We start from the raw sequence: 60,948 nt of genomic DNA on the forward strand, positions 1-60,948 counted from the left end.
TCCCATCCATGTATCTGTCCAATTTATTCTTAAATGTTAAAAGTGAGCCCACATTCACCACCTCGTCTGGCACCTTATTCCACACTCCCACCACTCTCTGTGTGAAGAAGCCCCCCCTAATGTTCCCTTTAAACTTTTCCCCCCTCACCCTTAACCCATGTCCTCTGGTTTTTTTCTCCCCTTGCCTCAGTAGAAAAAGTCTGCTTGCATTCACTCTATCTGTACCCATCATAGCTTTATATACCTCTATCAAATCTCCCCTCATTCTTCTACGCTCCAGGGAATAAAGTCCTAACCTATTCAACCTTTCTCTGTAACTGAGTTTCTCAAGTCCTGGCAACATCCTTGTAAACCTCTGCACTCTTTCAACCTTATTAATATCCTTCCTGTAATTTGGTGACCAAAACTGAACACAATACTCCAGATTCGGCCTCACCAATGCCTTATACAACCTCATCATAACATTCCAGCTCTTATACTCAATACTTCGATTAATAAAAGCCAATGTACCAAAAGCTCTCTTGACAACCCTATCTACCTGTGATGCCACTTTTAGGGAATTTTGTATCTGTATTCCCAGATCCCTCTGTTCTACTGCACTCCTCAGTGCCTTACCATTTACCCTGAATGTTCTACCTTGGTTTGTCCTTCCAAAGTGCAATACCTCACACTTGTCTGTATTAAACTCCATCTGCCATTTTTCAGCCCATTTTTCCAGCTGGTTCAAATCCCTCTGCAAGCTTTGAAAACCTTCCTCACTGTCCACTACACCTGCAATCTTTGTATCATCAGCAAATTTGCTGATCCCGTTTACCACATTATCATCCAAATCATTGATATAAATGACAAATAACAATGGACCCAGCACTGATCCCTGTGGCACACCACTAGTCACAGGCCTCCACTCTGAGAAGCAATCCTCTACTACCACTCTTTGGCTTCTTCCATTGAGCCAATGTCTAATGCAATTTACCACCTCTCCATGTATACCTAGCAGCTGAATTTTCCTAACTAACCTCCCATGGGGGACTTTGTCAAAGGCCTTACTGAACTCCATGTAGACAACATCCACTGCCTTCCCTTCATCCACTTTCCTGGTAACCTCCTCGAAAAACTCCAATAGATTGGTCAAACATGACCTACCACGCACAAAGCCATGTTGGCTCTCCCTAATAAGTCCCTTTCTATCCAAATGCTTGTAGGTTCTGTCTCTTAGTACTCCCTCCAATAATTTACCTACTACCGACGTTAATCTTACCAGCCTATAATTTCCCGGATTACTTTTCGATCCTTTTTTAAACAACGGAACAACATGAGCCATTCTCCAATCCTCCGGCACCTCACCCATAGACACCGACATTTTAAATATATCTGTTAGGGCCCCTGCAATTTCAACACTAGCCTCCTTCAAGGTCCGAGGGAATACCATGTCAGGTCCTAGGGATTTATCCACTTTAATTTGCCTCAAGATAGCAAGCACCTCCTCCTTTTCGATCTGTACAGTTTCCATGATCTCACTACTTGTTTCCCTTAATTCCTTAGATTTCATGCCAGTTTCCTTAGTAAATACAGATGCAAAAAACCTATTTAAGATCTCCTCCATTTCTTTTGGTTCCGCACATAGCCGACTACTCTGATCTTCAAGAGGACCAATTTTATCCCTTACAATCCTTTTACTCTTACTATACCTATAAAAGCTCTTTGGATTATCTTTCACCTTGACTGTCAAGGCAGCCTCATATCTTCTTTTAGCCCTCCTGATTTCCTTCTTAAGTATTTTCTTGCACTTTTTATACTCAAGCACCTTATTTACTCCCTGTTTCCTATACATGTCATACAACTCTCTCTTCTTCTTTATCAGAGTTGCAATATCCCTTGAGAACCAAGGTTCCTTATTCCTATTCACTTTGCCTTTAATCCTGACAGGAACATACAAGCTCTGCACTCTCAAAACTTCTCCTTTGAAGGCTTCCCACCTACCAATCACATCCTTGCCAGAGAACAATCTGTCCCGATGCACGCTTTTTAGATCCTTTCTCATTTCTTCATATTTGGCCTTCTTCCAGTTTAGGACCTCAACCCTAGGACCAGATCTATCTTTATCCATGATCAAGTTGAAACTAATGGTGTTATGATCACTGGAACCAAAGTTCTCCCCTACACACACCTCTGTCACTTGTCCTAACTCGTTCCCTAATAGGAGATCTAATATTGCATCCCCTCTAGTTGGTATCTCTATATATTGATTTAGAAAACTTTCCTGAACACATTTTACAAATTCTAACCCATCTAGACCCCTAACAGTATGGGAGTCCCAATCAATATGTGGAAAATTAAAATCCCCTACCACCACAACTTTATGTTTCCTGCAGTTGCCTGCTATCTCTCTGCAGATTTGCTCCTCCAATTCTCGCTGACTATTGGGTGGTCTATAATACAACCCCACTAATGTGGCCATACCTTTTCCTGTTTCTCAGCTCCACCCATAAGGACTCAGTAGACAAGCCCTCTAATCTGTCCTGCCTGAGCACTGCTGTAACATTTTCCCTGACAAGCAATGCTACCCACCCCCCCCCCACCTTTCATTCCTCTGCCTCTATCACATCTGAAACATCGGAACCCTGGAATATTAAGCTGCCAGTCCTGCCCCTCCCGTAGCCAAGTTTCACTAACTGCTATAACGTCATAATTCCACGTGTTAATCCACACTCTCAACTCATCCGCCTTCCCCGCAATACTCCTAGCATTGAAATATATACACCTCAGAAGATTTTTACCACCACTCACAACTTTCCTATTTGCAGCTTTGCTTGAACTTTTAACATCATTTATTTTCACCCCAGTCTCACTGTCAGCTCTGGCACTCTGGTTCCCATCCCCCTGCAAATCTAGTTTAAAGCCTCCCCCAGTAGCACTAACAAACCTCCCTGAAAGGATATTGGTCCCCTTGTAGTTCAAGTGTAACCTGTCTCTCTTGTACAGGTCCCACCTGCCCCAGAAGAGGTCCCAATGATCCTGAAATCTGAAACCCTGCCCCCTACACCAGTTCCTCAGCCACTTGTTCATCCTGCAGAGCATCCTATTCCTACCCTCACTGGCACGTAGCACAGGTAGCAATCCTGAGATTACCACCCTCGAGGTCCTGCTTTTCAACTTCCTACCAAGCTCTCTATACTCACTCTCCAGGACCTCCTCACTCTTCCTTGCTATGTCATTGGTACCAATGTGCACCACGACATCTGGCTCATCACCCTCCCACTTCAGAATGTCATGCAATCGAACAGAGACATCCTTGACCCTGGCACCTGGGAGGCAACAAACCATTCAAGTTTTTGGATCATTGGGACCTCTTTTGGCGCAGGCGTGACCTGTACAAAAAGGACGGGTTACACTTGAATCCTAGGGGGACCAATATCCTGGCAGGGAGATTAGCAAGGGCTACTGAAGTGACTTTAAACTAGAATGGTTGGGGGGTGGGACTCAAATTAAAGAGGCTAGGCGAGAGGAGGTTAGTTCACAACAGGGGGATGGGAATGAGTGCAGAGAGACAGAGGGGTGTAAAGTGAGGGTAGAAGCAAAAAGTAGTAAGGAGAAAAGTAAAAGTGGCAGGCCGACAAATCCAGAGCAAGCATTAAAAAGGGCCACTTTTCAACATAATTGTATAAGGGCTAAGAGAGTTGTAGAAGTGCGCCTGAAGGCTTTGTGTGTCAATGCAAGGAGTATTCGTAACAAGGTGGATGAATTGAAAGTGCAGATTGTTATTAATGATTATGATATAGTTGGGATCACAGAGACATGGCTCCAGGGTGACCAAGGATGGGAGCTCAACATTCAGGGATATTCAATATTCAGGAGGGATAGACATGAAAGAAAAGGAGGTGGGGTGGCGTTGCTGGTTAGAGAGGAGATTAACGCAATAGAAAGGAAGGACATAAGCCGGGAAGATGTGGAATCGATATGGGTAGAGCTGCGTAACACTAAGGGGCAGAAGACGCTGGTGGGAGTTGTGTACAGGCCACCTAACAGTAGTAGTGAGGTCGGAGATGGTATTAAACAGGAAATTAGAAATGTGTGCAATAAAGGAACAGCAGTTATAATGGGTGACTTCAATCTACATGTAGATTGGGTGAACCAAATTGGTAAAGGTGCTGAGGAAGAGGATTTCTTGGAATGTATGCGGGATGGTTTTTTGAACCAACATGTCGAGGAACCAACTAGAGAGCAGGCTATTCTGGACTGGGTTTTGAGCAATGAGGAAGGGTTGATTAGCAATCTTGTCGTGAGAGGCCCCTTGGGTAAGAGTGACCATAATATGGTGGAATTCTTCATTAAGATGGAGAGTGACATAGTTAATTCAGAAACAAAAGTTCTGAACTTAGAGGGGTAACTTTGAAGGTATGAGACGTGAATTAGCTAAGATAGACTGGCAAATGACACTTAAAGGATTGACGGTGGATATGCATTGGCAAGCATTTAAAGGTTGCATGGATGAACTACAACAATTGTTCATCCCAGTTTGGCAAAAGAATAAATCAAGGAAGATAGTGCACCCGTGGCTGACAAGAGAAATTAGGGATAGTATCAATTCCAAAGAAGAAGCATACAAATTAGCCAGAAAAAGTGGCTCACCTGAGGACTGGGAGAAATTCAGAGTTCAGCAGAGGAGGACAAAGGGCTTAATTAGGAAGGGGAAAAAAGATTATGAGAGAAAACTGGCAGGGAACATAAAAACTGACTGTAAAAGCTTTTATAGATATGTAAAAAGGAAAAGACTGGTTAAGACAAATGTTGGTCCCCTACAGACAGAAACAGGTGAATTGATTATGGGGAGCAAGGACATGGCAGACCAATTGAATAATTACTTTGGTTCTGTCTTCACTAAGGAGGACATAAATAATCTTCCAGAAATAGTAGGGGACAGAGGGTCCAGTGAGGTGGAGGAACTGAGCGAAATATATGTTAGTAGGGAAGTGGTGTTAGGTAAATTGAAGGGATTAAAGGCAGATAAATCCCCAGGGCCAGATGGTCTGCATCCCAGAGTGCTTAAGGAAGTGGCCCAAGAAATAGTGGATGCATTAGTGATAATTTTTCAAAACTCGTTAGATTCTGGACTAGTTCCTGAAGATTGGAGGGTGGCTAATGTAACCCCACTTTTTAAAAAAGGAGGGAGAGAGAAACCGGGGAATTATAGACCAGTTAGCCTAACGTCGGTGGTGGGGAAACTGCTGGAGTCAGTTATCAAAGATGTGATAACAGCACATTTGGATAGCGGTGAAATCATCAGACAAAGTCAGCATGGATTTGTGAAAGGAAAATCATGTCTGACGAATCTCACAGAATTTTTTGAGAATGTAACTAGTAGAGTGGATAGGGGAGAACCAGTGGATGTGGTATATTTGGATTTTTAAAAGGCTTTTGACAAGGTCCCACACAGGAGATTAGTGTGCGAACTTAAAGCACATGGTATTGGGGGTAAGGTATTGATGTGGATGGAGAATTGGTTAGCAGACAGGAAGCAAAGAGTGGGAATAAACGGGACCTTTTCAGAATGGCAGGCAGTGACTGGTGGGATACCGCAAGGCTCAGTGCTGGGACCCCAGTTGTTTACAATATATATTAATGACTTGGATGAGGGAATTAAATGCAGCATCTCCAAGTTTGCGGATGACACGAAGCTGGGTGGCAGTGTTAGCTGTGAGGAGGATGCTAAGAGGATGCAGAGTGACTTGGATAGGTTGGGTGAGTGGGCAAATTCATGGCAGATGCAATTTAATGTGGATAAATGTGAAGTTATCCACTTTGGTGGCAAAAATAGGAAAACAGATTATTATCTGAATGGTGGCCGATTAGGAAAAGGGGAGGTGCAATGAGACCTGGGTGTCATTATACACCAGTCATTGAAAGTGGGCATACAGGTACAGCAGGCGGTGAAAAAGGCAAATGGTATGCTGGCATTTATAGCGAGAGGATTCGAGTACAGGAGCAGGGAGGTACTACTGCAGTTGTACAAGGCCTTGGTGAGACCACACCTGGAGTATTGTGTGCAGTTTTGGTCCCCTAATCTGAGGAAAGACATCCTTGCCATAGAGGGAGTACAAAGAAGGTTCACCAGATTGATTCCTGGGATGGCAGGACTTTCATATGAAGAAAGACTGGATGAACTGGGCTTGTACTCGTTGGAATTTAGAAGATTGAGGGGGGATCTGATTGAAACGTATAAAATCCTAAAGGGATTGGACAGGCTAGATGCAGGAAGATTGTTTCCGATGTTGGGGAAGTCCAGAACGAGGGGTCGCAGTTTGAGGATAAAGAGGAAGCCTTTTAGCATCGAGATTAGGAAAAACTTCTTCACACAGAGAGTGGTGAATCTGTGGAATTCTCTGCCACAGGAAACAGTTGAGGCCAGTTCATTGGCTATATTTAAGAGGGAGTTAGATATGGCCCATGTGGCTACGGGGATCAGGGGGTATGGAGGGAAGGCTGGGGCGGGGTTCTGAGTTGGATGATCAGCCATGATCATAATAAATGGCGGTGCAGGCCCGAAGGGCCGAATGGCCTACTCCTGCACCTATTTTCTATGTTTCTATGTTTCTATCCTGGATTCTCTGTAACGACCACCGAACCTCCTATCTGTACCTCTAACTATCGAGTCCCCTATCACTACAATCACATTAATTGTTGAAATAATTTCATTTCCCAAAAAAAAAACATTCAGGGATTTGAACTTGTGTTTCCAAATTATTTCATAGCTTTCTAGATTTCTCATGTAGCAACGTATTCTTTATGTCCCATTCAGGAGAGCTAAATGTGGAATCTATTATAGCTAACAACAACTGTATATCATGTTAAGGAAAAGAAAAGATCTAACTCTTCTGTGAAGGCAAAGTAGTCTTCCAGGTCAAGGTTAGTGAAGAAATTAACAGCGATCAAGTGCTGGTTGCTCTTGAACTTTAGCTGACCTCATGGGTCTGAGAAAGTATACAAGAGAGTCTGAGTTTGTGCTATTTGCACGACATAATATATAAATGCAAGTCAAGTAAGTCACTTTCCCAAGGCTTATTATTGTAAAGCCATTCACGTATGAATTATAATGGAATCTACCTTTCCTCTTTCTTATAACAGTAGTTGCAAAGAAACCCAGTCACAGAACTGTTGTCAAAGAGTTGACTTGCCACTCCGTCAGAGTGAGAATTCAACCAGTTCAGCTTATTCTCCTGATGAACATCTGGAATATAAGAGCTGGGATGTGATGTTGAGACGTTATAAGGCACTGGTGAGGCCTCATCTTGAGTATTGTGAACTGTGTTGGGCTCCTTATCAAAGAAAAGATGTGCTGGTATTGGAGTGGGTTCAGAGGTGGTTTACAAGGATGGTTCCAGGAATAAAAGGATTATCTTATGAGGAACATTTGATGGCTCTGAGCCTGTACTCGCTAGAAGTTAGAAAGAAGAAAGGGGACCTCATTTAAATCTTTTGAATGTTGAAAGGCCTAGACTGAGTAGATGTGGAAAAGATGTTTCCTGTGGTGAAGGAGTATCGGACAAGAGGTCACAGCCTCAGGATATTTAAGGCAAAGATTGATAAGTTCTTGATTGGCTATGGCATCAAGGGTTACGGGGAGAAGGTTAGGTAGTGCCGCTAAGGAGGGGGAAAATGGATCAGCCATGATTTATTGGCGGAGCAGATTCAATAGGCCAAATTGCCTAATTCTGCTCCTATGCCTTATGCTCTTTATAATTGACTCCAACATCTTCCCAACCACTGAGGTCAGGCTAACTGGCCTATGGTTTCCTTTTTCCTGCTTCTCTCCCTTCTTGAAGAGTGGGGTGACATCTGCAATTTTCTATTTTCCCAGAACCATTCCTGAATCTAGTGATTCTTGAAAGTTCATGGGTTTTCCAGTTTGACAACGATGGCTTCTTTAACCTCTCTTTCAAATCACCTGTTTCCCCCCCCCCCGCCCATCCAAAATGTGCACTTTGTCATCAGTAAAGGAGTGTCCCTTGTTCTTTAGGTGTAGATAAACAACCAAATCTTGACCTGAGGTGTTAGTCCTCCTATGTTCAGGGAAAACCCATCCCTGGATAGAGGGGGTGGCCTCCCATCACCCATCAGCTACTTACAATGCAGTCCTAACATCTCTACCCTGGTATCTGCACAACAGTTCACACCTCCATTCATTCAAAGATGAGACTAATGACTCTTTTATTACCTTTACAGCTCTTAACAACCCTCATGTGATTGCTATAGCTTTAAACAACTCACAGAGTTTATAAACTGGGAAACTACCCACCATAGACCAGAACCAAAGAAGTGGTGTAACATCTTCTTGTCAACACAGCAAGTCCAGTTGCCTTGATTTACAACTGCTTGTTGTACAATGACCTGGATGACTGAGAACCTTCATAGACCAACTGTTAAAATCAGTAACAGTTACAACCATCCGGTTTCTGAACCAGAGTGAATAAATTAATTCACCACAATTCTGAACACCACGATCCTCTAAACTTCAGACCCATTTTCAAAGACTCTTTACAACTCATGTTTCAGTGTTATTTTTATTTGCACATTTTGTCTTTTGCACATGGTTGTTTGTTGTCTTTGGCTGTTTATGTATAGTTTTTTTGTCAAATTCTGGTATATTTCATTTTCCCTGTAAATACGTGCAAGAAAATGAATTTCAAGGTAGCAAATGCTGACCTATGCATTATATGTTTTGATTATAAAATATCTTAGAGCTTAAAACTTGGAATTGAGTTGTCTTACCCAGAAATCAGACACGATCCCCATTTAGGTACACATAAAAAAAAATTACCTCAGGTTAGCTTGTCCTGGGTCATGTAGCACCCCTTGCAAAATTAGGCCAAACACTACTTTTTATGATTCACCTTAATGCAACTGGTGTTTGTGATGTTTGTTCATGTTAGTTATATCAAATGTCATTATGTCCACAACAACTGTTTCTGTGATTATTGGACTAAATTGTTGCATAAAATTGCAACCTTTGAATTCAGTAACTAAAAAGAATGAGGAGCAAACTCTGTAGTTGTGCGAGAATGGATTGTGAGTTAGATATTCCTAAAGTATCGTTCACAGCCTCTGCCAGTCTCTTTTATTCATCCATCACTACATGTGGATCAGGACATATGACATTTCAGTGCTATGATGCAGTAATGTTAGACTGATTGGCATATGCTTTACAATGGTGTCGTGCCTCATATCACAAGTTGAGGGTGGACATACACTCTGGAGATTGCTGCTTATTTTTCCAAAGTTCCTCAGATTCAGAGAATTTTAATTCTGCATCTTCCCCCTTTCTTTCCAGGCCCCAAAATGGGCCTTGAACTGAAATGTAGACTTTGTTAATTCCCATAGATGCTGCCAGAATCGCTGAATTCCACCAGCAATTTGTGTGTGTTGCTCAAAGAATATGCTATTAGATTGCAAAAAAAAATTCAAAAGTTCGAAGTAAATTTATTATCAAAGTATGAACAGTATATGTCACCACATACTACCCTAAGATTTATTTTCTTGTAGGCATTCACAGTAGAACAAAGAAATACAATAGAATCAGTGAAAAACTACACAGAAAGACTGACAACCAATGTGCAAAAGATTACCAACTATACAAATACAATAATAATTATTATTATTAATAAATATGTAAATAAATAATACAGAGAACATGAGTTGTAGAGTCCTTGAAATCGAGTCCATAGGTTGTGGAATCAGTTCTGTGCTGAAGTGAGTGAAGTTATCCATGCTGGTTCTGGAGCTTGATGGTTGAAGAGTAATAACTGTTCCTGAACCTGGTGGGGTGGGACCCAAAGCTTCTGTGCCTCCTTGCCGGCGACAGCAGCAGGAAGACAGCATAGTCTGGATAGTGGGGTTCCCTGATGATGGATGCTGCTTTCTTGCGGCAGTGTGCCTTGTAGGTGTGATCAATGGTGTGGAGGACTTTGCATTTATCTGTAGTGGCTGCATCCACCACTATTTGTAGGTTTTTCCATTCTTGGGCATTTGTGTTTCTATACCAACGTTCAAGAATGGCTGAAATAACCTAATTATTCAAAAGAAGAGGGGATGAAAGCAAGAAACTACAGGTCAGTTAGCTTAACATCTCTCAAAGGAAAATTATTAAAGATGTTATAGCAGGGCACCAAGGTAATCAGGTGAAGTCAGTATGATTTTATGAAAAGGAAATCATGATTGATCAGTTTATTTTGATTGATTTACTTTATTAAGAAGTAGCACATGCGGTAAAAGGAAGCTAGTGGATATACTGTACTTAGAAAGCATTTGATAAGGTTCTACATTAAAGGCTATTATGAAAAGTAGAGTCTCTTAGCATATGATGTAGGATATTGGCATAGATGTGGGAAATTTTCTGGTTGGTAAACTGAATTAATGGATGTATCCAGGGATCAGTGTTGGAACCTCAACGCTTTTCAATTTATGTAAGTATCTTACATAAAGGCACTGAAATTATAGTTGCTGAATTTGTTGATGATAGATAGATAAGTGATAAAGTAAGATAAAGAGCCAATAGCAATACTACAAAGGGAATAAGACCATAAGAGTTAGGAGCAGAATTCAGCCATTCGGCCTATCAAGTATGCTCTGCCATTTGATTATGGCTGATTTATTATCCCTCTCAACTCCATTCCCCGGCCTTCTCCCTTTAAACTTTGACACCCTTACTCATCAGAAACCTACTAATTAGCCTCTGATTATACACAATAACTTGGGCTCCACAGCCATCTGCGGCAATACATTTCACAGATTCACCACCTCTGGCTAAAGAAATTCCTCCTCATCTGTGTTCTAAAGGGACATCTCTGTATTCTGAGGCTGTGTCCTCTCATCCTAGACTCTCCCACTATTGGAAGCATCCTCTTCATGTCCATTCTTTCTAGGCCTATTTGATAGGTTTCAATGAGATCCTTTTCATTCTTCTGAAGTCCAGCAAGTATAGGCTCAGAGCCATCAATTGCTCCTCATACTGAATGCTAACCCTTTTATAAGCAACTGTGAACTTTGTATCCATCTGCCATTGGGCACCTGACAAATAATGTTTTAGCACAATAATCTAAACGCTCCGCCAACATACTTATTTTCACTGCATTTGTGCTCAGTTCTGAGATTCATCTGAGGCCACCTGATTGACTAACAGTGCTTACACACACAAAATGCTGGAGGAACTCAGCAGGTCAGGTAGTTATCTACAGAGAGGGATAAAAAGTCAATGTTTTGGGCCAAGACATTGATTGTTTATTCCTCTCCATAGATGCTTCCTGACCTGCTGAATTCCTCCAGCATTGTGTGTGTGTTTTTCTGGATTTCTAATATTTGCAAAATCTCTTGTGTTTACGATTCTCTATTTTGTGCATCAATAGGGAAAATATCTGATATCCAAAATTCATTTTCCTAATGAAACATTGAGCAATCTCAGGGATGCTGAATCTCAGGGTTATATACTGCATTTATCTTTTGATGATAAAAGTACTTTGAATCTTCGAAGAATACACTGAAACTGACACAAGTCGATAATTTTGACACAGAATGCTTTGTTATAGGGACTATTTTAAAGGGTCTCAGCCTGAAACGTCGACTGTACCTCTTCCTATAGATGCTGTCTGGCCTGCTGTGTTCACCAGCAATTTTTATGTGTGTTATTTTAACAACCTTGTCACCTTTAAAATAAATAATAAACAAAAATGTAGAGGCAGAAACTGGGACGTAGATTCTAGGATTTAGAGGTAGGCACAGGATAACTCTGGTAAAGAGCCTAAAGGTACATGACAGGAAGACCAACCACATTTCCTATTGTGAACATCATAGGTACAGGGTGGAGAGAGTAATTGGATATGAAACATTCCTTCACGTATTTTGAATTAAGACAAAGTTAGATGCTAATAACTACTACATGACCATATTTGTTTTTATTTTAAACCAGAATGGAAATTACACGTTCATGTTCAGTTTCGGTGAAGACAGAAAGTTATAGCTTCTTTGCGTCCATCTGCCATGGATCTGGTTCTGTTATAAATTTTCCTGATTGTGAGGACCAGATGAAGTGGAAGAGTTTTTTTTTCTCTCTCTCTCCCCCCAAAATTGTCTGAACTGGATTGTTGGTAGCTTAGGCTTCTTCTCAAAAACAACGCCAATTGGTTGCAGTCCAATTTCAACGTAAGAGCACCAGTACTGGGCTAGGTGGAAGAAATTAAGCCTGCTACAATTATGGAAAGTAGCTGCTCTTTATTAAAATCTAAGATAATCTTTTCATTCACACTTTACTACATAGCAGAAGCATACAAGTTACTACAGTCATCTGTACAGCAATGTACTGGTGCACATTAATAGCCTGCAAACATTTGAGTGGAAAGGGGGTAATATTTGATTCCCTGCAAAATGATGTGTTCTCAACATGCTTTAAAGGAGTATTAGGTCATTTACTACAGGGCTGTTGGTGAGAGTTCTATGGTGGGAATATTGGTTGCTATTTACCCACACTTTACGATAGTTGTTACAGTTTGAAAGCAGTTCTTTGTTGTCAAACTTCTCCAGAACATCCAGAGATCACAAAGTATGTTGATACAAATCCTACAGGCTGGATCCAATTACCCTTGTTTATGCAATACACATTTTAACCATGCGTTAACAAACTTAGCAACAATTGCCTGTTGAAATTCTACACATTACACATTAGCATCAGATATAATTCTCACAGAGAACAATGCAATGGGCATCTGTGATACAGCAATTGTTGTGAAGATGTGAAATGACAGGAAATATGGAGAATATTAAAATTTCAGTGCAGCACACACAACACTCCCCTTTGACTGTGTGGGAGGCTGGTGCAAAAATTTCAGGAGCCCTGGCAGAGGTAGTTAAAACATCCTTACCCATGGGTGAGGTGCTGGACACCGCAATATAGCTAATCTTTCTCTGTTGTTCAAGAAAGGCTTTAAGAATACACTGGGAAATTATAGGCCTGTAACCCTGCCATCAGTATTAAGTAAATTATTGGAAGGTATTCTAACAGACCAGATATATAGTATTTGTGTAGACAAGGCCTGATTAGGGATAATCAACATAGCTTTGTGTGTGGTAGGCTGTATCTAACCAATCTTACAGAGATTTTCAAGCAGTTACTAGGAAAGTTTATGAAGGAAAGACAGTGGATGTTGTCCACATGGATTTTAGCCAGTGCTTTGTCAAAGTCCTGCATGGGAGGTTAGTTCAGTTGCTCAACATTCAGAATAAGTTAGTAAAATGAATTCAACATTTGCTTTGTAGGAAAAACCAGAAAGAGGTATTAAAAGGTTGCCTCTCTGACTAGAGGCCAACAACTAGTAATGTGCTACAAGGATCGGTGTTAGGAAGCAATGGTCCTCTCCCTCCCATCTGTCAATCATCTCCTTCCTCACTTGGTTTGATTTATCTTTCACAGCCCCTACTCCCACTAATCTCTCTAGATTGGCTCCCTTCTTCCCCACTACACTCTCAGGGTCTTTATACAAAATGTCAACCATCCCTCTCTCACCACAGATGGTGCCTGGCCCACTGAGTTTATCCAGCTGTTGAGTTTGGCCTCAGGTTGTAGTATCTGCAGATTTTTGTGTTTCCACCTTTTCCATTTGTGTTTTCTGAAGATCGGGAATTAGATCCTGGCCCAAAATCTGGAGGTAGCAGTCTAAATATAACTTTTCCAAGGGGAACTAGAAGATAAACAGCTTCTACCCAATTTAAATATTGCCATATTTACATTAGCTGTAAAATTTCTTTCTCCAATTGATGCCTAACACAGTAGAGACTTGGAGTGAAATGCAGACAACCAAATATGTTGTACTTACATAAACAATCATTCAATGGGATTTGACCAGACTTTTAAGATACTTATTTAATACATATTGGCTTTAAGGCTTTTACTTTCAAGTATGGCAGGCTCTGCAGACTAATAATGGAGGTTCATTGGGAAACTGTCTACTTCTATGTTGTAAAGTAATAAAAAGACTAAATGAGTTTGGTTGCTCTCTGAGAATAATTAGAGTAAAATTAAGGATGATCAATTCTAATATGCTGAAGCTGATAAGTTTTCTATCTGGGTGACACTTTCCGACGGCGTCTGGTAGCCACAATACAAACAGTGATGGCAATGATCACAGTCATTATAATTAGAATACAACCAGCTATTACAAGAATTTCTGAAATATTAATCACCAGAGATTCATCAGTTTGGCTAGGTGAGCGCGACGTGGTTGCTGTTAGTGACGGTGTCTGATTTGATGGTGTAGGTGGAGTAGATGGAATTGGTGTAGGTGAAGGCAAAACCAAGGCAGCCTGTGCTATATTTGACAACTCCGAAGTAAGGTTTACTTTATCGTGTGCTTTGATTCCAAAGTAGAGTACTGTCCCATTTTTCAGTTCAATATTCTCAGAGATCATAAACGATTCCTCTGATTTTGCAGTCTTTGGCTTCAACCCGTTGGTATTGACCTTATGAGCAGATTGAAAATCATTTCTCAGCTGTGTAAAGTTTTTACTCATCCGTATTTCATAGTAGGAAGCTAAATAAAGAAAAAAGGGATGAATAAAAGTTAACGAAAAATACAAAGAACAGCAGTTCAAACTTTATTACTATCACAGACCAGTGCATTAAAACATTCACTCAGTTTTTGTCTGCCTGAATTACAGTTTTTGGTTTATTTTCTATATTCTCTTTGGTACATTGGACATCTCCAGTAGAAGTTTGATGTCCTTTTGTATTGCAAAGTGCCATCGATGTCCAATACAGTTCCTGAATCCATTTAAATAACAGCAGGATGTCAGTAAGTGCTGATAATGACACTTATCCTTAGGGAGAGGGCAAAGGAAGGGTAAGAAAGGCAGATTTCCTCACCTGAGGAACATTGGTGAACCAGATTGATTGGCATGCAACTCTAGCAATGATGCTTCTAGTTAAACTTGTTTGAGGTCGAAGGGAGTTCTGTGAGTGTAACCACAAGCACCTCACTCAGGGTGAAGCAACTGGCCCTGTGACACCAGTTCAGCTCCCTTCAGTGGCCATTTGTGCATAAATGTTTGGCGCATTCAAGAGGAAGTAGAGTGCCTGAGTAAGGTCTCCAAGCATTCTGGAGAAGGACAAGATGGGAAAATAACACATAAAATTTAGGATGAACTCAGCGTGTCAGGTAGCATTTATAGAGGGGAATAAACAGTTGATATTTCGGGTCAAGACCCTTTGTCAGGATTGTTTATTCATTAACTGTTTATTCCCCTCAATAAATGCTACCTGCCTTACTGAGTTCCTTCAGCATTTTGTGTGTGTTGCTCAAGATTTCCAGCATCTGCAGAACCTCTTGCGTTTAAAAAGGGAGAGTAAACTGCAATTACGCTTTTACATTGGGCTACTTTAAAGCCAGTGTACTTTGAGTTCTGAATTAAAGTTAGAAAGTTTAATGCATTGTGCCCTGTTTCTAGTAATTCAGACAGAGTACAGATTAAATTACAAATATTAACAGTTTTAAAATAAATTAATCCAGAATTTGGCCCATCTGGTCCGTACTAAACTATGAATCTACATGGTCCCATCAACCTGCACTCAGACCACAGTACTCCATGCCTCTCCCATTCACGTGCTTATCCCCAACTTTCTCTTAAATGTTGAAATCAAACCCACCAGCATACAAATAAGAGAAAATTATCTCCATAGTGAAGCCACTCCATGTATGGAATTGATCATACAAGGTAATTACTGGTGATAACTATTTAATGAGGGTGTTCAGAAATGAAACTTCCCATTATTTATACAAACAGTACATTAGAATATAGTTTGAATTACCATTTCCTTGATCAAAATCATCGCCTGGTGCTGTCCAGTTCAGTTGTATTTTATCTTCAACTATTGTTGCTTTAAGATCCATGATTTTATTAGGAGGAAACTTGTCAGGGGGAGTTCCTGAAGGAATCCGATTTACAGTAAATGTGCCACCTGACTTGACTCTCTTGAAACTTCCAAAGTTTGTCTGAGGATTGTCATCAATGGGCGGTGGCCTGGGTGGATTTTGTTGAATGATGCCTTAAAGGAAAACAAAGAGAGTATTTCAGAAAAAAAAAGATTATTTTAATTAGTGGCTCTGAAAATACAATGCAGATTGATAATCCAAAGGCTACAGCCCAGTCTTCTCCCATTTTACACAGACCTGAGGAGGAAAGCTAAAGGGAGATATACAGGGCAGGTTTCTTTTTTACACCAAGAGTGGAAAGTATCTGGAATGCTCGACCAGCGGAAGTGCTGGAAAAAGACATAATTGCAATGTTTTAGAGGTATTTAGATAGATAAGATAAGCTTTGTCACATGTACTGTACATCAAAACATACAGAAAAATGCGTCTTATGCATCAAATCAAATCAGTGAGGATTATGCTAAGCAGCCCACAAGTGTCACCACTCTTCAGCACCAAGATCGCATGGCCACCCTAAACATATGTCTTTGGAATCTGTGAGGAAACCAGAGCATCTGGAGGAGACCCACATGGTTACAGGAAGAACATACAAACTCTTTACAGAGAACAGCAGGAATTGAACCCAGAATTTACAACTGGCACTGTAATAGCGTTACACTAACCGCTACACTACCATGCCGCCCCAAATGAACTTACAGGAATGGAGAAATATGGATCATGTGCTGGCAGAAAAGTTCAGTTTAATTTGGCATAATAATCAGCATAGACATTGTTGGGGAAAAGGACATTTACTGTGGACAGCATTCTATCTGGTGCGTCACTGTCTGAAATGGAGGGGCCACTGCTTAGGATCAGAAAAAGCTGCTGAAAGTTATAAACACAGCCAGCACCATCATGGGCACTAGCCTATTCAGCATTCAGGACACCTTCAAAAGGCGTTGCCTCAAAAGGGTACAACCATCATTAAGAACCCCATCACCCAGGACGTCCTCATTGCTACCATCAAGGAGGAGGTACAGGAGCCTGAAGACACACAGCCAACATTTCAGGAACATCTTCTTCCCTTCTGCAATCAGATTTCTGAATGCACAATAAATCCATGGGCTGGCTGGTGTATAATGGTGTCAGCACCGGACTTTGAGGCAGATGGTCCTGAGTTCAAATCTGGCTGGGTCCCAACCTGGGCAGAAGCAAAATCTGTGCAGAAGAAAGGCCTGGCACTTTACTTCTGTATCTTGCCATGAAAACTCTATGGACATAGGACATCCATGGAGAACTACACTATCCATAGGGTCGCCATAAGTCAGCAATGAATCGATGCCACTGAACAATGTATTAAATATATATATATGTTCAACATATTTAATATACAGTGGCATGCAAAAGTTTGGGCACCCCTGGTCAAAATTCTTGTTACTGTGAATAGCAAAGCAAGTAAAAGATGAACTGATTTCCAAAAGGAATAAAGTTAAAGATTACACATTTCTTTAATATTTTAAGCAAGAAAACTTTTTTATTTCCATCTTTTACAGTTTCAAAATAACAAAAAAGGAAAAGGGCCCGAAGCAAAAGTTTGGGCACCCTGCATGGCAGTACTTAGTAACACACCCATTGGCAAGTATCACAGCTTGTAAACGCTTTTTGTAGCCAGCTAAGAGTCTTTCAATTCTTGTTTGGGGGATTTTCACCCATTCTTCCTTGCAAAAGGCTTCCAGTTCTGTGAGATCCTTGGGCCGTCTTGCATGCACTGCTCTTTTGAGGTCTATCCACAGATACCCGATGATGTTTAGGTCAGGGGACTGTGAGGGCCATGGCAAAACCTTCAGCTTGTGCCTCTGGAGGTAGTCCATTGTGGATCTTGAGGTATGTTTAGGTTCATTATACAGTTGTACAAGCCATCCTCTTTTCATTTTTGACTTTTCTTACAGATGGTGTGATGTATGCTTCCAGAATTTGCTGGTATTTAATTGAATTCATTCTTCCCTCTACCAGTAAATGTTCCCTGTGCCACTGGCTGCAACACAAGCCCAAAGCATGATTGATCCACCCCGTGCTTAACAGTTGGAGAGGGCTTCTTTTCATGAAATTCTGCACCCTTTTTTCTCCAAACATACCTTTGCTCATTGCGGCCAAAAGGTTCTATTTTAACTTCATCAGTCCACACGACTTGTTCCCAAAATGCATCAGGCTTCTTTAGATAAAAGCAACACACACAAAATGCTGGTGGAACACAGCAGGCCAGGCAGCATCTATAGGAAGAGGAACAGTCGACGTTTCGGGCCGACGCCCTTCGTCAGAACTAACTGAAAGAAGAGGTAACAAGACATTTGAAAATGGGAAGGGGAGGAGGAGATCCAAAATGATAGGAGAAGACAGGAGGGGGAAGGACGGAGCCAAGAGCTGGGAAGTTGATTGGCAAAAGTAATACACAGCTGGAGAAGGGAGGGGATCATGGGACAGGAGGCTTAGGGAGAAAGAAAGAGGGAGGGGAGCACCAGAGGAAGATGGAGAGCAGGCGAGGAGTTATAGTGAAAGGAACAGAGGGAGAAAAAAGAGAGAGAGAAAGAAAGGGGAAAAAAAATCAAAAAATGATAAATAAATAAGGGATGGGGTATGAGGGGGAGGTGGGGCATTATCGGAAGTTAAAGAAGTCAATGTTCATGCCATCAGGTTGGAGGCTACCCAGACGGAATATAAGGTTTTGTTCCTCCAACCAGAGTGTGGCTTCATCTTGACAGTAGAGGAGGCCATGGATAGACATATCAGAATGGGAATGGGACGTTGAATTGCAACGTGTGGCCACTGGGAGATACTGCATTCCCATTCTGATATGTCCACGTCCCATTCCCATTGTAATATGTCTATCCACGGCCTCCTCTACTGTCAAGATGAAACCTCACTCAGGTTGGAGGAACAACACCTTATAATCTGTCTGGATAGCCTCCAACCTGATGGCATGAACATTGACTTCTCTAACTTCCGTTAATGCCACTCCTCCCTTTCTTACCCCATCCCTTATTTATTTATTATTTTTCCCCCTTTCTTTCTCTCTCTGTCCCTCTCTCTATAACTCCTTGCCTGCTCTCCACCTTCCTCTGGTGCTCCCCTCCCCCTTTCTTTCTCCCAAGGCCTCCCATCCCATGATCCTCTCCCTTCTCCAGCCCTGTATCCCTTTTGCCAATCAACTTCCCAGCTCTTGGCTCCATCCCTCCCCCTCCTGTCTTCTTCTATCATTTTGGATCTCCTCCTCCCCTTCCCAATTTCAAATGTCTTGCTATCTCTTCTTTCAGTTAGTCTTGACGAAGGGTCTCGGCCCAAAAAGTCGACTGTACCTCTTCCTATAGATGTTGCCTGGCCTGCTGCATTCCACCAGCATTTTGTGTGTGTTGCTTTTATCTAAAGAAGCCTGATGCATTTTGGAAACAAGTCGTGTGGACTGATGAAGTTAAAATAGAACTTTTTGGCCGCAATGAGCAAAGGTATGTTTGGAGAAAAAGGGGTGCAGAATTTCATGAAAAGAAGCCCTCTCCAACTGTTAAGCACGGGGGTGGATCGATCATGCTTTGGGCCTGTGTTGCAGCCAGTGGCACAGGGAACATTTAGTGGTAAAGGGAAGAATGAATTCAATTAAATACCAGCAAATTCTGGAAGCATACATCACACCATCTGTAAGAAAAGTCAAAAATGAAAAGAGGATAGCTTCTACAACAGGATAAAGAACCTAAACACACCTCAAAATCCACAATGGACTATCTCAAGAGGTGCAAGCTGAAGGTTTTGCCATGGCCCTCACAGCCCCCTGACCTAAACATCATCGAGAATCTGTGGATAGACCTCAAAAGAGCAGTGCATGCAAGACGGCCCAAGAGTCTCACAGAACTGGAAGCCTTTTGCAAGGAAGAATGGGCGAAAATCCCCCAAACAAGAATTGAAAGATTCTTAGCTGGCTACAAAAAGCGTTTACAAGCTGTGATACTTGCCAATGGGGGTGTTACTAAGTACTGCAATGCAGAGTGCACAAACTTTTGCTTCAGGCCCTTTTCCTTTTTTGTTACTTTGAAACTGTAAAAGATGGAAATAAAAAAGTTTTCTTGCTTAAAATATTAAAGAAATGTGTCATCTTTAACTTTATTCCTTTTGGAAATCAGTTCAACTTTTACTCGCTTAGCTATACACAGTAACAGAAATTTTGACCAGGGGTGCCCAAACTTTTGTATGCCACTGTATATAGTAACTATATATATTCAAATGTAATTTGTAGGTTTTATTTTTATGTATTGCAATATACTCCTGCCGCAAAACAATAAATTTCGCGACATTTGACAGTGATAATAAACCTGACTTGGATTTATTGATTTTTATTGTTTTATGTTCACAATTTCAATGTCAAACCTTCAAACTTTTCACATTGGGGATTGAAGACCTAATTTAGGTTAACACTGAAATGCAGAGCAGAGGAACTAGTGCACTCGATATATGATATGATTTGATGCCCACTTTTTTTTTCTGCTTTGGAGAGTTAGGAACACTATCTTGTAAACATATCACTCTTTCCTCGTCTTCATCCTGAACTCACTATCAACAGCACTATGATAATAACTTCACCAGAAAGATTACAGTGCTTAATAATAGCAGCCCAGCAAAAAATTTTCAAAGAACATTAGCAATGGCTAGTGACTGGCCTTTTCAGCAATATGCACATTCTGTTAATGATATGAGAAAACAATTCTAATTTGTTAAATACTTCTGAAGATTCAGATGAAAAGAGGCCAAGGACTTTCAGAAGTTAAACTTATCTTGTGAAAGTCTTTGCATTTTACAGAGGAAAAGCTTTAAATGCCCATGGAATGTGGACAATCTCAAACTTACTGCGCATTTCCCACTCCAACAGTAATTGTTCGGCCTCTAGCAAACTGGGACAACCTTAGGAATGGAGCATTGCAAACGTTCCATCAAAAGTGTAATGCGAGATCAATGGAAGAAAAATTGGATAGTGGAGTGGTGGGTGGGGATGTCATTCATCATAACAGAGGAGAGGCAAATGGAGGAGAACCTCAGAAATGGATTCTAACATTTTTGCTGACACTCATTCTTTGGGGCACTCTTCTGTTTTGTGTATGTCTGCAAAGAACAAGAATTTCATGTTGTATATTGTATACAGTCTCTGATATTAAATGAAATTACTGAACTATTGAAATATGGGGATCAGGTATTTTAAGTCACAGCTGTCAAAAGCAGGGAAAAACAAGATGGGACTAGAACCAGGGGAGTTGAAACTTTGGGAGAGATGTTTGCAAAGCTTACAGAGGTATGGAGGGGGTGGGCTCATTTGAATTTAATCACAAACTTTTGGCTTTAAGAGCTGGATTTCAAGCAGTGAGAACAGTGGACAACAGAGTACCAGATGAGCTGAGTTTCAAAGAAGATGAATGATGGGAGGTTGTTCTGAGATCATTGGAGTTGTCAAGTGTAGGACTAGGAACGGCAAGGATAAGAGCTTCAATGGCACTTGGGCTGAGGAAATGGTGAAAGCAGGCAGTGTTGCACTTTTAAACAAACTACTTAGCATTTATCCATTAAGACATTACCATTTTGCACGTATCCTGGGATGTACATAGCATGTCCTTGCCGCCTGGCTGCAAATCTTGTGATCCCATCTTTTCCTTGAACAGACAATTTAAGGCCGTATCGTCCATTTCCACCATAATCAGTAAAGTATCGAGAATAAACACCATCATTTCTAACCGCGTCAGGGTCTAAAGGTAAAAAGACAAATAAAGATTTAAATAGGCATGCATGGGAACTTATGAAATATTAATTTCCCTGATAACATTCTCCTTTAATTGTAAAGAGTAATAAATTGCTATGTGTCAGACTAGTAATAATATCTACTGTCCTGGGCCCAGAATGCCTTTTTACCAAGCTCAGTTCTCTAACACCTGCTGACTCTTCCAAAAGTCAGAGTTGTTTTTGAATAAGTTAAGCTCCCGGCAATATTCTACGCTCAGCTTCTTGTCGTAAACAAGAACCAGTCTTCTTTTCTTAATGTAAATTGCAAGCAACTAATCAATCTGAAGTTAAAACTACAAGTTTGCAAACAAAAAGCACCGTCTATAGAGCACAGGGCTGGCTGCTCAAGAGATAAGACCATAAGATAGCCCTTTATTTTTTTGATATTGCCCTGGAGCCCTTAGCAATTGCTATTCGTGACTCACCTAATATATTTGGCATTATTCATGGGAATGGAACGCATAAAGTATCACTATATGCAGATGACCTGTTACTATATATCTCTAACCCAGAGAAATCCATCCCTGCAGTAATAATACTATTTGCTCTGTTTTAAAACGCAAACAACAGGAATTCTGCAGATGCTGGAAATTCAAGCGACACACATCAAAGTTGCTGGTGAACGCAGCAGACCAGGCAGCATCTCTAGCGAGAGGTACAGTCGACGTTTCAGGCCGAGACCAACAGTCCTGACGAAGGGTCTCGGCCTGAAACGTCGACTGTACCTCTTCCTAGAATGCTGCCTGGTCTGCTGAGTTCACCAGCAACTTTGATGTGTGTCATTTGCTCTGTTTAGTAGTTTTTCTTGTTATAAATTGAACCTTAATAAGAGTGTGCTTTTCCCATTAAATATGCAAGTTCCAATTTACAGACAATCAGCTTTTGGATTAGTTACTGATTATTTTACTTATTTAGGTGTTAAAATTACGAAGGAGCACAAGGAACTATTTAAAGTTAATTTTTTACCCTTAATTGATCATGTTAAACAAATGTTTACTAAATGGTCCCCTTTGTCCTCATCTTTGACTGGTCGAATTAATACTATTAAGATGATTATTTTACCTAAATTTTTGTATCTATTTCAGGTGGTTCCAATTTTTATACCTAAATCTTTTTTTGATATTATTGATTCTAAAATTTCTTCATATATATGGCAGAATAGAAATCCCAGGTTAAATAAGAAATATTTACAGAAATCAAAAAAAGAAGGCGGTTTGGCTTTGTTGAATCTTAGATTTTACTACTGGGCAATCAACATTCGATATTTAACGTTTTGGACTCAAGAATTGGATGAAACTCAGTGTCCACGATGGATGAACCTCGAGCGTGACTCTGTACAGGGTTTTTTGCCGGCTTCTATTCTAGGAGCTGCACTTCCCTTTGCACTTACTAAATTGAATAAACAAATGATAAATCCAATAATTAAACATACAAGATGAATATGGTTTCAAATTCGTAAATTCTTTGGATTGAACAAATTGATCCTGTCGAGTTCTATTATATCTAATTTTTTTCTTTCAACCATCTGGAATTGATCAAGCTTTTCTTTTATGGAAAACAAAGGAAATAACATGTTTTCGGGATTTATTCATGGATGACTGTTTTATGTCTTTTGAAAAGTTGTCTAATAAATACAATTTGCCTAGATCACACTTTTTCAGATATTTACAGACTAGAATCTTTTTGAACACTACTTTATCTACCTTTTGGATATCGCATCAAACTGAAGTTACAGAAAAATTTTTAGCTTTAAACCCCTATCAGAAGTGTTTAATAGCAATTATTTAAGATCTGATTATGAAAATACGTCTAGATACACCTGATAAAATTAAGTATGAGTGGGAAAGAGAACTTCAAATATCTTTATCTACAGAGAAACGGGAAAAAATTCTTCAATTAGTCAATACTTCCTCAATGTGTGCCAGACACGCCTTGAGACAACTTCAAAACGTAAACACGAGGAATTCTGCAGATGCTGGAAATTCAAGCAACACACATCAAAGTTGCTGGTGAACGCAGCAGGCCAGGCAGCATCTCTAGGAAGAGATACAGTCGACGTTTCGGGCCAAGACCCTTCGTCAGGACTAACTGAAGGAAGAATTAGTAAGAGATTTGAAAGTGGGAGGGGGCGGGGGAGATCCAAAATGATAGGAGAAGACAGGAGGGGGAGGGATGGAGCCAAGAGCTGGACAGTTGATTGGCAAAGGGGATATGAGAGGATCATGGGACAGGAGACCCAGGGAGAAGGAAAAAGGGGAGGGGGGAAAACTCAGAGGATGGGCAAGGGGTATAATGAGGGGGACAGAGGGAGAAAAAGGAGAGAGAGAAAAAGATTGTGTGTACATAAATAAATAACAGATGGGGTACGAGGGGGAAGTGGGGCATTAGCGGAAGTACTTCGTACCCCACTCCATCCCTCCTACCCCAAGGGAGGAGTTGTAAAGTTTGATGGCCACAGGCAGGAAAAACAAGAAGAATGACAAAAATGGGTAACTAGAATCCACTCCACTGCCTTTGACTTCTGTGGTGGATGTCTTGATCATCTGCAACTCATTTCTTTGTCGTTTTAGCTTAAAGGAATAGTATGTATGTTTTTGAAATCCTTTGTGTTATAAAATCTTTGTAATTTAGCAACCTTTTATTCAAATATCACTCCACTCTTCAAGAAGGGAGAGAGGCAGAAGAAATGACACTATAGGTCAGTTAGTCTGCCCTCAGCAGTTAGGAAGATGTTGGAGTCAATTATTAAGGATGAAGTCTCAAGGTACTTTGAGACATATGACAAAATAGGCTGTAGTCAATATGGATTCCTCAAGGGAAAATATTGCCTGACAAATCTGTTGGAATTTTTCAAAGAAATAACAAGGGTAGACAAAGGAGAATCTTTGTCCACATAGATTTTCAGAAGGCCTTTGACAAAGTGCCATACATGAGGCTGCTTAACAAGCTACGAGCCCATGATAGTACAGGAAAGATTCCAGCATGGATAAAGAAGTAGCTGATTGGCAGGAGGCAAAGAGTGGGAATTAAAGAGACCCTTTTCTGGCTGGGACTGCTGGTGTTTCACAGGGGTCTGTGTTGGGACTGATTCTTTACATATAATATGACAATGATTTGAATGATGGAACTGATGGCTTTGTTGCAAAGTTTGCAGACAATATGAAGATGGGGGGGTAGGTTGTTTTGAGGAAGTAGAGAGGCTACAGAAGGACTTAAGACAGATTAGAAGAATGGGCAAAGAAGTGGCAGGTGGAATACAGTGTCAGGAAGTGTATGATCATGCACTTTAGTAAAAGAAATTAAAGGGTTGCCTATTTTCTAAATGGAAAGAAAATACAAAAAGCTGAGGAAGTCCATATGCAGGATTCCCTGAAGGTTAATTTGCAGGTTGAGTCTGTGATGAGGAAGGCAAATACAATGTTAGCATTCATTTCAAGGGGACTAGAATATAAAAGCAAGGAAGAATGCAATGTTGAGACTTTACAAAGCACTGGTGAAGTCTCACTTGGAGTATTGTGAGCAGTTTTGGGCCACTTATCTTAGAAAGGATATGCTGAAACTGCAGAGGGTTCAAAGGAGGTTCAGGAAAATGATTCCAGGATTGAATAGCTTGTCATGTGAAGACCGTTTGATGGCTCTGGGGCTGTATTCACAGAAATTCAGAAGAATGAGGGGTGACCTAATTGAAACCTATCGAATGGTGAAAGGTCTTTATAGAGTGGATGTGGAGAGGATGCTTCCGATGGTGGGAGAGTCTATGACCAAAGGACCCAGCCTCAGAATAGAAGAGCGTCCTTTTATACTGGAGATGAGGAAAAATTTCTTTAGCCAGAGAGTGATTTCACACCCAGAGGCTCGAGCATCGCTGACCAAAGATTTCCAAAGTTTTGTCAGCACATCCAGGTGAGCACTTGTGGAGATAACACACTCGACTACTGTTACGCTCCCTTTCATAACGCTTATAAGGCTTTCCTCCGTCCAGCTTTTGGAAAATCAGATCACTCTTCAATCCTGCTTCTCCCATCGTACAGGCAGAAACTGAAACAAGAGGTGGCCATAGTTACAACCGTCCACTGTTGGTCTGACCAACCGGCCTCCATGCTGCAGGACTGCTTCGATGACGTCAACTGGAATGATTTCCATGATGAGGATGTCTCCAAGTTCACTGATGGAGTCACGTGCTTCATCCAGAAGTGCATTGACGATGTTGTCCCCCAGAGTCGGTCAGGGTCTTCCCGAACCAGAAAACCTTGATCAATAGATCCTTGCCAGCAGCACTTACAGCACGATATCGAGCTTACATCTCTGGAGATCAACTAGAGCTCAAGAAAATCAGCTATGATTTGTGCAAAACTATCAAGACTGCGAAACAGCAATATAGGGAGAAGATTGAGTCGAGATTCAGCAAAGCTATCAAGATTACAAAACAACAATATAGGCTGAAGTTTGAGTGAAGATTCACAACGAATAGCACACAGACTGCAAAGCCAAACATTGTAGTGCTGCCAACATCACGGCCTCTCTCCCAGATGAGCTGAATCACTTTGACGCTTGGTTCGATATCGCTAACTCTGAGCCTCTGAGGAAAGCCACCGCTTCAACCTGCAACCTGGTCATCTCTGAGGCTGAGGTATGCAGATGTTTCCAACGAGTGGGAAGCACAAGACTGCGGGACTGGACAGCATCCCAGACCGAGTACCTAGGATGTGCACAGCATAACTGGCAGGTGTGTTTACAGACATTCTTAATCTCTCCCTCTCCCAGTGTAGAGTGCCCTCCTGCTTCAAAACATCCACCATCGTCCCTGTACCAAAAAAGACCAAGGTAACATGCCTGAACGACTGGCGTCCTGTCGCACTCATCTCAAAAATAAGCAAATACTTTGAGAAGCTGGACAAGGTTTACATCTGCAGAATGCTGCCACCCACACTGGACCCACTACATTTTGCCTACCGACACAACCGATCGACAGATGCAATAGCCACTGCTTTACATACCATCCTTACACATCTAGAGAAGAAGGATGCTTATGTGAGAATGCTGTTCTTGGACTACAGTTCAGCATTCAACACCATAATTCCATCCAGGCTCGACAAGAAGCTCAGAGACCTCGGCCTTGACCCTGCCTTGTGCAGCTGGATCCTGGACTTCCTGTCAGATCACCTGCAGGTTGTAAGAGTGGGCTCCCTCACCTCCAACCCTCTGACTCTCAACACAGGAGCCCCTTAGGGCTGCATACTGAGTCCCCTCCTTTACTCCCCATATACCCATGACTGTATCGCAACCGCAGCTCCAATCCACTAATTAAATTTGCTGACGACACTACATTGATTGGCCTTATCTCAAATACTAATTAGGTGGCCTACAGAGAAGAAGTCATCATCCTGACACAGTGGTGTCAAGAAAACAACCGCTTACTCAATGTCTCACAAACAAAGGAGCTGGTTGTGGATTCCAGGAGGAATGGAGACAGGCTAACCCCTATTGACATCAATGGATCTGGGGTTGAGAGGGTAAACAGCTTCAAATTCCTCAGCATCCACATCACCAAGGACTCACGTGGTCTGTGCACACCAGCTGTGTGGGGAGAAAGGCACAACAGCGCCTCTCTCACCTCAGACAGTTGAGGAACTTTGGTATGGGCCACCAAATCCTAAGAACTTTCTACAGGGGTACAATTGAGAGCATCCTGACTGGTTGCATCACTGCCTGGTATGGGAACTGTACCTCCCTTAATCACAGGACTCTGCAGAGAGTGGCGCGGACAGCCCAGTATGTCTGTAGTTGTGAACTTCCATTAGTCAGGACATTTACAAGGACAGGTGTGTAAAAAGGGCCCATAGGATCATTGGGGGCCCAAGCCATCACAGCCACAATCTATTCCAGCTGCTACCATCCGGGAAGCAAGACTGCAGCATAATAGCCAAGACCAACAGGCGCTGGGACAGTTTCTTCCACCAGGCCATCAGACTGATGAACTCACACTGACTTGAGTGTACTCTATATTACATTGACTGTTCTATTTATTATAAATTACTATGATTGCACATTTAAATGGAAACATAATGTAAAGATTTTTATTTCTCATGTATGTGAAGGATGTAAGAAATAAGGTCAATTCAATTCAATTCAAATTTGTGGATTTCTTTGCCACAGGCAGTTGTGGAGTCTTTCTGTATATTTAAGGCAGAGGTTGTTAGATTTTTGATTGGTCAGGGAATAAAGGGATACAAGGAGAAGGTAGGAGATAGGGGCTGAGAAGAAAATTGAATCTGCCATGATTAAATGGCAGAGCAGACCCACCTCCCCCTCGTACCCCATCCGTTATTTATTCCTGACGAAGGGTCTCGGCCCGAAACGTCGACTGTACCTCTTCCTAGAGATGCTGCCTGGCCTGCTGTGTTCACCAGCAACTTTGATGTGTGTTGCTATTATTTCTTTGATAGCTTTTTCCCCCAGTCATTCTTGCTAGAGTGTGCCATATCACTTCCAATGAACATCCACTGAGATGGGGAACTTCTTAACCTACAAATTCTCAGTAGTAATTCTGCAGTACACAGATGACACTTGAGTTCTCATACACTCGTGGGTGTATGTAATATTAGTTTAAGTTAAATGGTAGGCACAACATTGTGAGCAAGGCATTCAGACACGAACTTGAAATACCATAAAAAATGGGAGCAGAATTACACCATTTTGCCCATCCAGTCTGTTCTGCCATTTCATTATGGCTAATCCATTTTCCCTCTAAGCCCCAATCTCCTTCCTTCTCCCTGTAACTCTTCGTGCCCTGACTAATCAAGAATCTATCAACCTTGGCCTCCACAGCCGCGTTTGGCGAAGGATTCCACAGATTCACCACACTGGCTGAATTAATACCTCCCCATCTCTGTTCCAAGAGGATGTCTCACTATTCTGGGGCTGTGTCCTCCGGGCTTAGACTCCCCAGCATCATCTCCATATTCACTCTACCAAGTCCCTTCAACATTCAGGAGGTTTCAATGAGGCCACCCCTCATGCTTCTGAATTCCAGAGAGTAGAGGCCCAGAACCATTAAATGATCCTCATATGACAAGCCTTTCATTCCCTGAATCATTTTCATGAACCTCTTTCAAACCCCTTTCAATGTCAGCACATCCGTTCTTAGATAAGGGGCCCAAAACTGCTCAATACTCCAAGTGAGGCTTCAGCAGCGCTTTATAAAACCTCAACATTACATCCTTGCTTTTATATTCTAGTCCTCTTAAAATATTGCTGACATTGCAGTCGCCACTGACTCAACCTGCAAATTAACTCTTTTATCAGGACGCTGGAGTAGAGATCCAATCACAGACCCAGTACTGTGCACACGGTGATATTAATTGAGTAACAAATCCCAAGGTGCAAACAAAGTCAGTGTGAAAGTTCAGGCAGAGATCAAAACATCCAGAGAAATTCAAAAACCAGAATCGGGAAACAGGCAGAGTCAATATTCAGATGGATGGAGTTCAGATTCAAATGCTGGAAAGGCTCAGGAAAATTCACTGGCACAAACCAGTGAAAACACAGGACTGAAATACACTGAGCAAAAAACAGAGAGGCAGATGATAGGTGGAGCACAATGAGACACAGGTGGCAGCAAAACAGGTAATGATGAGAAACAGGTGAGAGGGGGAGTACTCAGTAATACAGGGACCGGAGTAGAGCAGGAATGGGACAGGAGTACAAGGGGCATAAAAACAAACAAGAGCACATGGCAATGCAAAACACACAAAAAGACAAAGTTCAACTGGTGGTACTGACACCTTTAGAGAATCCTGCACAAGCACTCCCAAGAAACACACACAAAATGCTGGAGGAACTCACAGACCAGGCAGTATCTATGGAAAAGAGTACAGTCAACACTTCATGCTAAGACCCTTCACAGGACTGGAGAAAAAAAGTTGAGGGGTAGATTTAAAAGGTGGGGGGGAGGGTAGAGAGAAACACAAGGTGATAGGTAAAACCTGAAGGGGGAAGGATGAAGTAAAGAGCTGGGAAGTTTATTGATGAAGGAGATACAGGGCTGAAGAAGGAGGAGTCAGATAGAAGAGGGCAGAAGACCATGGAAGAAAGAAAGGCCATGGAGCACCAGAGGGAGGCAATGGGTAAGCAAGGAAATAAGGTGAGAGAGGGAAAAAGAGATGGGGAATGGTGAAGGGGGATGTTCGAGAAATCAATGATCATGTCATCAGGTTGGAAGCTACAAATTTCCTCCAACCCAAGTGTGGCCTCATCACGACAGTGGAGAAGGCCATGGATAGATATTGTGTATGTGGCCGGTTTACACAACAAAGCTATAAATAAAACGCTGGAGACTGGAGCTAAGTCAGCAGGGTTCTTTACTAACTAAAACTGAACTGAACACACATATATACAGATCCATACGCACTTAATAGCGCATGCTCAATACGCTGTATTAGTACAACATAAAGTAGTCCTATATTATATAGTAGGTTATATGGTACAACAGACATATCAAAATGTGAAAGGGAAGTGGAGTTAAAATGAGTGGCCACTGGGAAATCCCTCTTCTACTGGTGGACAGAGCACAGGTGCTTGGTGAAGTGGTCTCCCAATCTATGTTGGGTCTCACCGATATACAGGAGGCCACACCAGGAGCATTGGACATAGTACATAACTCCAACAGACTCATAGGTGAAGTGTCGCCTTACCTGGAAGGATTGTTTGAGGCCATGAATGGTAGTGAGGGAAAAGGTGTAGGGGCAGGCATAGCACTTGTTCTGCTTGCAAGGATAAGAGACAGGAGGGAGATCAGTGGGGAGGGATGAATGGACAAGGGAGTCACATAGACAGAGATCCCTGCAGAAAGCAAGCAAGTTGGGGAGAGGGAAAGATGTACTTAATGGTGAGATCCCATTGGAGATGTCGGAAGTTACAGGGAATTATGTGCTGGACACGGATGCTGGTGGGGTGATAAGTGAGAACAAGAAGAACCCTATCTCTGGTGAGGTGGCGGCTGGATGGGGTGGGGCAGATGTGCACAAAATTCAAGAGATGCAGATGAGGGCAGCGTTGAAGGAAGAGGAAGGATGCCCCTCTCTTTGAAAACGGAGAACATCCCCTTAGTTCTTAAATGAAAAGCCTCATACTGAGAACAGATGTGGGGAGTGTAGGCTTGAAACATAGACTGTTCTACAGGGGATGTGCTTTGTGGTGGGATCCCGCTGGAGATGGCGGAGGTTACAGAGAATTATGTGCCGGACACAGAGGCTGGTGGGGCGGTAGGTGAGGACAAGAGGAATCCTATCCCTAGTAGGGTCGCAGGAGGATGGGGTGAGAGCAGATGTGTGTGAAATGGAAGAGGTGCAGTTGAGGGCAACGTTGATGGTGGAGGAAGGGAAGCCCCTTTCTTTGAAGAAGAAGGGCATCTCCTTCATTCTGGAATGAAAAGAATGAAAAGCCTCGTCCTGAGAGCAGATGCAGCAGATATGGGGGAATTGAGAGAAGGGGGGTGGTGTTATTACAAGTAACAGGGTGGGAGGAGGTATAGCCCAAGTAGTTATGAGAGTCCGTGGGTTTGTAATAGACATCGCTAAATAAGCTGTCCCAGAGATACAGACAAAGAGATCGAGAAAGGTGGGGGGAGGTGTCGGAAATGGACCAGGTAAATTCGAGGGCATGGTGGAAGATGGAGGCAAAGTGGATGAAGTCAGTGAATTCCACATGGGGGCAGGAGCAACACCATTGCACTCATTGATGTAGCATAGGAGAAGTGTGGAACGGTCACCAGTGTATGTTTGGAACATAGTAGTGGGGCCCATGGCTACACTTTTTTTTTGAAGCAAGTGGGAGGACCTAGAGGAGAAATTATTTAGAGTGAGAACAAGTTTTGCTAGGTGGAGGAGAGTGGTGGTGGAGGGGAACTGGTTGCGTCTGGTGTCCAGAAAGAAATGGAGAGATTTGAGGCTTTCCTGGTGGGGGGATGGAGGTGTATAGGGACTGAACATCCATAATAAAAATAAAATGATGCTGGGCTAGGGAACCTGAAACCATTGAAAGGATCCAGAGTGTGTGAAATGTCACGTATGTAGGTAGAAAGGGACTGAACCAGGGGGATAAAACAGTCAAGGTATGCAGGTATGAGTTCAGTGGGCTAAAAGAATGGGTCTTCCTGGACAAGTAGATTTGTGGATCTTGCATAGAAAGAAGAAATGGGAGGTGCGGGGTGCAGGAACTATGAGTTTGGTGGCAGTGGATGGAAGACCCCCAGAGTTAATAAGCTTGGTGATGGTGTAGGAGACAATAGCCTAGTGCTCTTTAGTGGGGTCCTGTTCAGGTGGTAAATAAGAGCAGGTGTCTGAGAGTTGGTGCTGGGCCTCAGCAAGGTCGAGCTCAGTACACCAGACTACTACAGCACCTCCCATATCTCCAGGTTTGATGGTACGTTTGGGATTGGTGCAGAGGGAGTGGAGAGCCGAGCATTCGGAAGGAGTGAGATTGGAATTGGAGAGAGGAGCTCACAGCTACCTGAACCATACATCCTCACACCCTGGACAACATAGTTTCCATTGCCAACATAGCAGGCCAACAACTCACTAACCCTAAGCGTACATCTTTGGAATGTGGGAGGAAACCAGAGCACCCGAAGGAAAGCTGAGCGGTCACAGTGAAAACGTATAAACTCCGTACAGAAATCAGTGGAATCAAACCATGATCAGTGAACACTGACGTGGTAAAGTAATTGTGCCAACCACCTTGATACCGTGCTGCCCTACGTGAGACTGGTCAGTTTCTACATCAACTCCTACATCAGTCACCTATGAATCCATAAAACTAGTGTGGAAGCCATTCTTAATTCCAAAGGTCTAAAACATGCAGAAGATATTTGTGGGAGGAGACCATATGCAAATCACTTCCTTGATTTCTCATGAACATTGTCTATAGTTCAATTGTACTTCAGGACCTGTTGAATCATGTCACTTTATGAATGGAACGTGAATAATACTTTGTAATTGCATCCTTCTCTTTCTTTCATATGCGCTTACCTGCGCCATCATCCAGAAGATCGATGCTGACAGGACTGCTGTCTGCCCGTTCCACCGTGGCTATCACATTTGCGTGAAGGACGGGTAAGAAACCATGACTGACTTCTGCAAAAATGACCAGAGGTTGTGGCCATGTTGATATATCTTGATTGATGTGTCCGTTGACAGTGACAGGGGGAACTTTCTCATCTGCTGCACGGGATGTCACTGTGATGGTTACATCCTCATCTCTGGAAGCCTTATTCTGCATCGCATATGTCCATTCTCCAATCTGATAGAAAAGTTAAGCCATTTTAATTTGAAACAAAGGAGACCAAAAGAAAAAAAAGAAAAAGATAAACACAAAATCCAATAAGAGCCATACCTCTGCTGTGCCAGGAATGGCAAGCCTGCCTGTATGTAAAGAAGAGTCCATCTCGAAGTTTACATCTTTGTAAATGTTTCCAAGAGGGTCTTGTACAAAGACAGATGGTGCAGTATTCTGCCATGTGATTACAAAGGAAGTATCATTCCCAATGGTTTTATCAATGTAAACCGTGCCATTGAACCAACTATTCCTGTTAATTCTCTTTGCAGAACTTTCAACCTGTAAACCAAACAGGAAAAAATATTAAACTGATGAGGTATTTCACTTTCAACCAGTAAAGTATTGAAAAGTTGTTCTAAGAAACAAACCTGGATTGACTGTTGGCTAATGTTGCCATTTCCGGATACTAATCCAGTGAAAGCATCAATTAAACCATTTTCATCTACATTATCTGTGACCGAAAAGCTCAAACCACCTGATAATTGAAGAATAAGAAATTGTAGAATTAATATAGAGATCAGTAATCACTAAAAAGGGAAAATCTTTCCTCAAAATTTAAGTTATACTGTTCAATATAAAACGAATGAGTCAACAAAATAAATGCAAATGTGGCTTTATTTCAGGAAAAACATAGGAACAAGCCATTCTGGTCCAAAGAGCCCCTGCTACCCAATTGCAGCCAAGTGACCAATTAATCTAATAATCGGTACTTCTTTGGAATATAGGAGGAAACTGGAGCACTCAGAGGAAACCCACATGGTCGTAGGGAGAATGTACAATCTCCTTACAGACGGCGGCTGGAATTGAACCTGAGTTGATAGCACTGTTAAAGCATTGCACTAACTACTACAAACAACAGGAATTCTGCAGATGCTGGAAATTCAAGCAACACACATCAAAGTTGCTGGTGAACGCAGCAGGCCAGGCAGCATCTCTAGGAAGAGGTACAGTTGATGTTTCAGGCCGAGACCCTTCGTTGAAGTTAGTCCTGATGAAGGGTCTCGGCCTGAAACGTTGACTGTACCTCTTCCTAGAGATGCTGCCTGGCCTGCTGCGTTCACCAGCAACTTTGATGTGTGTTGCACTAACTACCACGTTACTGTGCTGTCCAGCTGTAGCTGGGTTTGTGACAGGGGGCAGAAATTCATCTGTAACGGGATGAATCCCTGTCTCTGCACTAAAATGGACCAGGTTGTACTTGGATTTTGTGAAGTGCATTGATCATATAATCTCAAAATCTGCTTCCAGGCAGTGTATCCAGCTCATGACAACATGTCAGATAAAATCATTCATATAAGGGGGATGTCAGAAGTAAGTTCTTTACACCAAGAGTGGTGGGTGTTTGGAACACCCTGCCCAGGGTGGTGGTGGAGGTAGATACATCAGAGGCACTTAAGAAAATCTTTGATAGGCACACGAATAATAGTAAAATGGAGGGCTATGGAGGAAGGAAGGGTTTGATTGTTCTCACAGTAAGTTAACAGTTTGGCAAAACATCATGGGCCAAAGGACCAGTACTGTACTGTAATGTTCTATGTTCATTTCTTATCAACAGTTCTTTCCCTGACTACCTTAAATATACAGAAAGTAACCAAAAGATACCGGAGGAACTCAGTGGGTCAGACAACATTTATGGAGGGAAGTGAACAGTTGGCATTTCACGTACAGACCCTTTATTGGGACTGAAAGATAGAGGAAATATCCAGTATGAAGAGGTGAATGCAAAGGGTGTAACAAGAGCTGACTAGCGATAGGTGGATCCTAGTGTAGAGAGCTGATAGGCAGACAGAGGAGAGCAGAGTGGAAGTAGTGACATGAGCCAGGAGGTGATAGATGTAGGTGACACAGGTGATAGAATCTAATAGGAGAGAAAGATGGAGCACAGAATCCAGGGAGCTGTGGAAGGCAAATGGGAGGGGAACCAGTGGGAGGAGTGAGTGGGTGTACTTGCTTTGAAGTTGCCATGTCATCTGAAACTGTGACAAACTTTTATAGATGCATGGTGGAAAGTGTACGACCTGGTTGCATTATGGCCTGGAATGGAAAAGACTACAAGAGTAGTGGATACGGCCCAGTCCATCATGTGTAAAACCCGCCCAACCATTGAGCACATCTACAAGGAGTGCTGACGCAGGAAAGCAGTATCCATCATCAAGGACCTTCATGCATAGCATCCAGGCCATGCTCTCTTGTCTCTGCTACCAGCGGAAAGGAAACACAAGAGCCACCAGGTTCAGGAACAGATATTAGCCCTCAACCATCAGGCTCCTGAACCAGTGTGGCTAACTTCACTCACCCCCAACACTGAACTGATTCCACAACTTGTACACTCACTTTAAAGGACTGTACAACTCATGGTCTTGATATTTATTGCTTTTTTTTTGTTATTATTTTGTTTAATTTTTCTCCTTTTTCATATTTACACAATTTTCTGGCTTTTGCACATTGGTTGGTTGTCCACCTCTGTTCTGTGAGGTTTTTCATTGACTCTATTTTGCTCCTTTGTATTTACTCTGAATGCCCACAAGAAAATTAATCTCAGGGTAGTATATGGTGACGTGCATGTAATTTGACAATAAATAGTTCAGGAGGAGGAAGAAAAGGGAACGAGGGGGAACTTCCTGGAAGTTAGTGAATTCAATGTTCATTCCATTGTATTGGAGATGGTTCAGGTGGAATATGAGATGCTTTCCCTCCATGTTGTGTTTAGCCTTACCTTATTACTGGAGAAGGGGAGGAGTCACATATCAGTGTGAGAATAGGGAGGAGAATTAATAGTGGAACATCACTTGCCAGCTCTTGCTCTACGCTTCCAATCATGTTTTTAAGTGCTATCTCCCCCTCTGCTCCCTCAGTCGAGATGAAGAGTCTCATCCCAAAATGTTGACTGTCCATTTCCCTCCAAAGATGCTACTTGACTTGCTGAGAGGCTCCAGCATCTTGTGTGTTGCTCCAGATTCCAGAACCAGCAGTCTCTTGTGGCTCAACCTTATGTACACACATGTAATTAGAGGAAAGTATAGGGGAACATTAGAGGCAAGTTCTTTATACAGAGAGTGATGTGTGCAGGAAACACCCCTCCAGAGTTTGTGGCAGAGGCAGAAACATTCGGGGCATTTACGAAACTCTTAGATAGGTGCATGGCTGATAGAAAAAATGCAGGGCTGTGTAGAAGGGAATGGTTAGTTAGATTGATCTTAGTGTACGTTAAAACATCAGTGAAACATCATGGACAGAAGTGCCAGTATTGTGCTGTGCTGTTCTATGTTATCAGACATGTTGATTGAATCATCTTACACACCAGAAACATATGTGGGCCTAAATGGTCCTCAGGCTCAGTTCCAAAATCACTTAAAACATTGACCTGATATCAACTTGCCCAATCACTGTCCGATCCACAAGCCCAGATGTCATCATCAATCCATTTAACTGTGTATTCCTTGCCTGTCATAATGGATAGTTGCTCCAGTTCCACAGCCGCACTTGGACCTAATGCAATGGTGTGGATAATAGCTCCACTTTGTTCCACATCTCCAAAGCAACTGCTTATAGTAGAGTCCTCCCCATCAGTCAGCACAACCAGTTCATCACCATTTGTGGCACCATCGTCTCTACGAAGTACCTGAACAACAATCAGTTCTCATCAACAGGGGGAAATAAATAACAATCATAAAAAATCATTCCTGAAATTGCATCGTACTTACCTGAAAACCATACCGAATCCCATTACAGATATCTGTTCCACCACCTGCTGATGTAGGCAGAAAGTTTATAAGCTCCTTTCTCACATCGTCATTGTCAATTGGCGTCAGATGCTTTTTAATAATTGCAGTGTGGTCAAAAGTAACGATGCCAACCTGGGATCCAGGTTCAATGATCTGCATCAGGAATATCGAAGCTGCCTGTCTGAGCCTGGGAATTCGGTTTGACTATTTTCATAAAGAAGATAAACCAGATCAGAAGTTCAACTCCGTGCTTTAATGCTATGTATCTCAGAGAAAAATCAAATGAATTTTTCAATATAATTTCAATAAGGTTCCATCAATTCCATTATGGATCTCAGTGTACTTAAAGTAGGGGACTTCATCTCTGGACTGGTATTGAGGAAATGCAGGATATTCCCCTTGAACATTTCACTTTCCACCTTTAACCCATGACCTCTGTTTCTAGTCTCACGCAACCTCAGTGGAAAAAGCGTGCTTGCATTTACCCTATATCTACTTGATATTGTATAACTCTTTCAAATCTCCCCTCATTCTACTATGCTCTAGAGAATAACTTCCTCACCTATTCAACCTTTCCCTATAACTCAGGTCCTCAAGTCCCGGCAACATCCTTGTAAATTTTCTCCACACTCTTTAAATGTTATTGACATCCTTTCTATAGGTAGTTGACCAAAACTGCTCACAACAATCCATATTAAGCCTCATCAATGTTTAATACAACTTCAACATAACATCCCAACTCCTGTACTCGATACTTTGATGTGTGGAGGCCAATGTGTCATAATCTCTCTTTATCTACATGTGATGCTACTTTCAAGATATTATGGATGTGTATTCCCAGGACCCTCTATTCTACGCACTCCTCAGTGCCCTACCACTCACCTTGTAACTCCTACCTTTATTTGTCCTCCCAAAGTGCAACATTTCACACTTTAAATTCCAGCATGTGCAGAACCTCTTATGTCTTAAATCCCATCTGCCATTTTCAACCCATTTCAGATTGATCCTTGAAATACTTTACCAGATCCTGCTTGGATGGACAACCAAAATGCTAGGATGAAGTCCCTAACTACATGATATTACACATAGACACCTCAAATGAAGGGATTATTCCTCAGTATAAACCAACACTGTTATTTCATACCGCACCCATGCTTCCAGAGTCATCAAGAACTAAGCATAGCACTCGATCCTTAGCATGCAGTAGAGTAAATGTCGGCACAAGGGATGGAGTGTTATGAGCTGGAGGGTTATTCTTGAAGTCCTCTGATTGACTGATCACGTCCCAAGTGCTCCTGTAATTGCACATTTTGTTCTGCATAGTTGGTGCTTCAGGATTGTGGCTGCCATTGTCACAGAATTCAACCACCTGAAAATAAGGATGTAAGAAATGTCAGTGTCTGTCAGCATTTGCAGGTTTGTTTACTGGGTTTCAGTTCAACTGGTGGAAATTTACCCCTGAGCCAGAAAGCTGCTTGATGATCGAGGCTTATTTGATTATCTGCCTATGTGATCCTTGCTAGTTCTGCATTCCCTCTGCAAACTTTGCTTCCATGGTGTAATCTGAGGACTTGAACCAATGACTACATTCCAGAGGACAGAATGGGCAACAATATGTAGCATTATTAGGGGTAAGCATGGTATCATAGAGGTTAGCTTAATCACTGTATAGTGTCAAGTGTAAGATTGGGTCCAATTCCCACCATGGTCTATAAGGAGTTTGTATGTTCTCCCCATGACTCCATGGGTTACCTCTGGCTACTCTGGATTCCTCCCACAATTCAAGACCTACTGTCAGGGCTAGTAAGTTGTAGGCCTGCTATATTGGTATCGTAAGTGCGGTAACAATTGTGCGCTGCCCCCAGCACAATCCACACTGATTTGATTTGATGCAAATGACACATTTCCTCTGTACGTTTCAAAATAAATCTTTATCATTCTTAATAATTTGCCTTTACTTACACCAGCTATAGCTCAACGAAGTCCAATTTTATGAGAGAAAAATGAATCAATTAACTTTTAATATTGTGATAGTGTAGAACTAAGTTTGGGGAAATGTAATTTCTAAGTGGGGTAAATCATACTATTGTATTCTATTCTAGTGGAATGAAAATCTGACTTCTGGCCTTCATAACACATGCACCATGGTTACTTGATAGGGTACCTAAAATAAGTAGGGATTTTGTCTTTTAATCAATTTATAAATGTTCATCTGCTGTTCCAGAAATTGTTTTCAGAAAGAAATTGCCAGTTCAACTTACATCTTTTAATCCTTGGAGATACATTATCGAAGCTGTTGTTGTCTGACTTTTATCTGGGAAAAACTTACAATCACCAATTGGGGGACCGATGATACCACAGGGAAAACAGGAAGTTCCTCTGCATGAGAGAATCTTTCCTGTTATCTCTTTAGTACACCTGAACGTGAGAACAAACCAAAAAATATTTAAATTAATTTCCAGGATACACAAGAAACAAAAACTAAATCTGGAGATACAAATAACTGCAGACACGAGGAATTCTGCAGATGCTGGAAATTCAAGAAACACACATCAAAGTTTCTGGTGAACGCAGCAGGCCAGGCAGCATCTCTAGGAAGGGGTACAGTCGATGTTTCAGGCCGAGACCTTTCGTCAGGACTAACTGAAGGAAGAGTTAGTAAGAGATTTGAAAGTGGGAGGGAGAGGGGGAGATCGAAAATGATAGGAGAAGACAGGAAAGGGAGGGATGGAGCCAAGAGCTGGACAGGTGATTGGCAAAGGGGATATGAGAGGATCATGGGACAGGAGGTCCGGGGAGAAAGATAAGGGGTGGGGGGGAAACCAGAGGATGGGCAAGGGGTATAGTCATAGGGACAGAGGGAGAAAAAGGAGAGTGAGAGAAAGAATGTGTGTATATAAATAAATAACGGATGGGGTACGAGGGGGAGGTGGGGCATTAGCGGAAGTTAGAGAAGTCGATGTTCATGCCATCAGGTTGGAGGCTACCCAGACGGAATATAAAATGTTGCTCCTCCAACCTGAGTGTGGCCTCATCTTTACCTCCTGTCCCATGATCTTCTCATATCCCCTTTGCCAATCACCTGTACAGCTCTTGGCACAATCCCTCCCCCTCCTGTCTTCTCCTATCATTTTGGATCTCCCCCTCCCCCTCCCACTTTCAAATCTCTTACTAACTCTTCCTTCAGTTAGTCCTGATGAAGCGTCTCGGCCTGAAACATCGACTGTACCCCTTCCTAGAGATGCTGCCTGGCCTGCTGCATTCACCAGCAACTGAGAATGGGAATGGGATGTGGAATTAAAATGTGTGGCCACTGGGAGATCCAGCTTTCTCTGGCGGACAGAGCGTAGGTGTTCAGCAAAACAATCCCCCAGTCTGCGTCGGGTGTCGCCAATATATAGAAGGCCACATCAGGAGCACCGGACGCAGCATATCACCCCAGCCGACTCACAGGCGAAGTGTTGCCTCACCTGGAAGGACTGTCTGGGGCCCTGAATGGTGGTAAGGGAGGAAGCGTAAGGGCATGTGTAGCACTTTTTCCGCTTGCAAGGATAAGTGGCAGGAGGGAGATCAGTGGGGAGGGATGGGGTGACGAATGGACAAGGGAGTCGCGTAGGGACTCTCCCCCATTTCACGCACATCTGCTCTCACTCCATCCTCCCACTACCCCACTAGGAATAGGGTTCCCCTGGTCCTCACCTACCACTCCACCAGCCTCCGGGTCCAACATATTATTCTCCATAACTTCCGCCACCTCCAATGTTATCCCACCACTAAGCACATCTTTCCCTCCCCCCCCCCGCTTTCCGCAGGGATCGCTCCCTACGCGACTCCCTTGTCCATTCGTCTGACTGTGTCAGAGGGGCTGGTCGGAGGCTCGATGTATTCCGACGGACTCAGAGTCCGCTGCGGTCGGGTGCTTCCAATGGTGCTGCATCGGCAAGTTGGCGGCACTTGGACGTTCATGGCAGGGAGAGTTCCTCCCTTCTGCCGCCTGTGTGAGATGATGAGTCTATCCAGACTTTGAGCCTTTTTTTACCGTGCCCATGGTCTGCTCTTTATCAAATTATGGTATTGCTTTGCACTGTTGTAACTATATGTTATAATTATGTGGTTTTCTCAGTTTTAGTCTTGGTTTGTCCTGTGTTTTCTTGTGATACCATTCTGCAGACGTATTATTGTTTAATGCATGCATTTCTAAATGACAATAAACGAGGACTGAGTGTTGTCATAATCTAATCTAAAAAGCATCCTCTCCACCTACAGTTTATCGAGGTCTTTCAACATGACATAGTTTCAATTAGATCCCCCTTCATTCTTCTGAATTTCAGTGAATAGAGGCCCAGAGCCATCAAATGCTCCGCATATGATAAGCCTTTCAATCCCAGAATCATTTTCGTGAACCTCTTTTGAACCCTTTCAAACATCAGCATATCCTTCTTCAAATAAGGGGCCCCAAACTGCTCAAAATACTCCGTGTGTGGCCTCACTGGTGCGTTATAAAGCTTCAGCATTACATCCTTGCTTTTATGTCCTCTTGAAATGAATGCTAACATTGCACTTGCCTTCCTCACCACTGACTCAACCCACAAATGAACTTCGAGGAATCCTGCATGACTTTCAAGTCCCTTTGCACCTCCAATTTTTAAATTTTCTCTCCATTTAGAAAATAGTCTGTGCTTTTATTTCTTCTATTAAAGTGCAAGATCATTCACTTCCCAAACCTGTATTCCATCTGCCACTTCTTTGCCCATTCTCCTCACTTGGCCGCAAAGCCAGCAATTCCATATTCCAAATCACTGACACACAACATAAAAAGAAGCTGACCCATCACAGACCCCAATCAGAAAAAGGCTCCCTTTATTCCCAGTCTTTGCCTCCTGCCAAACAGCCAATATTCTTATACATGCTAGGACCTTTCCTGTAATACCATGGGCTCTTCATTTGTTAAGGAGACTCATATATAGCACCCTGTCAAAGGTCTTCTGAAAATCTTGATTTAAAAAATAGTCTACGCTTTTCGATGCACATGTGATAAAGAAATCAGAATCACAATATCAACCCCGTCATTATTTTTACGCATCTGTATACAACACCTTCTTCTGTCAGTAAATGCCCATTGCAAGACCTAAGAATACTTAAATCACATCTCACTTCGAAGGAGCCAATATTCAAGGAAGACAAATATCGATGACAAATTCACCATGACTTCCAATGATCCAGTACAGCTTTTGGCCATCTGAAGAAAGCAGAATGTGAAGATCAACCCTTTAAGCATAGCATAAAGCTCATAGTTGACCAGGTAACAGTGACCCCTGCTCATTTCTATGTTTTTAAAAAATGGAGCACCTATAGTGGACACCTTGAAGTTCCTCATAAAACCAAGACTAATGACATAAAATTCTCCAAATCTATAAGCAAAATAAGTAAACTAATAGAAACAAAACACACAAAATGCTGGAGCAACCCAGCAGGCCAGACAGCATCTATGAAAAAGAGTAAATAGTCAACATTTCAGGCCGAGACCCGTCATCATGGGCATGACTTTTGTTGTCCTTACATTTACATACGTAAGTGTTTCTAAGGATATCTGAACTATATCACTAGCCATTCTTGGCATTGAAACCTTGACTTTCTGAGGATCAGACTTTCGCAGATCTGATTTCCTAACTCTTGCCAGTCTCCAAATTCTCTTAGACTACATCGAGTGTTAATTCCCCCTTATCATGTTTGTTCATCAATGGCATCATTTAAGTAAAATACATATTTATGAAGAGCTTAAAAAGGGTGTATCTTAGGGGTCTTTTCCGAAGAGCAGAGGTGTCAAAAATTAAATAGCATACTTTTATAATTCAGGGCATGAAGTTTAGAAGAAAGCTGTCAGAGAACACCCACAGTTCCCTTCCTTTGTCAGATTTCTGAATGGTTCATGAACCCATAAACACCGTTTCATTGTTCCTTTATGTTCATTGTTATTTAGTAACTCATAGAACTTTTTATGATGAATGTTCACAAGAAAGTGAATCTCAAAGTGGTATATCGTGACATATACTGAATGTACTTTGATAATAAATTTACTTTGAACTTATTATTTCTTTTGCATTGTACTGCTGCTGCAAACAACACAGACTTTATAAAAACCATTGTAGAGAAATGTGTCCCCACAAAACCATAGAGTCTTCCCCAACCAGAAACCCTGGATGAGCCATGAAATTTGCAATCTACTGAGGGCAAGATTAGAGCCATTTATGTCTGGCAACGAATTAAGATAAAAGAGGTCTAGGTACAATCTGCAGAAAGCTATCTCACATGCAATGTGGCAATTTCAGACTAAACTTGAATCATGATAGGATGCTCAATTGATGTGGCAGGGCTTGAATGCTATTACCTCTTATAAAGGGAAACCAAACAACATAGTGACAACATAGATTCACTCCCAGATGAGCTCAATGCTTTCTATGCTCAGACTGACAAAAAAACAATGGATGAACCTTCATAAACTCCCACATCTCCCAATATACCCATGATTTTAGTCTCTGAGGCTGGTATGAGAGCACCCTTTTGGAGGATGAACCCAAAGAAAGCAGCCAGCCCAGATGGAGTACCCAGTCAAGTACTAAACACCTGAGCTGATCAACTAGCTGGAGTGTTTACTGATACCTTTAGCCTCTCACTTCAGCAGTCTGAGGTACTCAACTGCTTCAAGCAGGCTTCAATTATACAGGTGCCCAAAAAGAACTTGGTAACCAGCCTCAATGACTATCGTCCAGGAGCACTTACATCCACTGTGATGAAGTGCTTTGAGACGCTGCTGATGAAATGTATCAACTGCCTGTGATGTGATTTATATCCTCTCCAATTTGCCTACTAGCTGGTGCCATTGCATTAACTCTTCTCTCAAACCAAGAACATCAGGACAGCAAAGGTGCATACATCAGGATGCTCTCTATTGACTACAGCTCTGCATTCAGTACGACCATCCCCTGATAACTAGTCAATTAGCTTCAGCTTCCAGCCCTCAATAACTCCTTGTGCAATTTGATCATTGATTTCCTCACTTGCAGACACCAGTCAGTTCGGATTGGCAACAACATCTCCTCCACAATTACAATTAGCACAGGTGCATCACAAGACAGCGTGTGTAGCCCCCTGCTTTACTCATTTTATATTTATGACTATGAGGTTAAGCACAGCACTAATGCCATATGTAACTTTGCTGAAAACACTACTGCTAGTGGCTGAATCAAAGATGATAAAATATTAGCACATAGGAGGGAGATTGTAAAACTGACTGAGTGGTTTCACAACAGCACCTTCTCACTCAATGTCGGCAAGACCAAGGAGATGATTATTGACATCAGGAGGAGGAAACCAGAGGACTATGAGCCACTCTTCATTGGGGAATCAGACGTGGAGAGGGTCAGCAACCTCAGTGTCATCACTTCAGAGGACCAGTCCTGGGCCCAGCACATAAATGCAATTTAGTGGAGGAGACTAGTGTTGAAATTGCGGGGGCCATGGCAGAAATATTTAAAATGTCGCTGTCTACGGGTGAAGTGCCAGAGGATTGGACAGTGGCTCATGTTGTTCCGTTGTTTAAAAAAGGATCGAAAAGTAATCCGGGAAATTATAGGCCAGTGAGTTTAACGTCAGTAGTAGGTAAGTTATTGGAGGGAGTACTAAGAGACAGAATCTACAAGCATTTGGATAGACAGGGGCTTATTAGGGAGAGTCAACATGGCTTTGTGCGTGGTAGGTCATGTTTAACCAATCTGTTGGAGTTTTTCGAGGAGGTTACCAGGAAAGTGGGTGAAGGGAAGGCAGTGGATATTGTCTACATGGACTTCAGTAAGGCCTTTGACAAGGTCCCCCATGGGAGGTCAGTTAGGAAAATTCAGTCGCTAGGTATACATGGAGAGGTGGTAAATTGGATTAGACATTGGCTCGATGGAAGAAGCCAGAGAGTGGTGGTAGAGAATTGCTTCTGTGAGTGGAGGCCTGTGACTATTGGTGTGCCACAGGGATCAGTGCTGGGTCCATTGTTATTTGTCATCTATATCAATGATCTGGATGATAATGTGGTAAATTGGATCAGCAAGTTTGCTGATGATACAAAGATTGGAGGTGTAGTGGACAGTGAGGAAGGTTTTCAGAGCCTGCAGAGGGACTTGGACCAGCTGGAAAAATGGGCTGAAAAATGGCAGATGGAGTTTAATACTGACAAGTATGAGGTATTGCATGTTGGAAGGACAAACCAAGGTAGAACATACAGGGTTAATGGTAAGGCACTGAGGAGTGCAGTGGAACAGAGGGATCTGGGAATACAGATACAAAATTCCCTAAAAGTGTCGTCACAGGTAGATAGGGTCGTAAAGAGAGCTTTTGGTACATTGGCCTTTATTAATCGAAGTATTGAGTATAAGAGCTGGAATGTTATGATGAGGTTGTATAAGGCATTGGTGAGGCCGAATCTGGAGTATTGTGTTCAGTTTTGGTCACCAGATTACAGGAAGGATATATATATGGTTGAAAGAGTGCAGAGAAGGTTTACAAGGATGTTGCCGGGACTTGAGAAACTCAGTTACAGAGAAAGGTTGAATAGGTTAGGACTTTATTCCCTGGAGCGTAGAAGAATGAGGGGAGATTTGATAGAGGTATATAAAATTATGATGGGTATAGATAGAGTGAATGCAACCAGGCTTTTTCCACTGAGGCAAGGGGAGAAAAAAACCAGAGGACATGGGTTAAGGGTGAGGGGGGGAAAGTTTAAAGGGAACATTAGGGGGGGGCTTCTTCACACAGAGAGTGGTGGGAGTATGGAATGAGCTGCCAGACGAGGTGGTAAATGTGGGTTCTTTTTTAACATATAAGAATAAATTGGACAGATACATGGATGGAAGGTGTATGGAGGGATATGGTCCGTGTGCAGGTCAGTGGGACTAGGCATAAAATGGTTCGGCACAGCCAAGAAGGGCCAAAGGGCCTGTTTCTGTGCTGTAGTTTCTATGGTTCTATGGTTCTATGAAGAAAGCACAGCAGTGCCTCTTCTTCTTTAGGAGTTTGCGAAGATTCGGCACGACATCCAAAACTTTGACAAGCTTCCACGGATGTGTGGTAGAGAGTATATTGACTGGTTGCATCATGACCTAGTTTGAAAATTCCTACAGAAAATAGTGGATATGGCCCAGTCCATCACTGGTGAAGCCCTCACCACCATTGACCACATCTACACGGAGTGCTATCGCAGGGAAGTAGCATCCATCACCACCAGGTTCAGGAACAGTTATTACCCTTCAACCATCAGGCTCATGAACCAGTGGCATAATCTTCATTCGTCCCATCACTGAACTGTTCCCACAACCTATGGACTCACTTTCAATGAGTCTTCATCTCACGTTCCAGATATTATTTATTATTATTTATTTTAATTCTTTAGTATTTACACAGTTTGTTCTCTTTTGCAAATTGTTTGTTTGTCTGTCTTAAAGGGTGCAGTCTTTCATTGATTCTATTGTGTTTCTTTGATTTTCGGTGCATTCCCGCTAGAAAACACATCTCAGGGTTGTATATAGTGACTTATCTGTACTTTGACAATAAGTTTACTTGGAACTTTGAACAAACTTCGTGTCATACAAGTCAGAAATTCTCAGAAAGAACTTTTTCCACTCAGAATGTGCTCTGGAATCCACTGCTTGAGGTGGTGAAAGAGATAGGTATTCTCACAATATGTAAGTATTTGAAACATTAAGGCTTGGAAGGCAAGTGCTGGTAAATGGTGTTAGTATAGATAGATTCTTGATGTTCAGCATGGATTCGGAGGGTCGAAAGGCCTGTTTTGGTGCTGCATGACTCAATGACTGTGATCAAAATGTGGCACAGGCATTGAAATGTACACACCAGTCAGATACATCAATCTGGGAGGACACAATCTTAATCACAAAAGATTTGGCTGGTGCTGGAAATCCGGAGTAACACACATAAAATACTGGAGAAACTTAGCAGGTCAGGTAGAATCTATGGAAAGGAATTAAGAGTTGATATTTCATGGATGCAGGCACAGAGTCTGTCTATATACAAAAGACAAAATTACAAATTTTCAGTATAATCTCAAACTGTTCAACCAAAGTTTCAGCATTGCTTGATCAAAATGCATTTGTGCATGCACAGCTCACACAGAAGGATGCTTGCACCATGCGCTCCAGTGCTGCTTCTGCACCTGCTGATGAAGAGCCACTCCACTGCTATGCAGTTTAATGATTCAATCCCCCCCCCCCCGAGTGACAGGCTACCTTTAAAATATTACTTGTCCACCCCATCTATTTGCCTCCTTGCTGCAGTGGAACACCAAACAATTAACAATTAAATTAAATTGTTAAGCTACATAATGGGTACAAAAGTAATCCTGAAGCAAAAACATAGACTTATTTTATACCATCATATCACATGACATATATTGAAGTGTAACTCACCCAGTTGGGCGCATTCTGTTGCCAGAAAAATAAAAGGGCTCCAAATCATTATATTCATCAAAAACACCCCACTGAAGATGGGCCCACTCATGTACAAACACTTTACCTAGAAAAATAAAAGTACATTGATACAATCAGATTTAAAACTAAACAACCACATCCATCCATGGGGAACCTTGACACAATAAGTCATCTAAAAGTGCTTTACTGGAGCCTTATTCAACTATATATATAGAGATATTCGAAGGGGTGACCAAAAACTTGGCCGTAGTTATAAAGGAGGGACTTAAAAGAAAGAAGAGTGGTGAAGAGTGACAGCTTATGCACAGGAAGCAGATCAGCTGGCTGTTCATTAGAATGTGCAGAAACGGTGATTGGGTGCATGGTGCAAATCTGTTGCTGTGGAAGCCATGCATGTAAAAGCACATTTTTAACAAGTAATACCAAAACTTCAGCTAAACAGAGGGATGCAGTGAGAAGAAATAATTGAACAAAATTGGTAGAGGAGAATGCAGTATCAAGAAAAAAAAGTTGGTAGGAATGGAACCCTTGTTTCTATTTTAGGAATTTGTGATTGTTCACACCACTGTTCTTGAATTCATTACAGAATCTAACTGTTTTGCAATGGAAATGAAAGCAATGTACATTCTGATTTGATAAAGCCAACAGTTCCCCTTTGAATTGCCAGTGTTAATAGAGATAATTAGGCTGACGTTTCTGCTAGCGTCTGTCCTGTTTCAGATCTCCAGCATCTGCATGGAGTCTAAGAGCACCACAGCACAGAAACAGGCCCTGAGGCCCCTCTACCTATATCTAGCCCATCATGCTCAATACCTTTCTCATCCACGTACCTATCCACATGTCTCTGAAATGTTACAACTAAACCTGCATTTGCACCACTCTCTGAGTGAAGAAGCTCCCCCCTTAAATTCCTCTTAAATATTTCACTTTTCATTCTACACCTATGACCTCTATTTCTAGTCTCACTCAACCAGAGGGAAAAATCCTGCATGCATTCATCCTCTCTATACCCCTCAATTTTGTATACCTCGATAAGATCTCCCATCATTTTCCGCACTTCAGTGAAGAAAGTCCTGACCCGTTGAACCTTTCTTTAACCAGCTGTCAAAGTAATTATGGGGGAGGGAGTTGTAACTTAAGGCAGGACCCATTGATAAGCTCAGAATCAGCTTTTTGAATAGAGGAACTTGCCCACAGACCCACTTCAAATAAAAACATGGAAATAGGTCAGATTAGACTACCAACAGGTATTGGAAAATGTGGGCTATATTTTCTTACTTTGTGTTATCACCATTATAGTATTTTATATCAACTCCCAAAATTCACTAATTAGCTTTAACAGAAATTCAAGAGGTTGTGCAGATGCTGGAAATCTAGAGCAGCCCTCACAAAACGCTGGAGGAACTCAGCAGGTCAGTCACCATCTCTGGAAATTAATAAACCGTCAGCATTTTGGGACAAAACCCTTCATTAGGACTGGAAAGCAAAGTGAGAGAAACCATAACACGAGGAATTCTGCAGATGCTGGAAATTCAAGCAACACACATCAAAGTTGCTGGTGAATGCAGCAGGCCAGGCAGCATCTCTAGGAAGAGGTACAGTCAACGTTTCGGGCCGAGACCCTTGGTCAGGACTAACTGAAAGAAGAGCAAGTAAGAGATTTGAAAATGGGAGGGGGAGGGGGAGATCCAAAATGATAGGAGAAGACAGGAGGGGGAGGGATGGAGCCAAGAGCTGGACAGGTGATTGGCAAAAGGGATATGAGAGGATCATGGGACAGGAGGCCCAGGGAGAAGGAAAGGGGGGAGGGGGGGAAAACCCAGAGGATGGGCAAGGGTTATAGTCAGAAGGACAGAGAGAGAAAAAGGAGAGAGAGAGAGAAAGAATGTGTGTATATAAATAAATAACGGATGGGGCACGACGGGGGGGGGGTACCTCTACCTTGCCGAGGCACAGCGACAACTCGCGGATACCTCCTCTTATTTACCCCTCGATTGTGACCCCACTAAGTAGCACCAGGCCATTGTCTCCCACACCATCACCGACTTTATCCGCTTTGGGGATCTCCCATCCACTGCTAACAACCTTACTTCCCACACCTCGCGCTTCCCGTTTCTACCTCCTACCCAAGATCCACAAACCTGCCTGTCCTGGCAGATCTATTGTCTCAGCTGGCTCCTGCCCCACTGAACTCGTTTCTGCATACCTCGACATGGTTTTATCCCCCCTTGTTCAATCCCTTCCTACCTATGTTCGTGACACTTCTCCCGCTCTTAAACTTTTCGATGATTTTAAGTTCCCTGGCCCCCAACGCTTTATTTTCACCATGGATGTCCAGTCCCTATATACTTCCATCCCCCATCAGGAAGGTCTCAAAGCTCTACGCTTCTTTTTGGATTCCAGACCTAATCAGTTCCCGTCTACCGCCCCTCTGCTCCGTCTAGCGGAATTAGTCCTTACTCTTAATAATTTCTCTTTGGCTCCTCCCACTTCCTCCCAACTAAAGGTGTAGCTATGGGCACACGTATGGGTCCTAGCTATGCCTGCTTTTTTGGTGGCTTTGTGGAACAATCTATGTTCCGTACCTATTCTGGTATCTGTCCCCCACTTTTCCTTCGCTACATCGACGACTGCATTGGGGCTGCTTCCTGCACGCATGCTGAGCTCGTTGACTTTATTAACTTTGCCTCCAACTTTCACCCTGCCCTCAAGTTTACCTGGTCCATTTCCGACACCTCCCTCCCCTTTCTAAATCTTTCTGTCTCTGTCTCTGGAGACAGCTTATCCACCAATGTCTACTATAAGCCTACTGACTCTCACAGCTATCTGGTCTATTCCCCTTCTCACCCTGTCTCTTGCAAAAATGCCATCCCCTTCTCGCAATTCCTGCGTCTCCGCCGCATCTGCTCTCAGGATGAGGCTTTTCATTCCAGGACGAGGGAGATGTCCTCCTTTTTTAAAGAAAGGGGCTTCCCTTCCTCCACCATCAACTCTGCTGTCAAACGCATCTCCCCCATTTCACGCACATCTGCTCTCACTCCATCTTCGCGCCACCCCACTAGGAATAGGGTTTCCCTGGTCCTCACCTACCACCCCACCAGCCTCCGGGTCCAAAAAATTACTCTCCGTAACTTACACTACCTCCAACGGTATCCCACCACTAAACAGATCTTTCCCTCCCCCACTCTCTCTGCTTTGCTGAACACCTACGCTCTGTCCGCCAGAGAAAGCAGGATCTCCCAGTGGCCACACATTTTAATTCCACATCCCTTTCCCATTCTGACATGTCTATCCACGGCCTCCTCTACTGTAAAGATGAAGCCACACTCAGGTTGGAGGAACAACACCTTATATTCCGTCTGGGTAGCCTCCAACCTGATGGCATGAACATCGACTTCTCTAACTTCCGCTAATGCCCCACCTCCCCCTCCTACCCCATCTGTTACTTATTTTTATACACACATTCTTTCTCTCACTCTCCTTTTTTTCCCTCTGTCCCTCTGAATATACCCCTTGCCCATCCTCTGGGTTCCCCCCCCCTTGTCTTTCTTCCCGGACCTCCTGTCCCATGATCCTCTCGTATCCCTTTTGCCAATCACCTGTCCAGCTCCTGGCTCCATCCCTCCCCCTGCTGTCTTCTCCTATAATTTTCGATATCCCTTTCCCCCTCCCACTTTCAAATCTCTTACTAGCTCTTCCTTCAGATAGTCCTGACGAAGGGTCTCGGCCCGAAACGTCAACTGTACCTCTTCCTAGAGATGCTGCCTGGCCTGCTGCGTTCACCAGCAACTTTGATGTGTGTTGAGAGAAACCATAATATGAAGGTGGGGGGAAAAGAAACAGAAGGTGACAGGTGAGGCTGCGTAGGTAGGGGAGGGTGAATAAAGTGAGAAGCTGGGAGGTGATAGATAGAAAAGGTAAAGGGCCAAAGAAGAAATTCGATAGAAGAAGAGAATGGGAGAAAGGGAAGGAGGAGCTGGGGAAGTGATAGTCAGGTGACGGGAAGAGGGGTTAAGAGGGGAGAATCAACGAAGAGGGAATGCGGAGGGGTGTAACGGAATGCAGTCAACTCCCAAACAACTTTAGTTGGGCTAGCTCAGCAGATTTTCCAGACCTTTTGATATAATACCTCAAAAAATTTGTATTTCCCTTTTTGTAAATGTTATACAGTAGCATTTTTTTCAGTGAACCCAATAAGTTCAAAGAGAGCAGAAAATAGAACCCAGTGAGCTTCAGGTTATGGGCATCAGATTGTTTCTGACCCACCTCCAATCACAAACCTATCCATTTTTGATATTCCTGACTTTGGCACTGACTGCGCCAATGACCCGCAGTCTGGAATACCATCTCACACTTCAGACATAGATAGATGCCTGAAGAATAGATAGAGTGGATAGGCAGAGACCTTTTCCCAGGGTGGAAATAGCTAATCCAAGGGGTCACATGGAGGATCACGTAGGAGGGACGGGTTAGATTGATCTTAAAGCAGATTAAAAGCTTGTCACAATATCGTGGGCCAAGGGTCCTGTACTGTGCTATAATGTTCATTGTTCAGACTAGTGAGGCAGTCATTTGGATTTCCCAATTGATCATACACTGGATTATCAATGTTTTACTTTATTTAACATGTTCTGAAGTGTACTTCCTCAACGGACTTTTGATATTCATTGCTGCAATCTCCCAGCTTTGCCTGAAATATCATTAAGGGAAGATTTTGCTCTACTTCAGCACCAACAACCAAATACAAATGATTTATCGGGAAATTCCAACCAGTTGCATGTTTGAAAACATTTTCTACCAAAATTGTTACCTCGTGGACCATAAATAGGGATGACACTATCATTCAGCATGAAGCTGGGGGTCAGGTGAATATATCGGCCCCGTTCACCACATCTGCCATACTGGAGGGTGTACGGATCATCACCAAATTTAACGTTTGAATCAGCAATGATCACATCAGCCTAGTAAGAAAAAGACAGAGGAATTGAAGTCAAAAAAAGCTACTGTTAAACATAAACAATAAAAGCATGGACATACAAAGAGAGAAATGAGTATCAACAGAAAATGTAAAGACCGTACATCATCAGACCGGAATTAGTTCATTCAGCCTGTTGTGTCTGCTCCTTCATTCCATCACTGTAGTACAGCAGTTAGTGCAACACTATTATGGTTCGAGGTGTTGGAGTCAGAGTTCAAATCCTGTGTCCTCTGAAAGGAGTCTGTATAGCCTCCCTGTGGAATGTGTATGTTTTTGTCAGGTGCTCCAGTTCCTCCCACAGTCCAAAGACATACTGGCTAGGTTAATTGGTCATTATAAAGTTGTCCCGTGATTAGGTTAGGGTTAATTGGGGGTTGTAGGATTGCTGGGGCAGGCTGTCTTGAAGGGCCAGAAGGGCCTACTCCAAGATGTATCACTAAATAAATAAAATAAATCATGGCTAATTTATTATCTGTCTCAACCCCATTCTTCTGCCTTTGACACCCTTACCAAACAAGAACCCTATCAACTTTTTCTTTAAATTTAGCCAATGACTTGGTCTCCACGGTCATCTGTAGCAATGAATTCACAGAGTCAACGCCCTCTGGTTAAAGAAATTCCTCCTCACTCTGTTCTAAAGGGACTTTCTTTTATTCTGAAGTGTGCCCTGTGGTCCTAGACTCTCCCACTAAAGACACTTCCTTTTCTGGGTGTGTTAATTAAAATTATAAAGGAATAAAATATTTTCATTGGATTATCATTTTAAGCCAATATGTATTGATCACATCCAAATTTTGATCAAGGATGTGAAACTATTAAAGGAAACATATCTCCAACTTTAAAGGCTTACAGAGATTTCACAATCTCAACAATAAACAAATAGCTCTTCACTTTGCAACTCTAAATGACCAATTCCTTACACTGACATACGCCCATTTGTTCTAAAATCAATCTCATCATCTAAAAATTGGAAGGAAACCCATGTATATATAAGTGATGGTACAACTCTGAAATTCATTTCTATGAATGAAAATTGAAGGGTCAAATGTAAATTTTAAATCTGAGATTGATAATTTTTGTCATATAACACAGCTATATGACAACATGTCACAGACAGCCATGACTTCACAGATTAAATTTGATCACGATTCAAGACTAAATGACTAACTTTTGTTCCTAAAATAAAACAAAATGCTGAAGAAAGCATGCCAATGATTATACTTCGTTAGAAGTTCAGGAGATTTGGTATGTCTCAAAAGAACAAAAAAGATTTCTACTGATATATCATGACAAACGTTTGATGGGTTTCACCACAGACTGGAATAGAGGCACCAATGCACAGGATCAGAAAGAGCTGCAGGGAGTTATAAACTCAACCAGCTCCATCATGGGCACTAACCCTCAGCTTAAAAGACATCTTCAAAAAGTGATAACTCAAGAACGCAGCATCCGTCATTAAGGACCCATACAGGACATGCCCTCGTCTCATTACTACCATCAGAGAGGTGTAGGGGAGCCTGAACACACACTCAGTGTTTGAGGAACAGTTTCTTCCCCGCTGTTATCAGATTATTTTTTATGGCCCATGAATCAATTGTTATTTCTCTTTTACATTACTTTTTTATTTACTGTAACAGGCTTTTTTGACTTGCCGCAAAACAAAAAATGTCATGACGTATGTAATAATAAATCTGATTCCAATGGTATTATACATTAAGATTTATGCCACAGAACATACAAGCATTAAGTCCCAGTGTGGATAACAGAATAGATGTTGAAAATAATAAAATGATGGAACCAGCTGTGCTATTGCTTCAGCTTTTACCTTCTCATAGGATTGTGTAGTTGGTCTTTGATAATGTGGTTCTGATATCCAAGTGATGGGCAATAAAATTTTCACATCTCGAAAATAAGCTCGCTGTTTAGTGGCAGCATACAGGAAAGATGAGGCTGAAGTTATCATCTCCTAAAGGAAACATAATTTTAGCAATATTTTAGAACATTTGGACAGAAAGGCTGCATATATCAGGATGCTCAGAATTCAACACCATCATCCCCCTCAAAACTAAACAATAATCTCCAAGACCTTGTCCTGAATACCATCTTTTTATCCCCCTGCTGGGGTATCGCCTGTCCATCACTTCAAACAGTTCAGGGTTCAAAGGGGGAGCCGCTCCAAACAGCTCTCTCTCTCCTCCGTCCCTTCATTACACATCTCCAGATCGCCTGTCCATCACTTCAAACAGTTCAGGGTTCAAAGGGGGAGCCGCTCTTGACAATACCCAGACTGATGGCTCCTTCATTAACACCTCCAAATGCTGCTTCATTGTGTGCCTTATCTCTCCCTCCCCTGAGGACAGGTGGCAGACCAACTGCTGATGCCACTGGTGCTATCCCAGGCCAGCAAACATCTTAATTTATGTGTATTCTCGTCACACTTCCCCCCTTTAAGGATTTTTACCGGGGTAAAAATTACAAACATGAGTACATTATTTGATACACACAAATATACATCTTTATCAGCTATTTGGCTAATACAGAGAATTTGAAGTTGTCAGCACCTTGACAGACAGTCAGTAATCACATCTTCCGTCCCTTTTATATGTGTTATTAATAATCCCTTAGACCAGGCTCCAACTCAGCAAACTTCATACTGGCCAAAAACACTGATGAATTGCGATCAATGTAACCTCTCATTTGGTTTTGTCCCGGACCACAATAACAAGGGTCGTCCCATTCCAACTTAGTTTTCTCTCGCAAAGGCTTAGTAGGAGGGGGAGAGGTAGTGACCGCAGAGTTATTGCAAAACTTCCTACGGTACCCCACCTTCTCCCAGAGCCTTCTGAGGGCCCTCTTGTCTGTCGGGGTTGGGAGGTCAGCGATAGCCTGCACTGTAGCTTACATCGCTGCCAGCTGCCCCTGTGTCACCACAATTCCCAGGTAAGTGACCCTCGTGTGGCCGTATTCATTTTTTTCAAGGTTCGCTATCAAGTTGGCTTCAGACAGCCGTATTAAATTGCCAATACACACCTCTGTGTTCGTCAGCCCTTTAGTCACTGAATTACTCATTATATATGAGTGTTGTTTGCTAGGCTCACCTATTATAACGGACATCACCCAACGTCCCAGTTCTTTGCATCGCCTCAGGACAATCAAAAACACGGGTGCGAGTCGTCTAATTACTTCTGCTAAAGAGTCGCTTTTTTCGGGGATTAAGGGAGAGACCTTATCAGGAGACCTGGCCAAAACAATAGCCTTCTCCCATCTGATCAATCCCATACTAATCTTTTCAAAATGGTTTTTTTCTCTTATCAGGGGGCCCCTAGCTTCATTGATTTCCACGCTAACCCCGACTAGGTTTGTTAGCATAGGTTTGTTAGCCTGTGACCGTCTCAGTTCATGTCGGACATAATCAATAACATCCTCCCCCCGGGCAGCCGGTAAACCTCTTTCATGATTCCACCAACTGTTTCCTCCAGCACCGCAAATGTCCACTGGGGGGTACCTTGTGGGCCAGGTTAAAAATCTCATCCTCATAACTCTTTTGCACCACCCCCCATTCCTCACCTGCGGGTACTGTACTTGATTTCCCTTTCTTCCTTAGCACTTCCTCCTCCGCACAATAGCCTACTAGTTCCCTTTTTAAGACTGTGTCAGAGAGAGCTGTCTCTGCCAAAACCATCAGCCCCTCATCTCGCTCCCACGTCTGCACAAATTCTTTCCTGGCTACTGCTACGTCTGTCCCAGCTCCCTCACTACCTCTTGTCTCACTACACTGCTTCTTTTCATTTTCTACCCCCGTCTCGTACAAGGTTGGCAGAAACGTTTCAGCTAAATTTACCACCGCAGCTAAATTCACTACCGCAGCCCCATGATGAACCTGTGAGTCCATGGGCGGGGCCTCACTGCTGGCAGGCTGACTTGTCAATCTCACGACTGGGAACACGATTCCCCCGGCGATGTCATTACCGAGCAAGACTTCCACGCCTTTCATCGGTAATTCGGACCTCAACTCAATCGTGACTAGTCCAGAGACCAGGTTGCTTTGTAAGTATATCTGGTGCAAAGGGACTGACTCTGTCCCTTCCCCAACACCTCTGACCTTTACCTCCCCAGTCTGGGTCTCTGAGCTAAACTCTAATACACTCTTCAGTATTAGTGACTGACACGCTCCCGTGTCTCTCCAGATCCGCACTGGAACTGGTTTTAACCCCTCCTTCACTGACACCAATCCGGCTGAGATAAACCTCTCGCGCCCTTCCTGCACTTTGGCAGACCTGTCCTTCCCTAGCGGTTCGCTTAACAGCTCGATACAGCCATTCAAAATCGCTGTCTTCCCTTTTCCCGTCTCCTTTTTTGGGGCAGAGCACCTGGACGCAAAGTGTCCGACTTTCCCGCAATTATAACAGACGACCCCAGGAGACTTCCTGCCAGACTGCTCCCGGTCTACCTTATCCTTCCCACTAGACCCTGGCTTACTTACTGACTTTTCCGGCGGACTCTCCCCGCCGTCCTGACTACCCTTCTGGTAGCCTTTACTCGGGGCAAACTTCATTTTATGCGTCAACGCATACTCATCCGCTAACAGCAGTTGCGGCTAACGTGGCTGCCTCCTTCTCATCGAGGTAGGGTCTCATACCCTCAGGGACACAACCTTTAAACTGCTCAATCAGGATCAGCTGTAGCAGTCTGTCATAATCCCCCTCTACCCGCTTCGAGGCGCACCAACGCTCACAATATGTCTGCATCTCACGGGCAAACTCTAAATACGTGAGGTCCCACTGCTTCCTCGCATTCCGGAACCTCTGCTGGTATGCCTCCGGGACCAACTCATAGATCCTGAGGATGGCCTCTTTCACCACCTCATACCTCTGGGCATCTTCCGCGGACAAAGTGGAGTAAGCTTCTTGGGCTTTCCCTTTCAGTACACTCTGAAGTAAAACAACCCACTTACCCCTCCTCCAGTCCTGACATAGCCACTTTTTCGAAATGGAGAAAGTACCGATCCACATCGGTATCGTCAAATGGGGGAACCAGCCTAACCTCCTGGATCGCCCGGAACCCTCCACCTTGGTTCGGCACGAGCCCCTGCTCGGCCCTTATCTTTAACTTCTCCAACTCGAATTCCCTTTCCCTCTGTTTCTCCAACTGCTGAAACTCTCTCTCTCTCTCTTTCTCTTCTCTTTCCAACTGTCTCTCTCTTCTCTCTCCAGCTGTCTCTCTCTCTCTTGCCTTTCTACCTCTCTCTCCTTCTCTTCTCGCTCCAACTGTCGTACCCGGAACTCGTGCTCGAGTCTCAGTTTTTCAAGCTGCACCTGTACCGCGTCTCCAGCAGGTTTTTCAATAGACACCACCCCCAGCTCGCCTTGGGGAAACACACTTTTAGATACATAGTGCTCTACCATAGCTCTGTGTATCTCCTCCCTCCTCATTGTCGACTTCCCCTTAGCAAGATTCAACCGTTTGGCCACAGCTACCAATTCCAATTTCCTGGCATCCTCTAATGCCTCCAAGGTCGGCGCCTTTATAAATTCCTCAGCCTCCATTTCTGCTGTTTGTCTTTTCTTTCTTTCGGGAATTTTAACACAATCAATTTACTCCGTCCCAAATTTAGCGTTCAAAATCGCGGACGAGAACCCCACTTATGTTACGTACCCTGTAACTGGGTTGCCAAACCAGCAGAAATGGATCACTCAGTTGGAGTCTGGATTACTAGAACTAAGAAAGTTTTATTAAAGAAACAAGCAACACAGTAATCGAAAGGATAATAAATGCAACAGTTCAGCAATGATAAACACACATGTACACAGAATTAAGATAACAGCATCAATCAAGCTCTATCGTTGTCTAGGGGTAAATGACCAATTCCAAAGTGACACAAAGTTCAGTCCAATTTAGTTCAGTTCGCAGTAATCGTTGCCATGGCGATGGACAACGTGGGGGGAGGGAGAGAGAGAACGAGAACGACTGATCATTCAGAACAGCTTCCACTCACAGACCGGCGATATTGCTCACAAGCAGCTTTCGGGCGGGTCCTTTGTGATGACACCTGAGGTCACCGACTGTGACCCCTCCTCCAGATGCGGTCGATCCTCTGCAGTGAACCCGGCACCCAAGCGAGGGTGAAAACACACCAGGTTCCCGCTGATCGTACCTTTCCACCCTGTGCGTTTATGGCCCAGTTCTTCCCACCGGCTTGTGAGAGGCGCATCGCTTCCAGGGTCTCGTTACCTCGGGTGTCATGTGTGTCCTGCCTTAGCGAACATGTCCCTTTTTATCCCCCTGCTGGGGTATCGCCTGTCCATCACTTCAAACAGTTCAGGGTTCAAAGGGGGAGCCGCTCTAGACAGCTCTCTCTCCCGTCCCTTCATTACACATCTCCAGATCGCCTGTCCATCACTTCAAACAGTTCAGGGTTCAAAGGGGGAGCCGCTCTTGACAATACCCAGACTGATGGCTCCTTCATTAACACCTCCAAATGCTGCTTCATTGTGTGCCTTATCTCTCCCTCCCCTGAGGACAGGTGGCAGACCAACTGCTGATGCCACTGGTGCTATCCCAGGCCAGCAAACATCTTAATTTATGTGTATTCTCGTCACAATACAAATATAAAAGTACTGAGACTGTCCAATATGGGTGCAATACTGCTGTAATGTGAGGTTCAGCAGGGTCACAGCCTCAGGGAAGAAGTCCCTGAGCCTGCTGGTGCGGGAGCGGAGGCTCCTGTAGCGCCTACCGAATGGGAGGAGAGAAAAAGGTCCATGGTTAGGGTGAGATGCATCCTTGATAATGCTTTTCGCCCTGCCCAGGCAGCGTTTATGGTAGATATTCTCAATGGTGGGCAATTGGGTGCCGATAATCGCTGGGCAGTTTTCACCGCCCACTGGAGTGCTTTGCGGTCCGATACGGGACAATTGCCATACCACACTGAGATGCTGTTGGTGAGTATGCTTTCAATGGTACAGCGGTAAAAGTTCATCAGTATCCTGGGACAGAGGTGAGCTTTCTTGATGCTCTGCAGGATTTACACCCAGCCAGTTCTGACAGGTAGGCAGGCTGTTCACATACTCAATACTAGACTCCCGACAAAGACTCTCTCTTCCAAGTTTTATTACAAGAAGAGATTTCCAAATGGAAGGAAAAGATGTACTGATGATTTCAAAGCCAAAAGTTTGAAGTTAATAACTCATAACCTTCTACCTGAGGCCACAAACTTATCAATCACCCCTGATGAGTTATTAAGTTCAAACTTTCTGCATAATCACTCAAAGAGTTGAGCTGAACGTGCATGTAACGAGAGCTGTATAACTCATTTCTTTCTACCTTAGACCACGAACTTATCAATCACCCCTCATAGTAAAATAGCAATGCTGTAACAACACCTTTAAGATGGCCAAGTGGTTAAGGCATTGGACTAGCGACCTGAAGGTCGTGAGTTCGAGCCCCAGCCGAGGGAACGTGTTGTGTCCTTGAGCAAGGCACTTAATCACACATTGCTCTGCGACGACACTGGTGCCAAGCTGTATGGGTCCTAATGCCCCTCCCTTGGACAACATCGGTGTCGTGGAGAGGGGAGACTTGCAGCATGGGCAACCGCTGGTCTTCCATACAACCTTGCCCAGGCCTGACTGTGAAGACTTTCCAGGCGCAGATCACAAGACTAACGGATGCCTTTACTTTACTTTAAAGCAATTTCTAAATCTACAAATCTTTGGCAGCAAGATGCTCTTACACATCCTGAGTTTGCAAAATGCACCATATGGTGCAACTTTCTTTACATTATCAGCTGTAGTGTTATTGAATGGTATATATTCAAGAGATACAATTCCCAAATCATTTGAACAAAATAAATTATGGAGTAGTTAAACGGGCTGGTCTTCCCCAAATTGCAATAGCATTTAGACAAATAATAAAACAATATTGACTGATTAGAGCAAGAAATTTATACCTGAATTTTTGTAATGAGCTTTGGATCTTCTGGAATCTCAGGGTTAATAGCTATGACAACATTATCATAACCATTGTTCATTAGCTTCACCTCAGAACATCTTACCACGCAGGCAGAGATAAGGCATTCCAAAGACAGGAGGATTATTTTTCTGAATTTCATGATTAGAGTCTTCACACCCTCTGCATCTAAACGATCACACTATTGAAATCAGTCTAATTTATACTGAACCATATCAACATATATCAGAACATCAGCTATAAACTTTATTTCAGGGTGCGCAATAAGGAAATCACCTTCAGTATTCAAATGCTCATGTGTTACTTATTTTTACAGCTGTAATGATGATTTAATGACAGAATATCTTTCAAAATATGGAGAGAAGGAACACAAGAATTTTTTCATATTATGTACAAACAATATGTCAGATATGATCACAGACAAGATCGGTCAAATGTTTCAAGCATCAGTTCTTCCGTGATGCTGCCTCAGTAAAGCAGCCAACATAATCAAAGATCCCAGACATTTTCTCTTCTCCCCTCTCCCATTAGAGATATAAATGCCTGAAAGCACGTACTGCCAAGCTCAAGGATACTTTCTGTCCTGCTCTTATCAGAATCCTAAGCAAATCTCTTGTATAATGAGAGGGACTCTTGACCTCACAATCTACCTCATCACGATCTTGAACTTTATTGTTTAACCCCTGCAGTTTCTC

General features: G+C 42.8%; 1 protein-coding gene across 1 annotated transcript; it reads right to left on the reverse strand.

Annotated features, from left to right (window-relative positions):
* Positions 1-12,412: 12,412 nt before the first annotated feature.
* LOC134355038 (calcium-activated chloride channel regulator 1-like) lies at positions 12,413-60,433 on the reverse strand. The gene is made up of 14 exons (XM_063064713.1): positions 60,234-60,433; positions 54,111-54,251; positions 52,118-52,268; positions 47,287-47,392; positions 39,079-39,235; positions 37,962-38,186; positions 36,797-37,021; positions 36,537-36,714; positions 33,461-33,567; positions 33,150-33,371; positions 32,786-33,056; positions 21,557-21,724; positions 15,845-16,081; positions 12,413-14,570 (listed from the first exon to the last, which is right to left on the reverse strand). The coding sequence occupies exons 1-14, from the start codon at positions 60,393-60,395 to the stop codon at positions 14,101-14,103; spliced, it is 2,820 nt and encodes a 939-aa protein (XP_062920783.1). The 5' UTR covers positions 60,396-60,433; the 3' UTR covers positions 12,413-14,100.
* Positions 60,434-60,948: the final 515 nt, after the last annotated feature.

This window comes from Mobula hypostoma, chromosome 12 (genome assembly GCF_963921235.1).
Source record: "Mobula hypostoma chromosome 12, sMobHyp1.1, whole genome shotgun sequence".
In the NCBI taxonomy this organism is placed as follows: domain Eukaryota; kingdom Metazoa; phylum Chordata; class Chondrichthyes; order Myliobatiformes; family Myliobatidae; genus Mobula; species Mobula hypostoma.

What these genes read in the sequence shown, in the direction of transcription:
- LOC134355038 (XM_063064713.1), bottom strand. Translation starts at nt 60,395, where the DNA reads ATGAAATTCAGAAAAATAATCCTCCTGTCTTTGGAATGCCTTATCTCT. An exon ending in CTACACAATCCTATGAGAAG is followed by an intron (nt 52,269 to 54,110) that starts GTAAAAGCTGAA and finishes TTTTCTTACTAG; the next exon opens with GCTGATGTGATCATTGCTGA. An exon ending in ATCTCCAAGGATTAAAAGAT is followed by an intron (nt 38,187 to 39,078) that starts GTAAGTTGAACT and finishes CCTTATTTTCAG; the next exon opens with GTGGTTGAATTCTGTGACAA.